This window comes from Manacus vitellinus, unplaced genomic scaffold (genome assembly GCF_001715985.3).
Source record: "Manacus vitellinus isolate BGI_N305 unplaced genomic scaffold, ASM171598v3 scaffold_12_pilon, whole genome shotgun sequence".
NCBI lineage: Eukaryota > Metazoa > Chordata > Aves > Passeriformes > Pipridae > Manacus > Manacus vitellinus.
The window spans coordinates 18,303,936-18,372,638 of record NW_021938949.1 but is presented as its reverse complement, the minus strand read 5'-3'; the positions used below and the strand labels follow the sequence as shown (position 1 = coordinate 18,372,638).

The 68,703-nt window shown below is 49.5% G+C and overlaps 4 protein-coding genes across 5 annotated transcripts in view; 2 read left to right on the top strand and 2 right to left on the bottom strand.

The window, feature by feature from the left end:
- Positions 1-3,680, top strand: part of EEF2KMT (eukaryotic elongation factor 2 lysine methyltransferase) — a 5,427-nt gene extending 1,747 nt beyond the window's left edge. Inside the window, exons 6-8 of the mRNA XM_029957879.1 lie at positions 1,058-1,347; positions 2,386-2,535; positions 3,179-3,680. Of these exons, the coding sequence (XP_029813739.1) occupies positions 1,058-1,347; positions 2,386-2,535; positions 3,179-3,279 (541 nt within the window). The 3' untranslated portion in view covers positions 3,280-3,680. The remainder of the gene's footprint in view (positions 1-1,057; positions 1,348-2,385; positions 2,536-3,178) is intronic.
- Positions 3,681-5,667: 1,987 nt separating this feature from the next.
- On the bottom strand, positions 5,668-14,793 carry ALG1 (ALG1 chitobiosyldiphosphodolichol beta-mannosyltransferase). The gene is made up of 13 exons (XM_018067560.1): positions 14,715-14,793; positions 14,508-14,585; positions 13,155-13,258; positions 12,537-12,685; positions 11,860-11,949; positions 11,224-11,334; positions 10,176-10,297; positions 9,254-9,292; positions 8,630-8,689; positions 8,064-8,174; positions 6,995-7,109; positions 6,216-6,291; positions 5,668-5,889 (listed from the first exon to the last, which is right to left on the bottom strand). Exons 1-13 carry the CDS (start codon positions 14,776-14,778, stop codon positions 5,755-5,757), a joined length of 1,254 nt encoding a protein of 417 aa, XP_017923049.1. The 5' UTR covers positions 14,779-14,793; the 3' UTR covers positions 5,668-5,754.
- Positions 14,794-19,287: 4,494 nt separating this feature from the next.
- On the top strand, positions 19,288-28,835 carry NAGPA (N-acetylglucosamine-1-phosphodiester alpha-N-acetylglucosaminidase). The gene is made up of 12 exons (XM_029957878.1): positions 19,288-19,304; positions 19,644-20,087; positions 20,307-20,792; positions 23,449-23,588; positions 24,120-24,228; positions 24,467-24,595; positions 25,387-25,595; positions 26,355-26,402; positions 26,577-26,705; positions 27,634-27,765; positions 27,924-27,984; positions 28,511-28,835. The coding sequence occupies exons 1-12, from the start codon at positions 19,288-19,290 to the stop codon at positions 28,731-28,733; spliced, it is 2,127 nt and encodes a 708-aa protein (XP_029813738.1). The 3' UTR covers positions 28,734-28,835.
- Positions 28,836-32,273: 3,438 nt separating this feature from the next.
- Positions 32,274-65,978, bottom strand: SEC14L5 (SEC14 like lipid binding 5). 2 transcript variants are annotated; one of them, XM_029965995.1, is made up of 17 exons: positions 65,153-65,363; positions 64,398-64,511; positions 63,950-64,025; positions 49,816-49,965; positions 49,563-49,694; positions 47,308-47,436; positions 46,484-46,679; positions 44,713-44,825; positions 40,188-40,377; positions 39,765-39,853; positions 39,281-39,351; positions 38,454-38,625; positions 37,654-37,788; positions 37,118-37,255; positions 36,165-36,407; positions 35,152-35,330; positions 32,274-34,098 (listed from the first exon to the last, which is right to left on the bottom strand). In XM_029965995.1, exons 2-17 carry the CDS (start codon positions 64,412-64,414, stop codon positions 33,993-33,995), a joined length of 2,136 nt encoding a protein of 711 aa, XP_029821855.1. In that variant the 5' UTR covers positions 64,415-64,511; positions 65,153-65,363; the 3' UTR covers positions 32,274-33,992. The 2 variants fall into 2 exon arrangements, with proteins under 2 accessions (XP_029821855.1, XP_029821856.1); XM_029965996.1 differs by lacking the exons at positions 64,398-64,511; positions 65,153-65,363 and adding an exon at positions 65,854-65,978.
- Between the last annotated feature and the right edge of the window lie 2,725 nt (positions 65,979-68,703).

The window sequence follows — 68,703 nt, the reverse complement described above, 5'->3', positions numbered from 1 at the left end:
CACTTCCAGGGATCCAGGGGCAGCCACAGCTTCTCTGGGCAACCTGTGCCAGGGCCTCACCACCCTCACAGGGAAGAATTTCCTCCCAATATCCCATCTAACCCTGCCCTCTGGCAGTGGGGAAGCCATTCCCCCTTGGCCTGTCCCTCCATCCCTTGTCCCAAGTCCCTCTCCAGCTCTCCTGGAGCCCCTTTAGGCCCTGGAAGGGGCTCTCAGGTCTTCCTGGAACCTTCTCTTCTCCAGGTGAACCCCCCCAGCTGTCCCAGCCTGGCTCCAGAGCAGAGGGGCTCCAGCCCCCTGTTACTGTGAGCTATGAAACTATAGTTTAATAATAGACAATATTTATAATTGTAATATTTAATTATAGGCAATATATACACCCAAAATAAGTGAAATCACACCCTTTTGCTGCTGGGTAACTGCTGCTCTTGTCTGTTTTGCAAGTCAAGCTGTAACTCAGGACCTTGTAGTTCTGTCAGGACAGGGGTTAAGATCAAAACCCTGGCACTGTGCAGCCTGACTTGTTTTGAAATTCAGCTGTTCAGTTTTCAGTAATTTAACTGATGCACTTCACTCCTTGCTGGGATCCATCTCACCAGTGTTAGAGGATCCATGTGCAGGTCTGATCACACGTCTGGGCTTTATTTATAAACAGGCAAGAGGAACAAGCACTTTTGAGGAAAGATAATTTAAAATACTGACTCCCAGAGCAACTGTGCTGCCCAGTGTCTCTTTCTCTGTCCTGACTGTGAAAAGAGCCAGTTCAGGAGGAGGCAGATGCAGATGGCTAGAACCAGGTGGGAATGTCTCTCATCCCCACGCTGGGAATGCTTTGTACCATATGCAAAAGCAGCACTTCAGGTAATTAATTTATGCTGACCCTCAGCATTTCCCAGCTCTCCAGTTGTTTGAGATAAAGGTTAGGTTGTGAATGGTTTACTCAAAAATTATTGAAGTTATCTGCAGCTCATTTTACCTTTAATTTTACTTTCAGTATTTTGATTTCCAACTTAATGTAGAGCCCTAATAGTACTTCTTTTACTCTGTTTTCCCTCAGGACAGTCTTGGAATTAGGAAGTGGGATTGGCTTCACTGGAATTGCCATCTGTAAGACCTGCCAACCCAAGACATACATATTTAGTGACTGCCACCCCTGTGTTCTCAGACAGCTGGGAGAGAACATCCGTCTCAATGGCTTCGAAGTGACCTGGTGTATCCAAACAGAGCCCCAAGGGCAGGAGGTGGAAGCAAAGAACTGCCCAAAACTGATGGTTGCAGAACTTGACTGGGGCTCAGTGACAGAGGAGCAGCTGGTGGGTCTCCAGCCTGACGTTGTCATCGCAGCAGGTTCGTCACCCCCGCGCCGGGGGTGGGACCCTGCAGGAGGGAGCAGAGTGGAGGGACAGGGGTGCAGAACTCAGAGCCCTGGCAGGCTCTCGAGGGATGACATCATAAAAAAACCCCAAAAAAACAACCACAGCCCTGTTTTGGACTTGCCCATATATAAATCTGAAGGGTTTATAGAAAATCTGATCTTGGAAAATCGAGTGATAGTAAAACGTCTCAGCTGTAGCTACAGGGTTTTACTCCCTGATTTGGAGCTTGGCAAAGCAAAAATTACCTGAGAGTCCAGGTGAGCAAATGACTTTGTCATCCAAGGTATAACAAGGTGTGAATGTGAATTCTGTAAGATGAAGCCACTGTGTGTTACCCAATGCCAACAGCACTGTTCAGTGCCCAAACCAGCCCAGGCTGGACTCTGAAGATAAGAACTAAGGGAGATTTAGATCTATCTACTCTTTGCTGTCACTCATTACTGCACTAGATTTAGTACTGCATGTTGGATCACAAGTAAGTGCTGTGTCTGTCAGTGGAACAGACACCTCAACACTTCCACACAGCAGCCTCTGGGGATCAGCATTTCGTACCCCTTGGTGCCCACTCTCACCTCCCATCACTATTTCTGCTCTCCAGGAAATGACTCAGGATTCAAATTGCTGCAAGTCCTCTGCCATCAGCCTCTAAAACACCCATTTTTAATAAGGCAGGTTTGTTTTGCCAAGGGCAGTGGTAACAGCACCAACACTCAGTGTTCCTGCTGTCTCCCTTAGGATGGGCCTAAATAAAATATCTGACAATCCATTTACAAAAAGGAGCACGGATTTTTAGTGATTTTGGAGTGATAGTAGGGATGAGGGCATAGCACATAAACCAGAGGCATTTCTGAAGATCTCTCCTTGGGAATTTTTAACCCACGAATAAAAAAAAAACATATTCTCCTGCACTGTGAATATTTTATATTTTTGGTTTGCAGTTCTCATTCTGCTTTTTGCTCAATCCTCAATAAATATTGTATGTTTCCCTCTTTTTTTTTTTTTTTTTCAGATGTGGTGTATGATCCAGAGATAATTTTAGCCCTCATTGGGATGCTACAGAAACTCTCCACCTCGAGAGCAGACAGAAAAGCTCCCGAGGTCTTCATTGCCTTCACACTCCGTAACCCAGACACGTACCACCTGTTCCAGGCTCAGCTGGGTAGGGGCCTCTTTCATCAAGTGTTCAATAGTTTTGCCTCTTTCCCCATCACTTATTCTGTGGTAGAGATGAACAGGAGCGTTTTTTGGTGAGGAGCATTGTCCAGTAGTGGGATTGTTATCCTAGAGCTGGATTTAAGTGCTTTTCCTCATGGATTTGATCAGGAGATTGGAACTTACCTTTAGGTACATCCTGGCTATCACAGCTCACATCTGTAAGGGATGAATTGCAAGTGTGGTGGGCTCAAAAGGGAGGAAACTAAACAGGGTTAAGCTTAAAGGAGGGAAACCATCTGTGCTGCTCTGTCACAGTGATAAATAACAGAGATGCAGCCTAAACCCTTCACCTTATCTTACCATTCTTTGAGGGTTAAAAGCCAATTAGAGATTAAATAAAATGGGATTTCTCTTCATGTACTCTTCTAAAGCCTATCTTTTGCAGTCTGTCATCTGCTCAGCAACTGGTTAATTCACAAAATGATGCTGAGAGAGGCATTACTGGTATCTTTTAAAAACACTCAAAGCATTTGCCTGTAGCTTTCTTTCACAGCATGGTAAAGATCTCTTCCTACAGAACTTGTCATGCAACTTGTGCTCTTCATTTTATTAAGCCTAAATATGATTCCCAGTGTTTCTCTTCACAGATAAAGTCGGGATCAGGTGGCAGATTATTCCAGCCCACGGCAACAGTAATTTTCTCTATGATGTGCAGCCAAATGTAACTATTCTCCAGCTATTTATATAGGCTTGGCAAATAGAATTGGAATTTTGAGACCAACAGGAGCTATGTCATCCTTGCAACAAGATTATCCTGAGTTCTGGAAGCACACACCAGAGGTGCTGGACTGTACACACGGGCTGTTGTCTCTTCCTGTAATTTCCAGCATGTCTGCAAAGAAGCTGCTGCCCCTGAAAAGTGAGTGAACCTCAAACAATACAAAAAAATTAAGCCCTAATCATACTGCACTTTAATTCTGTAGAAGACAACAGAATTCAAGTGTATTTTTTTAACTGTGTTTTGGTTTGTTAACACTGGAGGCAAACCTGCAGGATCATGGGATCAGGATCTCCCATGGACAAGGGAGCAAGACAATGGTTCAGAGTAAAAAATATTTTTAAATATTAAAATCAGCTGTAATTGTCTACTCTGGTTTTTTTATACTTGTTTGCATATACTGGCAGTGTGGTCAGTCTTAAAAATGAACCAGTAAACGAGCAGTGACTGATACCTCCAGAGCTGTGGGATGTCCCAGGCTCACACACTGCTGTAAGAGCAGGGGTCAGGCTCTGCTGGAAATCAGGGGCATCTTTACCCTGCAGTGATGACAAAAATCACAACTGAGGTACATTCCTCTCACTTAAGAGCTGCCACTTTCACTCCTGGCTGCTGGGACCTTCCTGTCAGGCTGGCCAGGAAATAAAAAAGGAATCATACTGCACAGCAATGCTCCAGGGATCCTGCAAGGAGGAAACACTGAGCTCACCTGCTCAGAAACCTTCCAGTGTCCATTCATCATTCTCCTCGTGGTCCTGAAGCAGAAGATCAAATGCTGCTCATTCTCCTCTTTAGACTTTCTTTTTCTCTATCTGGTTTTAAAAGCTACTTACAGGAAAATGAACAAAAACTTCAGCCTCCTCCTTCCGTAGCAATGGAGAGAAAATGGGTGGTAGGTAACTTGAAACCTGAAGAATCATCTTAATTCTTCAAGCTGAAAGAAGCCACAACTGCTGGGATTAAGCAGAAGTTACCCCAGCCCAGGTTTTAGCTCCCTGTCCCCAAAAAGGAAGAACTCAAAGGTATTATTTCTAGAGGAAATGCAAACTGGCAGCCCAGACAGGAGCTCCCTTTCACAAAATTCAAGTCACTCAAAGGTTCTGTACAGATGGCTCATTTTACATCTAAAATTTTTATTACAGGAAGATGAAACCTCTCTGAAGCTTTTGGCATTACTGTTTAATTAGAGAAGTGCCTAATTTATCTCCACCTGCACAGGATTGGCTAAAGGGGAACAGCAAAACCCCCAGACAGGATTTTGACTGAAAACAGTAGGAAAGATACATTAAAATATTGGCAAATAAATCTTTATGAACCATTCTTCAGTCAAGAAGCTGGAGGTTTTGCCAAACTCCTGCAGTAAAGCAACTCAACTCTTTTATTTTCACCTTCTTCCTTCTGAAAAAAGCAGATTTTTGATGATTACTCAGTCAGAGGGTTTAAAAATGCTGGTGCAGAACCCACTGTCACCACCTCCCACCCCTGAACTGGGAGCTTTGAGGAGCAGTAACCACATGATAAAACCAAGCACTTCTGTTCCTTAAATGACTGACATCTATTTTATAGCCAAAAAGGTGATGAAAAAAACTTGGAACCATTCAGTGTGCATATACTGATCTTAACAATAAAAAGCTGAAGGGTGCACCTGAGTGAGCACTCACAAAGTGAAGTGCCTTTGATTACATTACACATATATTTGGGGTTTATTTTTCCCTGTTCTATTCATCTGTTCAAAAAGAGATAAATTTGATGTTCTTTCTCAAGGTGAATGGGCACATTCACTTCAGACTACAAGGGGAGCACTCACTGCAAGGTCTGTTTTCCTCTGAGTACCCAGTAAAGCTGTCACACCCCAGCAGCTGCACTTCCACATTCCTGCACACACTGTGAAAAGGAAAACAACTTTGAAACAAAACGGTTCTGTCTCAATAAAATCCTACAAGAGGATACTCAGTGTGTGTCTAGGGAAGACTAGGCAACATTAACTGGTTGAGTAAACAAAACCCCCATGTATCCTCAGTTAAATTTCAGGATAATTTTGATTGGAAAAGACCAAGATCATCAAGTCCAACCTTTGACCAGCTGAAATAAAACAATTCAAATAAAAGGCATTTCCCACTTCGCAAAAAAAACACACCCAATTCACCTACTAAGGTGCTGAGTGTACAGCAGGTAAAAGTGGTAATAGTTTCTATCTGTATTCAAGTATCTTCACCAAAAAGTGACCTTTGAGCAGCACAGGTGGACATGCAGCTCCAGCTGCCCCTGCAGCTCTGCTCTCACACAGGAAGCTCGAATTGGAAAGGAAGAGGAGTGTGCAGACACGTGTTCCAAGGTGAAGTAGTTAAAAACTGCAACTGCAGACAATACAAAGTGTTTATTTACTGTTTATCGAATCTCTGCAGTCCAGGAATGTGTCAGCTTTGCCACCCTCCTTCCCCACAGTCACTCCTTGTGCCCCAGCAAGGGCAGCACAGTCTGGTCCCAGCTCTCGTCCCAGCGCAGCTCCTGGGCCGCCCTGAGGTTCTGCCTGAAGCTGTGGAGTTTGCCTTCCAGGGGTGGAAATTCCAAGAAAAGCATCTGTAATATAAAGGGCAAAACCACAAAGATACCATCAGGTTCCATTTCAGGCTCATTGCAGCCTCCCCAGCATTAACCCTCAACTACAAAGCTGCAGTGAGACTGTTCTTGGGTCTGGCCCCAGAAACAGAACAATGACAACATTTTCAGTGCTTTTGCCAGCTTCAGATTCACATTTAAACACAAGAGAGGCAAATAATGTTCACCAGGCCAAGCAGTGCCTTCTGAGAAAGCAAAATGCACAGACAGTCAGCTGTGAAAGGGCTGCCCACGTGGTGGCACCTTTGGGGTCATACCTGGGGGCAGAAATGAGTCAAAGCCTTTACCTTCAGTTGTTCTGCGAGTTCACTCGAGTCCCTGAATATCAGACCATTTTCATTGTGTTTCACAAGTTCATGTAAACTGTGAAAAGAAGTCACAGAAGGAAATAATGAGACAAAAAGCAGCAAGTGGGACACTTAAAATGTTGTACAGTGACAGCCAAAGGGGCCACCCCAGGATATCTGTAACACTGTCACTGATATGAGCCCCACACCTGACATAATGGGATGGAGAAGGCAGTTTAAAATCTTCTAATTTAAAGACTGTTTCTCCTTTCTGTGTCACACTAAATCTACCACAACTGTACCAAAGGGCCCTCACTGTGTGCCACTCAACTGGACATACATGAAAAATCAGGGCAATAATCTACTTTAAAACTAACCCACAAGGAAAATTTTTCCATGATCCATCATGAAATGTTCACAGAGAAGTTACCTTCCTTTATAAAGCTACTGTTTTCCCAAAGGACCATGAATTCCAAGACTGCCTATGCATACACTCACCCCTTCACTGGACGGAAGGAAGCTTTTTTAAAATTAAATATTTGGAAACGAAGGATAACAGGGATTTTTTAAGGCAAGTGGTTGCATGACATGCTCTGACCTTTGGAGAAACTAGTGTCATTCTTAAAAATTTATAACAACCTTGATTTCTAACTTACTGAATTTAAAAAAATGGCATAATACAGCAATCTCATTTGACTCCTGCAGTAGCTGCTGAACTCGTGCTTTGTAAGAGTATTTTTTATGTGAATCACTTGATCTGTAACAGAACAAGGTCTTACCATTCAAAATATATTGCACACACAGGTAAACAGCAGCCAAACATATCCACCACCTTCATGGGTAAATCCAAACCACTGGATGATTTATGGAGACACACCCCCAGGTCTGCTGAGCCTGAAAGGCAAACAAAACAGTCTGAATTCTCTGAGAGCAGCTCTTCTGTCCTGCTGCAAACCTTTATTTCTGTGCTGCTTTGGGTGGTGCAGGGTAAACCCCAGCCCCCTCCAGCCACCCAGACTGACTCTGTTTCAAGCACTCAGGGGAAAAAAAAAAGCACAATGTATTTTGTGACTAAAATTAGTCAGGTTTTAGAAACATAATAAGTGAGTGCATATTAAATTAAAGGGGATTTTAAAGTTTCATGCATCTTAAAACAGCCTTTCTACCTCTTAATCTGCTAAGAATGGATAAGTGAAGGAAAACTCCAGCACAAACCAGACAGGATATGCTGCTTGGCTCACTGGTGACCTCTCCCAGTTCAAGTCATCTCAAAATAGAGAAATTACAGTGTGAATTTATAGTCATTATGTTCATTATTTGAAAAGGACCAAATAAACACAGTGTTTTAAAGCCATATAAATTGTCAGGTTCTAATCCTGCAGAATGGAGATCAAGTTAAACATGTGTTTTACTACTTTATTACTCCCACTTTATGCTGTTACAATGAACATGCTGAGGGAATAACATTCCAATGACAAGTTAATTAAAAATTTCAGCTACTTTTGGTTGCTTAGTGAAAAGCTTTTTTGATTTCATTTACAGGAGTGACCCTGAAAATAATCTGGAACGTGCACAGGCAGCTGTATTTCAGCACAGAAGAAACAAAGAGTGCAAAGAACAGGCTAAAACAGCAACAGGTACCAAGCCAACTTTTTGGGATAACAGCGAATAGCCAGAGAAATTCAACATTTCTGCTGGAATGAGTCAAAGCCACGAGTCTCCTGTCACCAACTAAGCACTCACTGCTATATTCTACCAGGTTCTGTGCACAATCTGTATCAGTTCTCTGCCCCTGTGCCAAGTTGGTTTTCACACATTCTCCAGCCTGTTTCATCACCCACTATTTACCAAGCAAAAGAGGGTAATCCTCAGCTTCCAGCCACGGGGTACAGATCTGGATATGTTTAAAGTGCAGTTTCTCTATCAGTCCATTGTAGTAGTCTTTTAGAGGTCCTTTACCTGTTTAAAACAGAAAAGAAAAATATTTAGTAGTTTTTCATCAAGCTGACTGAAAACAGTGTGGTCTGTGAATTTGACTGCACAGCTGCTGAGCTCCTGTTGCATCAGGTAGGTCCAAAAGGACACCACACATGATCCTCCAAAAGACACATAAACATCCAAGTCCCTTTCAAAGTGATGTGTACCTAGAGTTTAAACTGTTCTGAACATGGAGTAGTGCAGAACTGTAGTAGGGACAGGGAGTAGAGAGGGAGGTCAAGAGCTTCTCCTCTGAAAATGTGCCATGATTACATCGTGTGAGTTCAGCTATAAATTCAACTATAAATTACCATTCTTATAACCAGACCTAAAGACAACAGTCTCTTCTCACCATCAGAAGAGTCAGCACAGAACAAAAGTGAAAATGAATGTTCTGTATGAGCACTGAAAGAATTGCAACACAAACAGCCCCTTACCTGTTATCACACACACCAGAGCTGGAAGCTTGGCTCCCTCATCAATAAACCTCTCGTAGTCTGGAGAAGATAAAACACTGCTTGGAGGCCACAAATACACAGATGGTTGGTTTAACAGTGGTCACAGTGTATTAATTATTTAGCTTCCTACTGCAAGTAATTTCTTTACAGGCATGTACTTAGTAAAACAGTAGCAAATTCAGCAATGTTAAAATTTACAAACTTGTACAGAAGTAAATCATGCTCTGTTTATGCAGCAAGCATTTGTTCAACTGCCCCACAATCAGCTGCTTCAATAGATCAATTTACAATTGCCAGCTGCAAAGCCTACAAAATAAGACAAAGTATTCCCTTCCTTCCTATTAGCAGATGCCTATGGAGAGTATCTGTAATAGCTTAAGAAATAAAACTGCAATTTAGAAGCTAGTTAGAGATTTAATTCTCCCTGACAACTCCTCCAATTGAATCCAGATGTTGCCCTTCTGTATTTCAATTACTACTCTTAAACCAGTGCTACTTAATCAAATACAGCTGCATTTTCACCTGAATAGGGTTTAGCAAAACCCTTTTTAAGTGTCCAGAAAACAACCCTTGGAAAAATGAGATTAATTCCTTCATACCCACCTTCTAAAGCTTTTAAAAGGACAGAGAAGTCTTCATCCTCTGAAAGAGAAGGCTTTATTAGTGACATCCATATTTGTATCGTTTATGATGAATTACTGTCTTTACATAACAACAATCAGACTCACCTCACCAACATGATTTACTACAGACCATGCTTTTCCTTTTAAAATCTGCTAATTTGTTTTCATAAACAGAAGTCTATAACCACAGACACTGTTTATTTGCTTCCTGTGCTGGCAATATGGCAGACAAACCACTCACAAATGCTGCACATCTTCAAAGCTATCAAGTTACAATTTTCTAGTTTCTAAAACTAAAGAATTGAGTTTTAAAAACTGCCCTGACAATTCAAAGATAAAGACAATTCTGCCAATTCTGCCCCTGGTTACTAGCAATGGAATTTTTTTGCCTCTGTATGAAGAAGGGAACAGAAAATGGAAACAAGTGACATAATTATGTAACACACATTATCAGAAATCATGGAATCACAGACTGGTTTGGGTTGGAAGGGACCTTAAACCTCATCTTGTCCCAAGCCCTACCATGGGCAGGAATGCCTTCCATTAGACCAGGGTGCTCAATAAGGAGTAAATATTTTAATTTCTTAAACTATTTTATGCCACCCTGCAAGATTGTATGTCTAGAATGAAAGCAAAAGAAGAAGTAGGAAATCTCTTCTAACCATCCTTAAAGCTGAGCCTCTAGACTGTAGCTCTATAATTAAAATATAACTTTAAAAAATCATTGATTTTTAGCATTCTATAAGTTATACCACATTTAGTTGTGTATGATACAACACATAGTTGAATCATATACACCTTGTCTTCCATTTTTTCCTGGCAAGTGAAGGAAAAACATAACTTCAGATGTGAGGAAGTACAAACAGCCTTAGTTTTAGATGAAAAATGCAGTGTTTCCCCACCTGTCCAGCTGGTGCTGCTGATGAGAAGAGCTGGCCGGCCCCTGGACTCCACCACACGTCCATCCCTGCCAGCCCTCTCTGTGAAGGCAGATCTCTCAGCACTGGGATCCACAGGCTCTGCACTATGGAGACACAACTTCCTGAGGATGGGCTACACACACAGCCAACAGCAGCAGCAAACTCTGCTTCAGTGGCAGGACTTTCCAAACATTTTGTTTCAGATTTGCTGCTCAACTTCTCTAGAAACAGAGGCATCCCAGTACAGAGCTATGGAGAAATACCAGACCAGGAGAGGCCATTTTTCCTGCTTCCTACTGCTACAGACACGATTCCATCTTCCAGCAGTGTTTTCCCTAACAAGCTGAGCAAACAGCCAGCCTCCCTTTCCAGCTCTGTCTCACAGCACAGAGCATGGAGGCCAACAGCACATTTATTCCATTCAACTCAGACCCTACACACTCTGAGGTGGGCATTTCAAAAATACCCTCTACACACTATGGATTTCACTTCTTTTTCAAGCATTAGTTTGGTAAAGTAACTCCCTGGTCAACCTGCTACAAGTGACACCCTGCACACGGGCAGAGGGGAACATGCAGCACTCAAACCAAGACCCTGAAGGCTCTCACAGTAAGTAAGGAAGAGGTGCCATTAAGGAAGCATCCAACCACTGTCATTTAGGTCCATTTGAACCAGACAACTGCTGAGTTCCACCCTAGAGATACTCTGTCACAGATTGCCTCAGTGCTTGTGCCAACTTCTTTAAAAACAAAACACTTCTACTTCACACACCAAGTCTTGTGTCAGCACAGTTCAGTGATTTCACATCTGGCCCTGTGACCCTGAGCCAACCTGCAGAGCACTGGCTGCTCCAAGCCCACTGTGCCTCTGGGGCTCAGAGCCTGGGCCCCCACACAAGTGCCCGTGGTCACCACGTGCCCCAGGTCCCTGGCACTGCGGGAGGGACTGGCAGCACAGCTGCACTCCCAGCCCACAGCTGCACTCCCAGCCCACAGCTGCACTCCCAGCCCACAGCTGCACTCCCACCTACCCTGCTCGGAAGGGCTCGTAGTCCTGGGCAAGTTTCATGTACAGACGGTGCCGGAGGTCCAGCGGTGTTTCCTTGAAGTAAGAAGCTGGTCTGTCATACAGAGTTACTGCCCTGTGAGGAGACATGGGATAGCTTAAACAGGATACAGACACAACAACATGTACCTGGCTCAGTGACAGGCTGAACGTGGAATGCAGAAAGTAATTAAGTAAATCAATACTGCAAAGTAATTCGGTTTTTGACTCTTACATCTGTCTGTATGCCTGAAGTTTGCTGGAATACCCCAGGGTGGACACAACCATCCTGTAACAGAGCCCCTTTCATGGTGCCTATTCTAGGGGTGAAATGCACCTGTACAAACTGCAGACTAATCATTAAAAATCCCAGTGATTATTCCCATTCTATTGGCAGCCTGGCAGCAAACCTCCCTGACACCTGGACTGCCACCTCCCAGTCAACTGGGTGTTAATTAAGAAGGGTAATGAAGACTCCTGAATGCCCACACTCCACTGGCTCATTACAAAACAGAGCTAATAAGTTTCAGTGGAGTTGCTTTTGTAGGATCCCCCTGAATCCTGAATCCTCAGGGATCTGTTTTCATTTCACTTTGCACACACAGAGTAATTTGTGACTTACTTTATGTTGCAATTCATCCAGAGATCTTCTCTCATTGCATCAGTGACACACAAGTTATAGTCAGACAGGCGCCCAAAAAGCTTTTCATACCTGACAAAAATTAAAAGTCAGTTAGAAACCACAGGCAGGCAATTGCTTTAACTGCCCAGTGTCCATGACAAGTGAAAGCCAAAGAAAACCAAAAAAAACCCAACTGCCCCCAAAACTGAAATTTAATTACCAATTATTCCCAGTTATTGATGGACTCCTGGTGCTGAAGCAATATCAGTTTATGAGAAGGGCTACAGCAGGACTCCAACACCCACACTAGAAAGCCTTTAAAGCTTTTAACTGCACACAACCAATTAGATTCAGCAAGAAGCAGCTTTTTAAGGGAGAGCTGGAGTGTAAAGCAGCATTAGAGAATAAAAACCTCAGTACCTATAGAGAAATTCTAATAACAAGATCAAAGTTTGCATATGCACATAAAAGCAACCCGCCTACTTCAAACCACCCCCTACGTGTCCAACAAAGGCAATTTCAAAACATGTGTTCTGAAATAGAAACCAGTTCAGCACAGCAATCCCCAGCAATCCCTCTCACAAACAACCCTTTGCCAATTACATTCTCCCCACTGCTTTCCATTCTGAATCCCACCCAGGTATGTAATTTGAAGGAGGAGAAGTGGCTGTACAAACCATTTTGCAATCTGCACTAGCGGGTGGTTCCTCCCATGACTCAGGCTCATTATGGTGTATCCATAGTTGTGCCAATCAATTATCAGTTTGCTCCTCCAGAACAGACCTGCCACCCAGGCAACAGCTATACTGGGTAAGCCCGGGGGATTCTGCTCAAAAATAAACCAGAAACAGCACAAGAGCGTGGTCAAGTGACAAACACAAAGCAACTACCAGAAAAAAATCCAATTATTGAAATTACATTGCTTTAAAGGAGCTTAATGACCAGAGACTATTTGTATTCACCTATTAAAATTGGTAGGCCCTTCGAATTTCACCTTGGATCAGGATCAAAATCCCCCTCCAATAAACACAGCAACATTTCTAGTGAGATTTATTCTTTACTACTGCCCATGCCAATGAAGTTTAAAAGCCCATCAATTAACAGGAAGAGCAAACCTGAGTCGCTAACAAGAAAATCAAGGTTTGGAGGCAAAAAACCCACTCTGATATAGGTTTACACCATTGGTGAAGCCAGTTCAGCTCTCAAATAACTAGAACAATGTCTGAGACTTCTAAAAATGCCTTGTGAAGTAGCACTATTTGTTTTTATTAAAATTAGTCCCCCACAAAACATACCTGAAGAAGAATATAGGAGGGCTGATCTATCCTCAGCAGTGTATACAGTAACTGCACCGACTGCACAAGGACCTTTACGACATACTGGAAAAGCTTTGGACCCACTGCAAAATGACAGGAAAACTGGTAAGAATAGTACAGCTCTCCCCACAGAAATGTGTGCATTAAACAGAGCCAGCCAGCTCTGCAGAGAAAGGGTTAAAATAAAGGTATCCTGTAAAAATGGAAACATGTTTAATATCTTTATCCATGAACTGCATAACTGATTGAGCAACCCCTCAGCAAGTCTGGAGATGGCACAAGGTTGAGTGAGAGTGTTGATCTGCTTAATGGTTGGAAAGCTCTGCTGAGGGATCTGGGCAGGATGGACCATGAGAGGGAAGACTTTGAGGAGCTGGAGCATGTCCAGGGAAGGGAACAGAGCTGGGGAAGGGGCTGGAGCAGCAGGAGCAGCTGAGGGAGCTGGGGGGGCTCAGCCTGGAGAAAAGGAGGCTCAGGGGGGACCTTCTGGCTCTGCAACCCCCTGACAGGAGGGGGGAGCTGGGGGGGGGTCAGGCTCTGCTCCCAGGGAACAAGGGACAGGGTGAGAGGGAACGGCCTCAAGTTGTGCCAGGGGAGGTTTAGATTGAATATTGGGAAAATTCCTTCATGGAAAGGGCTGTCAGGCCCTGGCACAGCTGCTCAGGGCAGTGGTGGAGTCATTGCCCCCGGAAGGATTTAAAAGCCGTGTAGATGTGGCACTTGGGGACATGAGTTAGTGGTGGCTTTGGGAATGCTGGGGGAAGAGTTGGACTCGATGATCTTAGAGGGTTTTTCCAACCTACAGGGTTTTTTGATTCTGTTCTATGATCATTACAAACCTAAGTAAATACAAATGGGAATTTATAGGGACCATGAGGTATTTTGTATAGAAAGAAGTCATAGAATCTCAGAATGGTTTAGTTGGAGGGACCTTAAAGTTCATCCAGTGCCAGCCCCTGCCATGGGCAGGGACACCTTCCACTAGCCCAGGTTGCTCCAAGCCCCGTCCAGCCTGGCCTTGGACACTCCCAGGGATGGGGCAGCCACAGCTTCTCTGGGCAACAGTGATAAACACACAAGCTGGGGGGGAAAAGGGAAAACAAAAGCACTTCCACATTTCGCTCTGCATCCGAACGGCACCAAGTGCCCCGCTACCAGCAGGTGTTTAATTCTAGCGGGAGATGGAGAGGAGGGAGATCAGGGTGTGCAGCTCTGAGCGCGGCGGGGCTGGACCCGCACACGCTCCGGCCGCTCCGGGGGGTTTAGTGTTCCACCCAAAGCTCGTTCCTCGCTCGCTCCGCTCCCCCCGCACACCCCCGGCCCCTCACGCACCTCGCAGCCCGCGCAGCTCGGCCACGGGCACCAGGCGGATGTGGGCGCTCCGCAGCACGTCCCGGTGCGGCCGGCTCTCTGCGGGGGGGACAGCGCGGTCAGCGGCGCGGCCCCCCCGGCCGGCTCTCTGCGGGGGGACAGCGCGGTCACCAGCGCGGTCAGCGGCGCGGCCCCCCGGCCCGCCTGGCCCCGCCGCCCCCCACTCACGGAGGTAGCCCAGCAGCGAGACCTCGCGCCCGTGCCGGGCCAGCGCCAGCGCGTGGTACTGCATCCGCGGGCTGCGGCCCACGTCCCCCAGCACCGCCACGCACACTCGGCCCCGCGCCGCCCGCCCGCCGCCGCCACAGCAGCGGCAGCAGCAGCAGAGCCGCCGCTGCCGCCGCGCCGTCACCCCCGGCCACAGCCATCGGGCCCAGCGCCGCCATCTTGGGCACCGGCACCCGCGGGGAGGGCGGAATGGCGCGGGGAGGGCGCCCCCTGGCGGCGCGAGGGCGCGCGCTCTGAGGGGCCCGCGCTGGGTGCGGCGGGAGCCACGGGCGGGTCAATTAGAGAGTTACAGGCAGAGGGTTAACTCATTACAGCGAGGTCTAATTAATTACAGCGATACCGGACAGCCCTCCGCAACGTGGGGTTTCCCAGCAAATTTTAGATCATCCCGCAGTCGGGGGTGATTTCAGCACAGCTCCATCACTATTCAAAGTGTGTGTTTTCTGTAGCTCAAATTCAGCTAAACCCTAAAGAGATCTTCACTGGATCTGAGTCACTTCCCTCAGTTTGTTGTCTCAAGCCCTGATCCTACCAGTAAAGTAGTGCCAGTACCTACCAGGTACTAAATCCCTGCATCCCACTGGGTTTTCATACATGGAGGTAATAAGCATTTTCCAGCTGTTTTCAGTTTGCTGATCCCTGTCTTCTGGTGGAAATACAGATCCCAAGAGCAAACAGAAGCCTCCTGACGGAAACATTTGCTCCATTATCTTGCCAAGCCCCCGTGGAAGTGACTGAACCCCACGGTGAAAAATCGTTAAGTTGTGCATAAGTTTAAAACTAAGTTAGTTGTAGTGGCCAGGGATCCAATACAACGTGTCGCACAAGGCAGAGAACAAATGGTATTTCTTCATTACAAATAAGTTTAAAGACACAAATGAAGGATGCTGGTGAGCAGTGACAGGACCCAGGGAACAGCTGGAGCTGTGTCAGGGCAGGGTCAGGTTGGATCTCAGGAAAAGGTTCTTCCCCCAGAGGGTGGTTGGCACTGACCAGGCTCCCCAGGGCAGTGGGCACAGCCCCAGGGCTACCAGAGCTCAAGGAGTGTTTGGACATTGCTCTGAGGGCCAGGGTGGGATTGTTGGGGTGTCTGTGCAGGGTCAGGACTTGGATTGGATGATCCTTGTGGGTCCCTACCAGCTCAGCATATTCCATGATTCTATGACTCTCTCTGCCTTCCCTCATGGCCACCCGTCTGAATGGTATCGTGCTATTCCAGTTATGCTTCTTCGACCCCTTTGACAAAACCAGCTGTTCGATGTTACATTTCCACTGTAACTCCCCCTTATTGTCAACCAGCAAGTACATGGTAACAATGAAACCACTGTTCCCTCTTAAAGCAAGAACTAATCACAAGTGTGGGCAGACTGGTTCCACAAGATAGCAAAGACTGGAATATTTGCTCGAGGATCCTGTTCAGAATGCATCTGTTTCTAACTGAGAAAGCATAGGATCATGGACTCTCCTGAGTTGGAAGGGACCCACAAGGATCACTAGTCCAACTCCTGGCCCTGCACAGACACCCCAACAATCCCACCCCGTCCCTGAGAGCATTGACCAAACACTCCTTGAGCTCTGGCAGGTTTGGGGCTGTGACAACTGCCCTGGGGAGCCTGGTCAGCTCCTTGAACTCTGTCAGGTTTGGGGCTGTGAAAAAGCCTCACTGTCCCATGCTCTCTCACATTTTAACACCATTTTAATGCAAAATGCAAATTACTTTTCTCTTTACTTCCTTGAATAAAGTGCAAATATCCTGTCCTGCGATGGAATGAGGGACTGGATTCCTGCAGGCTGTCAGGCACAACAGCCCCAGTTCCATACAGCCCTATTTCCTGGCAGGTTATCAAACTACTTAAAATCACAAATGTATGAGCTTTCTGAATACAGTGACTTGAGTTTATGAAGGTACAGTGCAATAAAAGTCCTTTTGGCCTACCTAATCTTCAGAGCACTTAGCTGGAGAAAGATAAATATTTCGAGTACAGTCATCTCTTCTGGCTGAGGCTCTGGAAACACGAATGCACTTATGAGAAAGACATTTTGAGAGAGAACTGATTTTTGCCTGTAAAATTTTTCCTATTTGTTGAATAACAGTTGTGTTTTTCAAAAGAATTTCCTGTCTTTTCTTCCTGTAACATTTCAGAATGTTTTGCAGTCTACCCTAGAAATAGCCTATTTAAGCTCCATTCCCAGTCCTCCTCCACTTGATGGACTGCTGTGAGTGCAATAGAGACAGAGCAGCCAAAATCCCTCTGACTGGTGGAACTTCATTCATTCCAGGAGTCTCCAACTCAAATGTCTTAAGCAAACCTCACAAAAACCCGCTGCTCCTTTGCTACTTCTATTGACATGTAATATATGTAGTACAAACCTTTTTAAAAATTGCATTTTCTGAATTTGCACTGAAAAGATTAACACAGAATATCTCATTAATAAATATTTGCACCAATCACACCTGCACTGTGAGAGTATGGACTAACAGTGCTCACAAACACAACCAGGGTTCAGAGCACAGAAGCTGTGCTGTATCATCATGAGATAAATTATTGCCATTTTTAACAGCAAGGTAATTTACTTCTTGTGTTTGTTCTCCTGTTTTCTCAAGTTATAAAGTGTAACTCCTGCTACAACAGAGACGAAAGGAGCTTGTTGCAGAATAGCCTCAATTTGGAAGCAATTGTAGGTGGCCTGAAATGCCACTGCAGGTAGCCCAGTGCTGAGCCCACAGCCTGTTTTGGTGCTGCCGAGACTCTCCTGGGCCTTGTTCACTGCCCTGAAGATGAAAAGCCTGTGGTGTTTCACAGGCAGGACTGGCCCTGATGTTCCTCTAATGACCACCATGCTCCAAAATATGAAATTCATTTTATTCTCTTCAGTACCTGCTGGTATTAGTATCAGGTGATGGCTTTAGAGCCTGACTTAGACTAAGACCTACATTAGGTTTAGGGCTGCGTTTTCATACCAAAGCTCAGGACAGCTCAGCTGCTGAGATTCTTTCAGCCCAGTGTGGTCACAGGGTGTTTGCACAGCACCTGCACATACTTGTACTTTAGACCCTGTATTTTGGGGAGGTGAATGTGCAATGCTTGAAATGGAGACTTGTTATTTTTAATGACAGGTAGTTATTTCCATCAGTGACGAAATCATGTGTCACCTCAAACAAACACTGAAATTCTGGCAATGCCACCCTTCCCTCTTCGAAAAGCTCTGCAAAAACAAGTCACTCATACTCCACTTACACTTAATATTAGCGAGGTGGAAGGAGCTGCTTTAGAGAGGAAATTAACTGCAAAGTAAATTCACTATATGGAGAGGAAAGACTATTGAGTTTTCAAATACTGCTTTGTTTTCACTCCACTTTGCAAGAAGTTTCTGTTCCCTGTGGATTTCAAAGGCAGCTTTTGGCCTGTGGGTTCTACACCCCATGTTGTGATCCTGGCCTCTCTTGAAAGCTGCAGAAAAGACAGGGTGAGGGTGGGAATGGGGTGAAGCCTCCTGCTGGAACCCTTAGTTCCCTGCGAAAAGTTGAAGGCCAAGCATGATCCTGAGTGAACTCCTGCAGTACTCTACTCATGCTTTACACAGAGCTGAGTTTAGACCATGGAAACCACATGTAGTCCACCCTGGAGTTCCACGGGACAGCTTGTTCGCAGCTGGAAACACGAGCATGACACCTGCAGCTCTCCACAGCTGAATGAAAGTGGAGGCATAGTAACCCATTTGCTAAGACATCAATTCAGTGGCTTGTGCTATGGGAGTTTCGTGGTTAATTTGTGAAATAAAAGTACATTTTTCCACCTGCAAGGTACCTGAGACAGCAGCAAGCTTACCTGTACCAGGTACAGTTACCCTGAGAGAGCTGAGGCATTATTCCCCTTTTGGCACTGGCCATGGAAATATCAGCTTCTCCACCTGGAATACAACCTCGGGCTTGTGGCTCCACTGCCCTGCTCCCCCAGGGACAGGGGTGATACCTGCCTTTGGAGCACAACATCTACAGAATCAAGCACCTGAAGAAAGCTGGAGAGGGAATTTTGATGAGGTGACAGGACAAGGGGGAATGACTTCCCACTGCCAGAGGGCTGGGCTAGATGGGATATTGGGGAAAAATTCCTCCCTGTGAGAGTGGTGAGGCCCTGGCACAGGTTGCCCAGAGAAGCTGTGGCTGCCCCTGGATCCCTGGAAGTATCCAAGGCCAGGTTGGACGGGGCTTGGAGCAACCTGGGCTGGTGGAACGAGGTAGGCTTTAAGGTTCCTTCCAATCCAAACCATCCCATAATTCTAAGATTTGCTTTTTTTAATCATGTATTTGACTCAGACATTTACTGAAAGAGAAAAATCCCAGGTTTGTAAACTACTGCTCATTTTCATGCTAACTCTGTCAATGTGTACCACAGGATCTAGCCACTGAAGTTACAGTAGGAAAACCCATATCTGCCCAAACCATCCCCTTGGTGTAGTTGTTTTTCCCCTCTGGAAAATAGACAGTATCCTAATCCTCCGAACGAGGACGATGGAACTGCAGTGGCTGTAAGTGCCATATGTGCTGTGTTGTGTGTGAGACACGGGAGTGTCAGAGCTGGTGGGGACAAAGAGCCAGACCCTCGGAGTGCTGTCCCGGTCTGTCTCCCTCAGGGATCTCTATCCCGGTCCGTGTCCCTCAGGGGTCTCTATCCCGGACCATCTCCCTCAGGGATCTCTATCCCGGACCATCTCCCTCAGGGGTCTCTCTATCCCGGACCATCTCCCTCAGGGATCTCTGTCCCGGTCCGTGTCCCTCAGGGGTCTCTATCCCGGACCATCTCCCTCAGGGATCTCTGTCCCGGTCCGTGTCTCTCAGGGGTCTCTATCCCGGACCATCTCCCTCAGGGGTCTCTATCCCGGACCATCTCCCTCAGGGGTCTCTCTATCCCGGACCATCTCCCTCAGGGGTCTCTATCCCGGACCATCTCCCTCAGGGATCTTTGTCCCGGTCCGTGTCCCTCAGGGGTCTCTCTATCCCGGACCATCTCCCTCAGGGATCTATCTCTATCCCGGACCATCTCCCTCAGGGATCAATGTCCCGACCCTGCACCGACCCCCGCCCGTTCCCGCCGCCCGCCAGGGGCCGCTGCCGGCCGCCGCCCGCCGAGCGCCCGCCAAGATGGCGGCGTTGTGTGGGCGGCGGGGGCCGCGGGCGGGGGCCCGGGCGGGCGGCGGGGCCGCGGCAGGCCGGGCCTGGCCTGGCCCCGGGCGGGGTTCGGGCCGGGGCGGGGTCGGTGCGGTCCTGGCGCTGGCGGTGCTCGGTGGGCTGCAGGTGGCCCGCGGCGCCGGGTGAGTGTCCGGGGCGCCGCCTGCCCCGGGGCGGGGCCTTCCCGGCTCCCGAGGCCGGGCTGGTGGTGCGGTGCTGAGCGGGACAGACCCCCCGAACCGCGGTGATCACCCCGGGGACATGGGGGAAGCACGGCCGGGGGGTCAGCGGGGCCGTGCCCCCTCCGAGCCGCTCCCGTCCCCCCCGCTCGCAGCTTTGGCAGCCGCGTGTTCTCGTTGCAGGAGCCCCCCCGGCGACCCCGCGCTCCAGCCCTACTCCCCGGGCCGGCACGGCCCCCGGCACGGCCACCGGCACGTCCGGGACTGCCAGCCCCGCAGGTACGGCAATGTCACACACGAGGCGTGGCCCGGCGACAACAGCACGGCCGGCCCGGTGGCCGCCACCAGGACGTTCGTCTCGTACTTCCCCCCCGAGGGCAGCGGCCGCAAGGCGCTCTACGGGCACTTCACGTTCGTGAGGAACCCCCTGCGGACCCTCTCGGTGCTGGAGCCGGGCGGCGCCGGCGGCTGCCGGGAGCAGCGCAGAGCCACCGTGCAGGAGACAGCCCAGCTCGGGAACTGTCTGGTGGCCCAGAACGGCGGGTACTTCAACATGGAAACCGGAGAGTGCCTGGGGAACGTTGTGAGCGATGGGGAGCTGGTGAGGAACTCTGGAGGGCTACAGAACGCTCAGTTTGGCATCCGGAAGGATGGCACCATGGTGTTCGGGTAAGAGCTGGGGCTGTGTGGAGAGCGCTCTCCACGCTGAAGGCTTTTGGGCATCACTGGGGCATGAAGTTCATCCCAGGCACTGCCTCCTTGGCCTCTCCCAGCTGTAGTAGAAGCACACTTTGAATGCTGAAGTTAGGGATGTTTTACCTGTACCCCATGCAGCTATCTCTCCTAGAATGAAAGGAAGCTGGATAAGTTACTGTGGTGATCTCTAACTGGTTAGGTTCCAGTGTCTCCTCTCCCAACATACAGCAAGGACACTTGATGGTGATTGAAGTGGGGGCACTCTGTCCTCCCCAAGAGAAGAGACAGAGTGGACTCTGAGTCTGCTCTGGCTGCAGCACAGAAAGGCTGGGCTTGGAAAGAACCTCAGGAGGAGCCTCATCCAGCACAGGTTGGCTGGAGCAGGCTGCTCAGGCCGTGTCCAGTTGGGTTTTGAACATCTCTGAGGATGGAGACTCCACATCCTCTCTGGGCAAATCTGTTTTCTGAACACTTCAGGGATGGTGACTCCACCACTGCCCTGGGCAGCTGTGCCAGGGCCTGACCACCCTTTTCATGAAGTTTTCCCAATATCCATCTAAACCTGCTCTGGCACAACTTGAGGCCGTTTCCTCTCCTCCTGTCCCTTGTTCCCTGGGAGCAGAGCCTGACACCCCCCCGGCCCCATCTCCCCCCTCCTGTCAGGGAGTTGCAGAGGACAGGAAGGTCCCCCCTGAGCCTCCTTTTCTCCAGGTTGAGCCCCCCCAGCTCCCTCAGCTGCTCCTGCTGCTCCAGCCCCTTCCCCAGCTCCGTTCCCTTCCCTGCACACGCTCCAGCCCCTGTGTCTGTCCTGTCTGTGGGTCCCAGAACTGCCCCCGGGGCTGGAGGTGCCTCAGCAGTGCCAGCACAGGGATGGGCACTGCCCTGGGCCTGCTGGTTCAGCCACACTGTGGCTGGTACAAGGTAGGTGCCAGTGGCTTTGTTGCCCACCTTGTGTGTGACACTCCCCAAGCAGCTGGAGACAGAACCCTCAGAAGAGGAACAGCTGGCAAAGGAACTGTAGTGCTCCCTGGAATGAAAGGCCCCAGGAGCTGCAGCAAGCCTAAAGGGCCCAGAAGGGCTCCCAGGGTCCTTCTGATGGTCTCAGAAGATGGAGCAGCAGCCTGGAAGCTGCTGCAGCTGCTGGCTGCATTCCCCACCCTTCTGGCAGCTCCCACCCAGGCCTCAGCGAGGGTCCCTGCAAAGCCAAACTGACTGTGCCAAGCCAGGGCTTTATCCTGCAGCTGTTCTCTGACAGCCCTGAGCACCAAGGCCTTCACTTCTGTGGCACAGGGGCTGCCTGAGGTGGTGACATATCTTTAGTGAGGGGGCTTCTGCTGAGGGGACCAACAACAACTGCAAGGTCGCTGTTGGTCCTTAACCTCAGCTCTGCCCTGCTCTCTCCTGCTCTGGCAGAGTGTCCCTGTTAGTGGTGCTTTGTGGCTCCCAAACCATGACCCCAGAAATAGTTTGAGTGTAAATAATTTGGGCTGTCAGGGCAGTGGGGAAAGTAATTCACCCTTCAGTCTTTCACTGCATCGTGACCAGCAGGATGGAGCACAGGGCACACTGTTACCCCCACCCTGCAGAGCTGCTGCCCCTTTCTGGGCTGATGGGGGTTTTCAGGCTTTAAAATGCCCAAGCTGTTGTGTGGTTTGATCCATTTTCAGCCGTGTTCATGTTGTCTTTGTGTTCCCCTCTCATGGGGAGAGGGAGTTCTTTTTGCTTGTTTTTCATTCAGGTATTTGCAATTACACTTTTTTACAAGGCAAAAAGCTTTGTTTGCCCACAGTCATGGATACTAAACAATTAAAAGTTGAGCATCCAGTTCCCACAGGACATCAAAAGAGTCAGTTTTAAACCCAAAAGCACAGGCAGAGCTTACAGGCAGAGCTCAGCTGTCCAGCCACAGCCCCTCCTCCTGTCTCTCCTGTTACAAACATCACCCAGCAGCAGGCTCTGGTGAGGCAGGTGTTACTCATCACCCTGATCCTTGAGAGAGGAATATCCCTTGGGAAGCACCCCATGGTGACACACGACACCCGAGCGTGGAAGTGGCAGCAGGACAGTGCTTTCACTGCCTGGCTGGTCAGTGACAGGATTTGCTTCTGGAGGAGCAGAGGGAGCTCTTCCCAGGTGGAGGGGAGCAGGTAGCACCCAGCTGAGTCTTCTCCTCCGTGCAGCTGCAGGAGGCTGGATGCTCTAGCTCCAAATCCTCTCCAGAGCTGTTTGGTGTCACAGTTGTGGAGGATGGAAGCTGACAGGCAGCAAGATGTTACAGCTGCTTCCACAGATCCCTGAGTCTTTGGCAGTGGCTCTGGCCTTGTGTTCTGCCAGATGCTTTCTGCCCTTGTTATCCTGGCTCAGGTCCACTGGCTGCATTGCTGGCAGGAGTTGTTTCAGGCACAGTGGCCTGGGACCATCATGAGCTGTGGGTTTGTGCAGAAGAGCAGAGAACAGAGGCCACTTTGGCTGCTAAAGTGATGTTTCACACTTCTTGGCCTCTGGTTTTGGATGTATCTACCCTTCATTCCAACACCTTCTCCCCCTCTCCCTGCTGCTGGCAACAGGAGAGGCTTTTACATGACACTGCTGTGACCGTGGGTAACCCCTCCTGCTCTCTCTTTCCTAGTTACCTGTCTGAGGAGGATGTCTTGGATCAAACAAACCCTTTTGTGCAGCTTGTGAGTGGGGTGGTTTGGCTCCTCAGAGATGGAGAAGTTTACATCAATGAGAGCCGGGACGCCGAGTGTGGGGACACTCAGACCACAGGTAAACCCTGGGGAGCCTGGCCATGGACTGTCCTTCCCACGGGGCTCTTGGAAGGGGGGATACTTTCATGGAATCATGGAATGGTTTGGGTTGGAAGAGACCTTAGAGACCATCTTGTTCCAGCCTCCCTTCCAATATGCTGGGATTCTCCAAGCCCTGTCCAACCTGGCCTTGGACACTTCCAGGGATGGGGCAGCCACAGCTTCTCTGGGCAACCTGTACCAGGGCCTCACCACCCTCACAGGGAAGAATTTCTTCCTATTATCCAATCTAACCTGTGAAGAGAAACTCAGAGAAGTTGCCTCTTACAGGAGTTTAAAACTGAGGGCTGGTGAATCCCTTGCTTTGTGCCAGACAAAAGCTTAATCAAGAGCACTTCTCTGGGGCTTGGATGAACAGGAGGAGCCCAGGCTGTGCTCTCACTGGTTCAGTTCAGATGAGCCCCTTGCTGGGAGCTGTTTTGCAGACTGAGGTGTGTGACCAGCCCATTCTGGCCCAGCTGGGGTGTGAATTGTTCCATCTCCTGCACAGGCACCTTCGACAAGTTCATCAACGTGATCTCAGCCAGGACTGCGGTGGGACACGACCGCCAGGGCCGGCTGGTCCTGGTCCATGTGGATGGACAGACAGAATCCAGGGGGTAAGGGCTTGGGGAAGGTCTGAAATGCCTGAACTGGAGCGAGTCTGCAGCTGCCAGGGATATGTTTTAAGGTAGAGACTCACAGAGCTCAAGGGAGCCAGGGAGGGCTCACACAGCCCCCAGACAGCGAGTCAAGGGGGCTGGGATGGGAGAGCTGCTCCTTCCACCGAGGAGAGGGACAGACTTCTACCACAGCAGCTTCATTGAAGTCAATCAACAAATCACCTTTGCTTTGCAGGGTCAACTTGTGGGAAATGGCAGAATTCCTGAAGCAGCAGGGAGTCATCAATGCCATCAACCTGGATGGTGGAGGCTCTGCCACGCTGGTCTTGAACGGGACCCTCGCCAACTACCCCTCTGAGCACTGGTAGGTGCTGGTGGCTCGTTCCCAGGGCTGCACAGGTGGCCCTGCAGCTCCTGGTGGGATGCAGAGCCCAGTCCTGCCCCCAGCTCAACCAGGAGGGCACAGCAAAGGCAGGTGACAGGATCTGGGGGAGAGAGAGGCTCTAAAGTTTTAGGCAATTGAGTGACTCCATATTTTTTGCACTCAGTCATCCAGGATTAAAGCTGAGCTGGTTTCAGACAGGCAGCAAAGCTGTGACTGAGTGGCCTGATGTGGGAATCGGATAAGGCAGCAGCTCTTAGACTGGAGATCCAGAGCTGCACTTTCATGGGAATTAGCAAAGATCTGTCAGCAGCTTATGGAAGAGAACCACTACCTTGGAGACCCTGCCGTGCCTCAGGGCAGAACCTAAAGAACATTTTACTTTAAATTCAGCTTTTTAGTCATCTCTGACTGTAAACATGGAGGGATTTAACACTCAGTTACCATAACTGCAATGATATAATTTATATCAAAACAAATAACATCCAGGGAAGGCGTGCTGGATGCCAAAACTGGGGAAGCTGAGACCGCTTAAAGGGAGATTTTGTTTGTTGCTTCTGTAAATCCATGTTTGAAATTACTCCTATCCAATGGGGATTTAATGGTTAGTTAAAACACCAGCTCAAATCTAGTTTTGTGTTTGTATTTTCCTGTTGTTAACATTCTTGTTGGCCAGTGTGAACGGGGCTGACATCTGTGGGTTATATCCCATTCTGGGCGGGGCTGGGGCAGCACAGTGTGTGCACAGCTCACCTGTCCCCTCCTGTCCCCAGCTCCTCTGACAGCACGTGGCGCTGCCCCCGGCGCGTCTCCACCGTGGTGTGTGTGCACCAGCCGGGCTGTGCCCCCCCCGACTGCAGCGGGCACGGGCTGTGCCAGGCCGGGCACTGCCGCTGCTCCGGGCCCTTCTGGACGGGCCCTGCCTGCGACAGCCTGGACTGCGGCCCTGCCAACTGCAGCCTGCACGGCCTCTGCACCCCCTGTGAGTCTGGGGCAGGGGCTGTGGGTGCTGCCCCGGGCGCTGGGAATGTCCTGGGCCTGGCTGGGGGTTGGGGCTGCCCTCCCCCTGCCCTGCAGTGGCTGGAGCAGCAGTGGGGATAAGCAGAACATGTTGCCTTCAGGAGCCAGCAGGGCTGGGCTGGGCTCAGGCCTGGGAACTGGGCCTGAAATAAGCCTTGATGTCAAGCTCTGGGCCTCAGTTTCCCTTCCTGCCCCGGAGTTGCTTCAGGTGTTTTTAAGGCAGGGCAGTGTATTATGGTGTGTGGCAGCAGCTGGTCCTGCCCTGTCTCTTTACTGTTCCTTCTTTACTTGTCTCTCCCACTTCATGATTTTTATCACTGTGCCATTGCCACTTCTTCATAAATTCATTTCAAAGCCAGGGACTGCTGAAATGTCCACCCTCCCCTCTGTGCTGCTCAGTCCCGTTCTCCTCTCCCTGTGCTCTGGTTCAGCTCTCATTCAGGTGTGCACCAGTGCAGTGACTGGGCAGAGCTTGGTGGTGCAGGGCTGCAGCAGCTGACCTAGAGTTGATCCCAGGGACTCCCCTCAGCAGGGATTCTGCTGCCTTTGACAGCTGCAGTGGGTGAACCCACCCTGGGTGTGAGTGCAGGGTTCCTCTTCTGGGCATCTCCTGGCAGGGGTAAGGGGGCACCTCGAGAGGCAGAGGCTCCTAATTTTGGGTCCCTGCTGTTTCCAAGTGGTTTTTTGTTGTCATTAATGGCTGTTCCATGTGTTTGCACAGCTGGATGCCTGTGTGACGCCGGCTGGACTGGCAGCAACTGCACAGAAGGTAAACACTCAGTGCTGCTGCACTCTGCTCCTCACAGCCAGGGAGAGGGGACTGGGGCTACTTCCCAAGAGGGAGCAGGGAAGGGAGAGGCCAGACACACCCCAAGCTGTGGCTGTGCTGGGGTGTGTCACTGTGTAGGGAGGGCCCTGATGATGTCCCTGCTTGTCTCTGCAGCCTGTGCTCCTGGTTTCTATGGGGAATCTTGCAGCCAGAAGTGCCAGTGCCAGCACGGTGGCTCCTGTGACCCTGTGCACGGAGCCTGTTCCTGCCCCCCTGGGTTCTATGGCACCAGCTGTGAGCATGGTAAGGGCTGCTCTGAAGGGCCACCTGGGCTGGGAGAGGGTTTTGTGTCACTTCTGAGCCACCTCTTCCATGCAAAACAAGAGAGAGGTCTGCCATGGGGGCTCAGGCCTGAATGTCACAGCTGGAGTGTCACCAGCTGGCTCCCAGCTCTTCCTATCCTACCCAAGTGGGCTAAAAAGGAAAGCAAGGAGCAGAGAGGAAGGAGGAGTTTCCTTCATCAACAGAAAATTGTGGATTTCTGTTTAGTCTCAGCCCCAAAGCTCCCAAGTGTAGAACAGGATCATCCACTGCTCCAGGGTGTTGCACCAGGCCCTGCCTGTAGCCCAGGCTTCAGGTGATCCAGGTCAGTGCCTGTGGAGTGCTCCAGAGGCTGTTGTGCCATCCCACCTTCCCAGTGTGGCTGTCCCTGTGCCAGTGCTGACAGGGCTGGTGCTGTTCTCCCTTGTGTCACCACTCCAGCTTCTCTGAGGCACTTGGGGCCCTGTGGATCCCAGTGAACAAGTTAATTACAGCAGAGTGTAAACTCCACGTGTGCCTCATTCCATTAGGGATGGTGTTCCAGCCTGGGAATGCTCAAGCAGCTCCATCCCAGAGGAGTTACCCAGAGAAGCTGTGGCTACCCCATCCCTGGGAGTGTCCAAGGCCAGGTTGGATGGGGCTTGGAGCAACTTAGTGGAAGGTGTCCCTGTCCATGGCAGGGGGTGGGACAAGATGAGCTTTAAGGTCTCTCCCAGCCCAGACCATTCTAGGATTCTGTGATCCCTGAAACTTCCCCCTGACACACAAAATGGCAGCAGAGAACTCCCAGCGTGGTGCTCCCAGGCTGCTGCAGGCTCAGCTGAGCTGGAGGAGCTGCAGCCACAGCCTGGGTGGTTCCAGAGCAAGTGGAGCTTTGGCAATGACCAACCTCTTCGTGTCAACTCCCCAGAGTGTCCCCTGGGCTGGTTTGGGCCCAACTGCCAGAGCCAGTGTGTGTGTGAGCACTCGTGTCCCTGCGACCCTCGGACCGGCAGCTGCAACACCACCCACGACAGGGCACTGCAGGAGGAGCTGCTCAGAGGTACCTGCAGGGCCTGGGGCTTGTCAAAAACAGTTGAAAGAACAGCCTTAGTGCATAACATTGGTTTAGTCACCAGCTCTGCTTAAACTTGCTCTTTTTTCAGTGGAATTTTACACCCTCCTCCCCAACACTGCCTTTCTTCCCTCTTTGTTTTCCAGCTGGACAGTGTGTGGCTTCCCAGAATAAGGAAAGGAGCAAAGAAAGATTCTCTCTGTCAGAGTAAGTGGGTGGTACACACTGTGTGCCTCAGAGGCTGTCACAGAGCACGGGAGGGACTCAGCCTGGAGAAAAGGAGGCTCAGGGGGGACCTTCTGGCTCTGCAACTCCCTGACAGGAGGGGGGAGTCGGGGGGGGTCGGGCTCTGCTCCCAGGGAACAAGGGACAGGAGGAGAGGGAATGGCCTCAAGTTGTGCCAGTGGAGATTTGGATATTGGGGAAATTTCTTCATGGAATGGGTGGTGACAGCTGCCCAGAGCAGTCACCATCTCTGGAGAGGGATTTAAAAGCCTGTGGCTGTAACACTTGGGAACATGGGTTAGTGGTGGCCTTGGCAGCACCGGGGGACTTGATTATCTTAGAGGGCTTTTCCAACCTAAAGGATTCCCTGATTTTCTCCTGCCTGAGAGCAGGACCACAAACTTGGGAAGGCAGAGAAGGGAGGACAGTTCTTGACAAATCCTTTGCACCCTGGGAACACGTGACACAGGCCGAGATGTTGCCTATGTGGGTTTTTCTTGTCCCCCAGGAGCACGTGGCTGTCCCTGAGCTGTGGCCTGGCCCTGCTGCTGGCACTCAGCGCCCTGGGGAACGTGGGGCTGGTGCTGAGGGCGCGGTGGGAGCGGCAGCGCGGGGACTATCGGTACCACCCCCTGAGGGACATCAACGGGGAGGCCACACCCCCCCCCAGTGCTGCTGCCTGGGAGCCAGAGGACACTCGGGAGCCAGAGGACACTCAGGACTCACTTTAGAGTCCCAGATGGGAAGAGAGGAGGTGCTTCACTGTGCCCCCTGCACAGCCCCTCAGCACTGACAGGGGCACTGTGCCTGACCCAGCTCAGCCACCGCTCCCTCTCCTCTGCTGCTCCAGCCCCAGCCCCCAGGGCTGCATCCCCAGTGGCCCTGATGGGATGCAGGGCACTGGGTAAGGGAATCAATCCCACAGTGGCAGCAGGAAAGGATAGGGGCTGGTTCCTTCCTAACCCTGAGGGACACGGGTGAGCAGTACCAGCCACAGGCACCTCAGGAAGGTCCCTGCCCACCTGGGCAGTGCTGAGTGTTTTTAAGACTCAGCAAGGTAAACTGCCTCTAGCACAAAACTGGGTTAAGGAAGCTGGTGCCTAAGGGTGTTAGAGTCTATGTCTGCCCTTCCCTGGTGAGCTCAGATTTTAATCAGAAAAGTGACAAAACATTTTAAAGTGCTGAAGCAGGTGCAGTGCCCAGTGAAACCAGAGCCCTCCTCCTGGCCCAGAAGCGTGTGATGGGTGCTGCATTTTGGGGAGGCTCTTGCAGCTCAGCAACAGGAAAAGCCTTGTCAGGTCACAAGTTCCATTGGTGCATCTCTTGAGCCCCAGCAGCTGATGGGCTCTGGGGGCTCAGGGACTGTCACCAGCCAGGGAAGGGGACAGACAGGGCCAGCCTGGCATGGCTGGCAGGACATGGCCTGGGCTGCTCTGCCCCAGCTGGACTCTCCTCAGAGGGACCACAACCAGCAAGTTCTTCAAGCCCTCCCAGATCCCAAACACCTCCTCTGGAAATCCAGAACCCCTCCTTGCACAATTAAACTGAAACAGTGTTAGAGTTTGCTTCCACTGAGGGAAAGCCAGCCTTTAACGTGCCCCTTGGATGCTGCAGAGGGGTTAGAGCCTGTCTGAGCCCCAACACTCACAGTTTTATGCACTCACTCCCTTTTTACCTCTCCATGTAAAGGATGTGTAATTTCTGTGCCACTGTTGGCATCAGATCAGCCTGTAACCAGAAGACTCTATTTTTCTATGATTTACAGAAGATTATTTGAAAATGAATAAAGTCTATTAGTGCTACCTGCCTGAAACTCAGATTCCTGATGTCCAGCTGCAGAAGGAGCCGTGATCCTTTCCCAGTTAACCTCAGCCTCCCATTGCAACCCTGGGGCCTTTTATTTTAAATAACAGCCACACTGCAGGATGTGCTGTCCCAGCCCACTCTGGGCTAGGAAACTAAACAACAATGCTGGTTCTGCAGGCAAAAAGTGACCATTTTAGTTCAAGAGCAGGAATAAGTGACCACAAGCCAGCCTTACCTCTGCTTCTGGGGGAAAGAGCAGCACCCAGGCTTCAATTTTCAGTTTCCCCCAGTCTGAACAATTGCATCAAACAATTCCACGTGTTCTTAGAGATGCTGTTTTATTTCCAACATACCCAAAGGTACAGCTCTACTGGGACCCACAGACAGTCACTGAAGTACATTTGTTGTCAGGGAACACGTTACAGGGCCCTGCAGTTTGCAGAGGGCTCGTAAAGGAGGTTTGGCTGAGAAAAATGAGGATTTCAGTAAATAAAACCAAAGCCAGCTGCAAGGGAGAGAAAGTAAGTAAAATAATTAATGCCCATTTAACTTACACATGTCACTAAGAACTTGGAAGTGGGTGTGGGTGTCACTAAAAGCCTGTGCATGTGACACAATTCCAATTTTGCCTTCCAAGAGAGAAATAATCAGGTGTGAGGATCGTGACAAAGGTGTTGGAGGAATATTAAAGCTGAATCCATGCAGGAATCTTTGAGAAGTGCTGTCAGTTAAGAGTCTAATAGCTGCTCCTTGCATTAATTGCTCACAGTATAAACATCTGGGATATGAAGCAGTGTGTGCCTTTTGAAAAGAGGGATTCCCTGCCTGGAGCTGGGCTGGCCTGGCCCTCAGCACTTCCCACCCCAGCAGGGTGGACAGCTGGGCTCAGCACTTCCCACCGGGAATTCCAAGCTCAGGAAGTGGTACAGATTTGGGACGAGCGGATTATGACTTTTTTCAAACCAAACTGGGATTAGAAATTCTTATTCCAAGTTGGTTTTTCCCTGTTCCTGAAAGGGAACTGGTTGGACGCGGCAGCAAACGCTCCCAGCGGCACTCCGGGCTCCCTCCCCTGGGCACGGCTGGGAATTCCCTTTCCCAAGAGCAGTGAGCGAGTCCAGGAGCTGAGGAGCTAGAGAGGAGCCCTCGGTGCCGGGTCCCAGCTCTCCCGGGCCCCGGGAAGCGCCGGAGCCGCCCCTGGAGCCCCGGAGGCTCCTCCTCTGCTGCAGCCCTTCTCACACCCGAGAGGCAGCGAAGGTTCAGTCAGAATGGCCCAGGACTGCAGCCCAGCCGTGCCCTGAGCGATCCAACATCCATCCTCGTGCTCCATGCCTGCCTTTCCCAGTCGTGCTGGGACAGACACCAGGAAAAGGGGCGGACCTGGAGGAATCACTGAGAACAAAAGGTTTCACCTCTGGCCATATTTAACTGTAAACTATGGCCCAGCCCTCTGCACCCCAGCACAGGAGACACGGCAGCAGCTCTGAGGTAGGTGTTGTGTTTGCATATGGAACATCTGAAACAGGGAGGCCCCGATTTACTGGGGGCTGTTTTTTAATTACCTGAACACGGCCCAAGCTCACTGGCTTTGCTGCTGGGGAGGGAGCAGGGAGGGCCTTGCTGCATCTCCAATCAGCACCCAAACCAGGCTATTTCCCAAGGTTTTGCCTTAGGAGAGGATCCAGAGGATCCAGAACTCCTCCCAGCCTCAACTCACAGGAAGCTGCTGTGAAGAAAACTCTGATTTTCTAAAGCACACTGATGTCATTTGAGGGGGAAAAGGTGATGTAGAAGAATTCCATCTCTGGCATTGGCAGCTCACAAGGTCAGGTTTAAAAAGCACAGCACAGCACCAGCCACAACATCCAGGCTGTTGCTCCCTTTCTCCTGTTAACGTTCAGGAAAAAAATATTGGATTATTCAAATTGGTTTCAAAGTAAATGGGTAGGTGGGATAACCCAGGCAGCTTTGCCAAGGGAGAGGTCACAAGCTGCTTCCCAAACACACCTGTGCTGTGATCTCATGGACAGAGAAGCAGCACTGACAAGGAACATGAGGAAAAACTAGGATTGGGATGTCCCTGGAGCCAGGAAGACTCCGTGGGACCAGCCCTTCAGGCCTCCCTGGCTCCTCCAGAGACCTGCCAGAGGTGCCAAGTTCCAGGTGCCTCACTGACAAGAGTTAAACACCCAAAACTTGTAGCGTGGGGAGAAAACAGCACATCCCACATTTCAAAATAAAATTTAAAAATATCCCAGTGCAAAGGAAGAGATTCTTAACCAGAGGAAACCACAGGAAACAGGAAGGTTGCCACCGTGGGCCGTGAGCAACAATGTAAAAACTGAGCCCCAAGAAGGTGAAATCCTGAACCAGCACAGGGGAGGATGGGCTGGGCTTTGGGGGTTGGTTTAAACTCTATTTCTAGCATCAGAATGAATTATGGATAAAGGATTTTCCATGAGGGATACACACATGCACTTTTACTGTCAAAACTCCTGATTTTCCAGAGGAAAGGTGATACTTGTCCCACTCTCTCAGACTCCATTTATGCTGAAATGCTGGAGACAGAAGTTTCACTTGTGTGGGACAAATGCTAAAAGTCCATGGAACAACTGGGGAATCCTTGGAAATCAGAACTTCCCTGAGCCCTGCAAGGTGGGAGAGTGATTCCCTTGGCTCCAATCCTTTAAAAAAAAAAAATCACCAAACAACTCAAACACATCAAGTTCTCCCCTCCCATCGTTCGGAATATTTGGGCTCCTTTGGCAGCACCTGGTGCTTCCAACCCAGGAATTAAACCAGCAGGGTGGGAAGGAAGGACTGCCCAGATTCCATCAGTGTGAACAAGAACTTGGGGAGTATTTGATGCCTGTTCTCATCTTGTTGCCACGGGGACAAGAACAGGGATAACTTCACTCCCCAGCCCGACCACACGAACCACCAGTGGAGATGAGGGACAAACACGGGATTTTTGGGGTGCAGGAAGACAGTGAATCTTCATGACAACTCCTGAACTCAATCCTGGCTTCTTAATCCTAAGAAACAGTCCAAAAAGCACTGGAGTCTCCCTTTCCCTTGCAGGGAAGGTGACACAGCCCTCACCCCAGTGTTCTGCACGGTGCAGCCCTTTTTGCAAGAACATCCAGGGATCACAAAGATTGGGATTTAAGTAGAAAGACTTCTTGGGATTGAAGACAACCAGCTATTCCTTTCTAAAATCAAAGTTCATCCCATTAAAAAAGGTGGCTGGATTTAATAAATAGTCATTTCTGACATTATAAATAAGTTAAAAATTAATTTAAAATAAGCTAGCATTGAATAAATAGGCTTCAGTAAGTGCTTACATACATACAGGCCTCTTTGAAAGGTTTCAAGTGAGCTCATGTTTTAAAGAAGCAAGTTCTGCAGGAACTGTAAGCAAGTTACTGCCAGAAAATCTTGTGCCTTCAGGAAATCAAATATTGCTTTGCTTAGCCCTTTAGAATTGGATTCAGTTCCCATCCACTCAGGGATGGGACAGACCTACTCATTATTGCTGTAAACCTGAGGAGAAAGAACAATAGTTTACCTTTAGGAAGATGCCACTTGCTGGAGGCAGATTCCCTGCCTGGACTTTCCAGAAAACTGTTTTGACTTTGTCTCAGCAGGGTTACAAAAATCCACCACATTTCCCAGTAACATCCTGCCAGACCAGGAGAGGTTTTTGGTTCGACCTGGAAGTGATTTCTGAACTCTCCTACCTGTACCAAGGTGTCCTTCCAAGGCCCGGCCCCTGGAATGCCCAACTCGAGTGTCTGGTGGAGCCCTGTGGGCACCCAGGAAACTCCAGGAGTTGTGCTACCCAGGAATAACCAAAAGGTCCAACAGGTAAGGCAACATCAGCCTCCTCTGCCACACATGGGAAGGACCGATGGGAGAAGCCCTTTGGAGCGATCCCTGCCAACTGACATCCAGCCAAAATCCATCCAAGAGACCCCTGAGGAGCAGCAGCTGCTCCAGAACTCCAAACCCACAACTGGAATTCCAGGTCTTGTGGTTTAAGCAGCTCCCAGAGGCCTCTCTGTGTCCAAATGGCTGCGACACAACTGCCCCAAGGCTCAGCCCTGGAGCTCTTTGGTTTGGGGCTCAGAGCAGCTCCGGGGGCAGGAAGGCCCAGGAGGTCTTTCCCTGCAGCCTTGGCTCTGCTATCTGGAAAGGTGGGAGCTGCTCTGGGACTGGCTGGAAGATGTCGTGACTCCACTCAGCTGGGAAAAGCCGCTGTTGCAAGATTCCAGGCTCGACATGGATCCCCTGGGATGGGACAAAGCAGATGGGCTGTTAGGAAGGCAGCAATTAATGGAGAACTATTCCCCTGACAGATCAGCTTACCCTCTATAGTGCTTGCACAAGTGCTTTTTGTCTCATCATTTTCCACTTGCTCTCTAAGAATCTCCGTGTCATCATGAAAAATTCATTAGAGATATTTTTTCCCAGTTACAGATATTATTCCTTGTCCCTGGGTGTTGTTCTGGGGAAGGGGACAGAGCTGGAGCCTCTGCAGAGCTGTTTTTGCTGCCCCTGAGCAGAAAGGAAAACTCCAGTGCATCCCAAATGCAGCAGCCACTGTGAGCCCAAGGACTGCAGGCTGCTGAACACCAGAGTCCCAGCTCCAGAGTGCCCAGCCATTGTTGCCAGCTCCTGCCAAAAGCAGGCTGGGCTCAGTTAATGCAGGAAGAGCACCAAGGAACATGTTTGCATGACTGGGGGGAGGTGTTTGCTGCTGCTCTGACTCCACAGGATCTGGCCAAGTCACCACCTGCAAGTCTGTTCTGCCCAACACTTCCTCCAGCTCCAGGGAAAGGTCAAGGACTCGCAAAGAATTCAGATTAACAGGTGACTGGGAAGTGCTTTCAGCACTAAAGGAGGAGGCCAAGCACAGTGTCCCAAGGCTGACTGTTCACCTGCTCAGAAGTGCTCTCTGAGTCACTGCAGACATCCTTCTCTGCCAGACAGAATATCTGGGAAATACCCAGCTGATATCCGAGTTACTCCAAAAGTAACTTCTCAAAATCTTCCCAGCTAAGATAAACCTCCTGAGTCAAAAACCTCCTGCTCTTCTGGCAGCTGCAAGCAAGACCTGAAGCACAAATTCCTCAGGTGGACACACAGCCAAGGGGGCCCTTAATACCTACAGCACTAAAGGAGATTGATTGTGCAAAATGCCACCAAGTTTGTGTCAAAGTTATCCCCAATGACACGCACCCAGCGGAGGTCACGGGGATCCAAATGTTTAACTCACACACAGCCCCCTCATTTGGCTTCTCCAGTGCAACTCATGTAGTAAATACCCCCTAAATGTCCCACCTGAAGTCCTTGGAGGCCAACACCTCGTAGTAGTAGATGAGTTTGCACTTGTGGCCGGAGCCCTGCAGGGAGGCCAGGACATCGTCCACGCGGGGCAGGCTGGAGCTGGAGCAGGGAGGGGGGCCGTGCATCTTCCACTGCAGGATGTAAAACCCTGGCCAGCGCGTCACGTGGGACCCCTGGAGAGAGGGAGGGACACCAGTGACCACGGGGAGTCCTGGGAAATGGCTGAATGACCCAGTGAAGTCAAAGAACCCCGATGGAGCTGATGGCTCTGGGCACAGGTGTCACCACTTTTACCTGCCTGAGACACTCCCCTGCAGTGCCAGCAAAAAAAGGTTCTTTTCCATTAGGTTTTTATCGTGGAGTCTCTTTCCAATGGTTCACTCTAAAGCAGCCCTGGGACAGCAGCCACTTTCACAGGGAACCCAGAGAATGATCACAGAATCATGGAATGGTTTGGGCTGAAAGGACCTTAAAGCTCATCCAGTGTCAGCCCCTGCCATGGACAGGGACACCTTCCACTAGCCCAGGTTGCTCCAAGCCCTGTCCAACCTGGCCTTGGGCACTTCCAGGGATCCAGAGGCAGCCACAGCTTCTCTGGGCAACCTGTGCCAGGGCCTCACAGGCAAGAATTTCTCCCCAATATCCCATCTAACCCTGCCCTCTGGCAGTGGGAAGCGATTGTCCCTTGTCTTGTCCTTCCAGGCCCTTGTCCAAAGTCTCTCTCCAGCTGTCCTGGAGCCCCTTTAGGAAGGGGTTCTCAGGTCATCAATTCCTTCCCCACCAGCAGCTCATTTTGGAGTTTGCAGTACTGTGAGATCCTTGCCAGCCCCCAGACCCCTCTGACCTGGATGCTCTCCCCAGACCCTCTGACCTGGATGCTCTCCCCAGACCCCTCTGACCTGGATGCTCTCCCCAGACCCTCTGACCTGGATGCTCTCCCCAGACCCTCTGACCTGGATGCTCTCCCCAGACCCTCTGACCTGGATGCTCTCCCCAGACCCTCTGACCTGGATGCTCTCCCCCTCCCGGCAGACCAGCGGTGACTCCACACGGCTGAAATCCACGCCCAGCACCCAGGTCCTGTCGATGAGCTGCACGTTGTCCCCGGCACAGGGACCTGGTAACGTGGATTCTTTGTGACTTGGCTCAGGAGCTCGTTTGGAGTGGAAGAGGCTGAACACCACGTCCCCCTTCAGGATGTCGAAGTCCCAGGTGATGACAGATTCCCCTTCCAGAATCTCCACGACTATCTAAAGCAGGGAGCAGAACAAGCCCATTGCAGAGTCAGGTGGCAGCCACTGTGCTCCTCCCCACTCCGTGGAGCACACACAGTCCTTCAGCTGGCTGATGGCCTCGATTCCCAAGGAGGATACAGACCATTCCCATTCCCAGTCTCCTGCCACAGTACATCTGCTCAAGCGTTTTCACCCTGTCTCTTCCCATATTAGAGTTCCTTGTAAATCAGTTATAGTTCTAGGAAAACCTCTGTGGAAAAGAGGCATAGGACACAGCAAAGAGCCAAATCAGACTCACTGCCCATCAGTGAGAACAGAGGCCTGATTTGACACTCAGGTGGCTCCTTTTTGGGACATTCTGTTCCTGCTGAATCTCATCAGGCTGTTCCCAGTGCACACCTTCTTATATTGCCCCCATTGCCCTCCCAGCCACACTGCTGAGACCTGAACTGCCACAAGGGAAATGGAGGGACCTTTAATTCTCCCAGGAGGAGGAGAAAGAGAGTGTATCTTACAGAAGATCAGGCCATAGCAAAGACAAGTGACACTGCTTCTTAAAGTGCTGTTCTTAACTCCCACACTTCCAGCTAACACCCCTAACATCATCCTTCCAGGAACAGCACTGCTGCCCAGCCACCTCCTGCTCACCCTGGGGGAGCCTCACAGAAGGAACCTACCCCTGTCCCAGCTCAGCACCTCCTGAGCCCAGGAATTGGGGTCTGTACCTCGTGTGGAGCTCCTCTGAGGACACTTGCAGAATGGTAGATGGTTTCTGTCCACAGCCGGATGTGATCAGAGTTCTCTGGCTCGTCCTCGGTTTGGTACAGTGACTTGGGGACAAGGCCACCTTCTGGGACAGTGCACTGGGCAGAGGACACACAGACAGGAGGGTTCATGGTATTCCAGCTGGAAAGTACAAGTCACCTGTCCCAGGAACACTTGCCATGTGTCAGACACAGAATAACACCCTCAGCTGGGCTGGGACTGCACAGGGGGACTGAGTTTACTGGAACTATCCAGGTTTATCTCAGCCCCATTTACAGTTGACCTCTAATCCCCTTCTCCAGGACAGCATGCCCAGGGCAGCACCACCACTTCAGGGTGGTCTCCTGGGCCCAAATTACCTGCCCTGTGCTCAGAGCAGGGGTATCCCAGCCAGCACAGAGGTTTAACCCCTTCCAGAAGGCAGTGGAAGGCCAGGGTGGTGAGGAAGAGGGAATCAACTCCAGATTTCACCTGCACAGCAGCAAAGAACACTCACCATGCAGTCTCCTCCCAGGAAGTCTGGGATCACCTCTTTATCCACATAGTCCACCAGCCCTCCTGAGCCCTGGTAGTTATTCCCACTGTAAATGAGGAACTTCTGCCGTGTGTTCTCATTGATAAAGGGACTGACCTGAAAGAAAAAGAGGACAGAAGACATCACTGCCACTGAGGGAAGTCAGAAAGAACGTTTGCACCATCTCATAAGGATGCTTTAGGCTCTAGACTGGAAGGTCTCAGCAGCAGGAATGCAGTCCAACAGGAGCTTTGAAATGCTAAAGTACTTCCCCAAAGAAAGGGGTACCAAATGGGAAGTGAACTCTAACTGGGGCATATTGGGATATACTGTCATCTCACAGCATTTTCTACTTCATGCAAAATAGGTTTGCTGTCACTGCCTCACACACAAACCTCACAAGGAATTTAATGACCATGTTCTCACATTACAGCAGGCACCAGGCAGAACCATATTTATTATTTACTGCTGATTACTCTTCAGTGTCCTCCAGCATGAGATTAAAAAACATCCATCTTCCCATCCATATGACAACCCACCAAGTCTGAGCTCCCACTGCGTGAAGGGTTGCAATTTAGGTCTGACACCCTGTCCTGACAGATGACAATCACTGGGACCAAGTGAGCTCCAGGCACACCAGGCTGGGCTCTGCAGCAACACTGTGGCCTCTTCAGGAGTTCAGCCTGGAGTTACCTGGAGGCTTTTCCCTCCCTGACTCTGGCTGGTTTAGCTATTTGTACATGCACAGCCCTTTATGACCCTGCAGCCCAGCTTTCACCCACCAGGGTCCAGAGCACAGGGAACACCCGGGGGGCTCTCACGATGAGGAGCCTCCCCAGGGTTTCGGGGTAATTGTCCTCCACCACCTCGATGATCCTGAGCAGGGCCTTCACCCCGGGCCGCCAGAGGTGCCGCATGTTGAGCCCTTCCAAGTCCACCAGGCATGTCCAGGATCTAAAACAAACCCACAGAAAAAGGCCTGTCAGAACTGCAGCCAACAGTGGCTGCTCAGTTCAGGATCCACAGAGCACCAGTAACATCATAGCCCGTGCAGGATCCAGGGGAGCCCACGGGGGAGACCAGCAGTTCCAACAAAAAGCAGATCAACACCCAGGCAGGAGACACCTGAATCCAGGTGAGCTTCAGGTAAAACAGACACCCAGACTTAAGTGCAAGAACATACAGTGTCACTCTAGAAGGGGTGAAAGTGTGCAGGCCTATTGCTAAAAATAATTTTAAAATGCATTTTAAATGGAAGTGAAATATGGCAGACAAGTTCCTATATAGAAAAAACACTATAATTACAAAGATATGGATTAAAATCACCAAGACAGGAAGATTAAATTTATCTGAAATGGGATATAAAAAGATATAAGGAAGGACTAATTCTTGCTTTCATATGAAACTGTAGAATTTGTCTGCATTTTAGTCATATAAATATATATATATACACATATAGTGTTCCCCAAAGAGCCTGTAACAGACACACTCACTGTGTGTCTGCACTTCAACCCTAAGGACATCAATGCCAGTCATCCCAAACCTCCACACATTCTTCACCATGTCAGTGAACCTCTGTAAGGGATTCAGCAAAACCACCAATACTGACGTGATGGGGCGGCCAAAGATATTGGTGTTTTCCTCACATCTCTTCTGTCCTTCCTCGTTAATGGACAGAACCTGGAATCAAGGACAGCACAGACAAGGATTAGCCTGAGTATGGCTGAGGAACCAGGATAGCCTGGAGATCTTATTTTAAAAAACACAGAACCCAGAAGTACAGCAGAGGGCAGGGTTAGATGGGATATTGGGAAGAAATTCTTCCCTATGAGGGTGGGGAGGCCCTGGCACGGGTTGCCCACGGAAGCTGTGGCTGCCCCATCCCTGAGAGTGTCCAAGGCCAGGTTGGACGGGGCTTGGAGCAACCTGGGCTAGTGGAAGGTGTCCCTGCCCAGGGCAGGGGGTGGAATGAGATGAGCTTTGAGGTCCCTTCCAACCCAAACCATTCCATGATTGCTGCTCCACTATGACAGGACTTTTAACACCCCAAGGGACACAGAGCTCCTCAGGTGAGACATGAAGGCACAACTCACGTGTCTCAGCAGTGACTCCTCTCCCAGAGCTTTCACCAAACCCTTCGTGTCCATCTGGCCGAGCCGAAGGATGTAGAGTGGCCGCCCATCTTCAAAACAAACAGGGGGGTTTCAAGAGGGAAGCACCCCAGTCTCCAGTCTATCTATCACTCTAGAACCTTTTATAAAAGCCCCTTTGAATATTTTAGAAGGATAAAAAAATCAGATTCAAGGCAGCTTTATCAAAGAGATGCTGCTTTGCACTGACCAGTCTGCCTGAACTGAGCCAAGAAAATAAAATTACAGCAAACCAGAGTGGCTGTTTACAGGCACTGAGCTGCTTTGGTAACTATTGAAGTGTCAACACAACTTCCTCCAAACCCCCAGGTTACTGGTGAGGTCCCATCACCAGACCGTGCTGCAGTATCAGCGTCAGCTCCTCACCTTTGTCCTGGTAGTGCCACCCCCCCGTGTAGTACTCCTGCAGGAGGGCAGGGGGCCTCCAGGACTGCAGGATGTAATCCACCTGGTACTGCTTGCGCCAGGACAGCGACTGGCAGAGCATCTCCCGGGCCTTGTCGATGTTGAAGTCCCGAGCCCGCAGGAAGCGCAGGATGTGCTCATCCTTGGGGATCTGGGGGAGGAGAAAGGCCCAGGGTCAGGACTGGCATGTTCCATGGGCCCTGCAGAGGAGGCTGCAGAGTGCACACCACTTTTTAATCTCTTAAAACTGAGGCATTAAAGCAAACACACCCACATTCCTTCTCCCTCCTAAACTAACCCAGCTGAGAGCAGCAGAGGTGCCAGGAGCACAAGGGAAGGGACTGACTCTCTGTCTGTGGGAAGCCTTTCCCTGATCCAATTCCCAGAAGCCCCAGCAAACCCCAGGCTGGCTGATGTTTGCCTCGGCTGTTTATCCACAAGGACAACCACAATGCCATGTGAAAGTCAGGGAGCTGCACTTCACCTGCCCAGGGCAAACCAGCACAGGATGGCAACCAGTCACAGGTGACACACTGACCACACCAAGCACGGGCTGTTTGGAGGGGGATCAGACTGTGCAGTCTGAATGATCCCACCAGCACCAATTCCAGCTCCTGTGCAGGCCCTGCAGCTGGTGTTTGAACTGGAAAGCTGCCAAATGCTTCCCAAGGCTTCCCTGCCCCACCACACCACACTCTTGCTCCAAATCAACCAAACTACAATACCCCCTCTCTTTATCACTCATCCCAACACTATCAGTAATTGTGGCATCACAGGCACAAAAGCTTTCCCAAAGCAAGTCTCTAGAATGGCTTATTCCAACCTCTTCCCAGATCTCCCATGTTCCCTTTAGCTGAAAAATCAAGGAAAACTTGCCAGTAAAGCCAAGCAGCAGGAATTACAGTGACCCTGATGGATTCCACAGAAGCACCAGATCTCACTAACAGCCTGTCAGCTGCAATCCCAGCTGGATTAGAGCTCCATGTGCTGCTGGATTCTCAGTTGCTCCCCCAGCTCCCCCAAAAGTTTCCATTAAAAATTCAAGCTCTGTGGATTAGGGACTGTCTCCTCCAGAGCACCCACACTGCTTAACACAACACAAGCACTCCAAGCCCTGCTGTAACACAACATAGCATGTTCAGGAGTCAAAGCTCCTTTGTTTGTCCACTGCCACGCTCAGGAAAACAGAAATCAGGACAGAAGGAAGGCTGGCAGCAGTGTCAGGCAGGAGCCATCCTGGTTTCACAAGCTAAGAACTGACTCACCCAAAGAATGGGGCAGAGTTCAGGCAGCCTAAACTAAACCCAAAGCACCTAAGGAGCAGGTGGGAGATTAACACTGTTCAGCAGGTTCTAACACTGCATCTGTCTGGCATGGCAAGGGAAGGGCAGCCTTCCCAAACAGGATCTCAGGAGTATTTAGAGGAATGCCCCCAACATTTTTTCTGCATCGCAGCAAGATTAAAGACAGCAGTTTTCATCAGATGATTTATGTCTGTGTTCCTGCTGCTCAGAGGCACCTGTTACTCAGCACACATCAGCCCAAACACCCACAACAGCCCCTGCATCTCCTGCAGGGCCCAGGAGAGGGGATGGCTGGGGGAAGGTTTGTTACTTTTCATGTTTCAAACCTCCTCTGTTCGTTCACAGCTTCAGGCAGGAGGCAAATCCAGTGCTTCTGTTTGGACCAAAGGCAGGAAGCTCTGAGGGGACTTATTCCACAGTGGAATTAGTCTTTTATCCTTGTCCAAGCAAAGCAGTAACTCCCACATGCAAGAAAATGAAGTTTTAATTTCAGCCTGGTGTGAAACTATGGGCACTGTTCTACATGGTGCAAAGCCATGATTAGGAGCTTTAAGGAGCTGCAATTTTAACACCATTTCAGTTTGTTCCTTCAGCTCCTCAGATTCTTAAAGCAATAATAAATCTGATTCTAAAGGTAATGCCTGCTTTGGAAGGAGCAGGGAAGGGAGAGTGAAATAGGACGGAAAGGACAAAAATAAGAAGGGCCATTTTCCAAGAAACAGGAGATCTATTTTTTGATATTTTTTGACAGAGGAATAAGGACATCCCTGCTCTGAATTAAAGGAACAGACTGTCACAGCAAGGTAACAGCCTCTCCAGGGAAAACCCAAGGCTTGGCAAACCAAGCTCCTGGTTTTGTACTGTTCTGACAGGGAATCAGGGGAAGCAAACAGGGCAGCAGTGTGAGGGGGTTGAGGATGAATTTTCAATAGCCAGCACCTTCCTTCCTACATGCTCAAGCTCCCCTGGGGACAGAGCTCCCAAAGCCCACCCGAGGGTATGAGAGCTCAGCAATCAGCTGTACCTGGCCCAGGCTCCCTGCACAGCACATCCCACCCAGCTCCAAGCACCCCAAGGGGCAGCTGTTCCACACTCTCCTCATGTGCCCTCACTTTTTGCTTCTCCAGCTTCCACTCCCCAGCCTTTGACACGGAGGGGACAAAACAACCCAGAGAACAAAACAGGCCCATGTTTGGATGGTGCCTGTTCCAGCTGAAAGCAGGATCCTTGCAGATCCCAGGGATGGATAAAGCCTCCCTGTCTTGCTCCCATCTAGGGCTCGTTTTCAGTGGATACCCAGTAGGTGAGATATCTCCTACCACACCACAGCCCACACTGTTTTACTGGACAGGTCTCCATGGACCTGAAAAGCCTCATGTCCTGTATTTCAGAGCACAGTTATACCTGGGGACTGATCCCTGCCTGCCCCTTGTTTAGTGTCCACTTGTCAAGCACCTTTTATCTGTCAAGAGGCTGAATCAGGGGAGACACAGATCACAACCAATATTCAGCAGAGGCCCTTTTATTAGTGAAGCTGTTATTGTGTTTACTCCCAGGCAGAGCATCACACTACCATGACAGCAGCTTGCAGGGAGGTGTTACAGTGCTTCAAGGGGCCCTTTGCTCCATCAGGTGTGTGTATATATATACATACATATAAATATGTATGTAGTCTCTACCTGCCCCCAGCAGCCACCATGCTCCTGGACATGATCCCCCTTATACAACATGTTATTGATGTTCCTGGACACCAGTGGCCTTGGAGAGCTTTGGAAGATGTTTTGTGTTCTGAATTTGTCAGCTTTTACAGATTCAACAGTGTTGTTGATGTCTGGACCTTTTCAGCTGCTGGGAGACTCTCACACTGCCTCAACACCGACTGTTCTCTCCACCCCGAGGTTTTCTGGGAGATGTTTCTCCATCCACCATTCCCCACACACTCACACACAAGGGAACTTCCTCATGAGTCAAACAGCAACAGAACTGCAGAACCAAGTCTTTGTTACATTTTAGTTCTACATGGGTGATACATGTTAATTTTTCCAAGAAGAAACAGGGCTTTATAACTGATGTTCAAACTCCCTCTACTCACTGAGACACGATCTCTCTCAGCTCTGAGACAGATACAGCACATCATGCAGAAGGGACTGGCAAAGCTCCTCCAGCTGGACTCTGCTTTCCAGGGGGATGTTCCAACCATCTTTCTCCTGTTTTCTCTTCTTCCTAAGCACCATTTATCTACTCATCCCACCCAGTTACTCTCCCTGTTGCCATCCTTTGTTCTTCCCTTCCAATCTCTCTTCCTCAGGAAATCTGGGGTTAGATCCTTCTTGAGGCATTCAAGCTGCCCCAGATCTTCTCTTTTCTCAGCCACACACCAGTTACCCTCTCAGCCTAAGACAGAGACTCTCCTTCAACCAGGAGGAGCCCAGGCAGCTTCTGAACATCCCAGCAGAGCACAGACACCTATCCCTCAGTGCCTGTGCTGCTTTCCAGGGAAAAATCATGAGTTGGAAGGGGCCCACAGGAATCGTAAGTCCAACTCCTGGCCCTGCACAGACACCCCAACAATCCCACCATGTGCCTGAGAGCATTGTCCAAACCCTCCTTGAGCTCTGGCAGCCTTGGTGCTGTGCCCACTGCCCTGGGGAGCCTGGTCAGTGCCCAACCACCCTCTGGGGGAAGAACCTTTTCCTGAGATCCAACCTGACCCTGCCCTGACACAGCTCCAGCCATTCCCTGGGTCCTGTCACTGCTCACAGGGAGCAGAGCTCAGAGCTGTCCCTCATGGGGAAGCTGCAGACCTTGATGAGGTCTGTGCTCCATCTCCTCCAGCTGAACAATCCAAGTGCTCTCAGCTGCTCCTCATGTGGTCCCTCCAGACCTTTCCCCATCCTCGTGTTCCTCCTTTGGACACTCTCCAACAGCTTTAGATCCTTCTGATACTGTGGTGCCCAAAACTGCCCCCAGGGCTGGAGGTGAGGCAACACCAGAGAGGGACAATCCCCTCCCTGGATGCCCCCCAGGACATGGTGGCATTGCTGACTCGTGTTCAACTTGCCATCCACCAGGACCCCCAGACCCCTCTCCACGGCACTGCTCTCCAGCCTCTCATTCCCCAGGGTGTGTTGCCCCAGCCCAGGTGCAGAACCACGGGGTGCCCCTGGGTGCCCCTGCCCCACCTTGCCCTTGTGTGTCTCCTGCAGCCACTGGCGCAGGCGGATCAGGCAACTCTCCTGCAGCGGCGTCAGCTGGCCCAGGTAGCGCTCGATGTACTCGGCGTCCAGTTTGTCAGCTGGGGGGAAAGGGAACAGTTCAGAGGAGCCTTGGCACAGCCACAGGGAGATGGGCAGTTGTTCCTACACAGAGGGTTCCTCAGGATTTACACAGGCATTGCTCAGAAGCCTCATTTCATCTGCCTGGGGGAGGGAGGGAGGGAGGGAAGGTGTCACAGTGACCGGAGCGTGAGGCCACGGACAGCACGGACCAGATCCAAACTGGATCCCTCCACCTGTCTCTTACACCAGTATTCCATTCAGCCTGAACTGCTCCAGCAGGAGCTTTAGAAGATATACCATGAGCTCTAGCACTCAGCTCACTAACCACTCCAAGACCTGGGCACTTCAGTCCCCAGTGTCCTAAAGTCTCATGCACAATTCCAATAACAAGAAGCTAAAAAGCAGCTCACTGGAAAACCAAACTGTTACTCTGCTCAGGGACAGCAGAGGGAGGGGGAGAATAACACCATATTTCAGACAGCAAGGGGGGGTTTAGCAGGGGGAGAAGTCCTGTGCACACCAACAGCTCAGAGACAAAGGACAAGGGGTTGGTGACTGCCAGCACTGAGGGCCAGATGTGCCACCCAGGGCTGGGTGTGCAGTGCCAGTGAGCACTCACTGGGTGTGAGTGCTCCCAGGGGAGCAGCTGTGCTGGGGCACACGTGGGGCAGGGCTGGGGACACCTCAGAGCTGCTCTTTGTCAGGCACAAGGGCTTGCACCAGATGCCATTGCCTACAAACAAGGCCTGGACACCCACAGGATAGGCAGGATTATACAGAAAACGTATCTGGAAGTGCTACACCTGGAATCCATGAGCTGGGGAGCAGGCCCAGAGAAGCTAATCCCTTCCTAAACAGGAATGCAGGCAGAAAAATAAGAGCTACTCTCCTCTTCTGATAGATGGGATCCACCACTCTGAGGTTAACTTTCATATCAAATATTTCTCATAGCCAGCTCCTCTGTGGATCTCCATCTCTTTCCAAATGGATTCCAGGACAGAAAAGCTACCAGAGAAGGTCAGGTGAGAGCAGAACTGTTGACATTTCCAAATTCCAAGCTTTTTCCCTAGTCACACTCAGCAAAACAAGTGCTGTCTTTTCTTCTGAGAAATGACAACAACTGTTTCTAATACCACAACTCTAAATTCAAAGGTGCCTCCTACTTCAGAGAAGTATTTTATTTAGTCTACAAGACATCAGACCAACACAAGGCACGATAAACTTTGGTTCAGGTATTTTCTGGGAGAAATGCATTAGGCAACATTTTGCAAGTTTGCCTTGGCCTGATATAGGGGCAAAAGCCATCCAAACTGGTCCCCAAGAATTTTGAAACAGACAAAATACTTCATTATAATTCAATTCTAGCATACTCAAGACACCTTTAAGCTTCTCCAGTTTAAAGCAGAAAACACCTTAAAGGACAGATCAATTTGTTTTCTAAGCTCAAAAACATCCTGCTTGTGCAGCTTTTCTTAGCCTATCAGTTTTAGGGGAAAAAAAAAAAAAGAAAAAGGTCCATTGTTTGTTTTTCTTGAAAAAAAAAAGAAAATAACTTTCCTTCCTCCTCACCCACAATCCAGAAGAAAAACCTGATGCCAAAAGAAATAAAAATAAACTCCTTAGTCAGCGCTACTCGAGGGTTGTGAGCAGCTGCTGCTGCTTGGGCACTACGTACCATCGGGGCTGGCAGCCTCTGCAGAGGGGCAGGGGGAGCCAGGAGCCCCAGGATCCAGTGGGATGTCACCAGGCTCGTGTCCCACAGCCGGGCTTGGCTCATCCCGCCCGCTCCCGGCCGGAGGGGTCCAGCGCGGGATGAAGGTGATCCCCTGGGAGATCAGCTCCTTCAGGTAGTGCTCAATCACCTCCTTGCCCTGCAGGGGAAAACTCCCGTTAGGAAAAGCAGCCTCCAGAGCCAGCAAGGTGTAGGATTTCCCTCGGGGCAGATGACTAACACTGCTAGAGACAACAGCAGGGAAATGTTGTCCCCTTCCCTCGGCATCACCCTGCTGTAAACCCTCCTGTAGGAAAGGCCCATATCAATGGGGAATTACAACACTGGCCAGGCAAATTCCAGCACTGTGGATGCAGCTGCCCTTAAAACACTTATCTCCTTCTGCTCCCAAACCATCAATCAGCTGCCCTGTTCCTCTGCAGCCACTGAAAGGAAGTGGCTCTGCCCAAGAGACACAGGGTGCTGGTTTTCACCCCGAACTTTCCCTTCCTGCACGAGAACAGTGTCCCCACTGTCCAAGGAGCCTGGCACCCACAGCATCCACTGCAACCCTCCTCTGGCACAGCCTGCTCCATCCCTGAACAGCCACATTCCAGCCAGCAGATTGTTTTCTGCTCGTTGCACACTGGCTTTTTTTCTTCCTTTGCCCAACAGAGGGATTTCAGAGCCATAACGAGGGGTGTAAAACCACACTGGGTCTATTCCAGAAAGGAAAATTGGAGCACTCAGAGCAGGTGTGGGATCTGGGCTCGTGGCACCCATCTTACCCGTTTGATGTTGGAGGTGTACTGCTTCATGGCAATTTTCTCCACCGTGCTCTCGAAGCCAAAGAATGACTTGATGTCGAGAGACGCCGACTGCTCAAAGCACGTCCACTCCTCGTTCTCAGGGTGAACCTACACCCAAAGGACACGTGGGGTTGGCACATCCTCGTGGAATGACAGGGCCCTCATCCCTGGCACCACACTGGCAAATCTCCAGAGCTACAGAGTGAGGGGGCAGAGGAAGCACTGACTGTACTTAACAGGTTAATTCTCCCAGAGTAACAGAAACTCATCACAAACAGGGCATATGAATGTTTTTTAACCCAACACCCTTCACATGCACGAGGAAGGGAAGGTTAAACCCCACCTCTGCCCCAGCAGACCTGAAAGGTAACAGTAGTAGCAAAAGTTGCACTTAAAATAGGAGTGAAACTACCCATTTGAAACCATCATGTCAAGAGCTCCTTATGGAAAGACAAGGGATGGCCTTGTGGGACATGTAATTAAAACTTCTATAGCTGCAATGAAGAAAAATGCAGAACAGGGGGTTTTTTTCTAGTTTTGGATGGGAAACTCAGCCACTAATGTCAGCCTTCCCCCCAAAACACTGGAGACGTGGCAGAGCAGGGAATTTTCCTACTCAGTTTAAAACACACCTTTCCTTTCTAGTCATTTCCCCTCAGTTACTCTATATATGGTAAAAACATATATAATCTTTTCCTCTTTTAAACTTAACCCTTTCCTGGAAGGCTCTGCCTTCTCTCTGTAGGTGCTGCTGTTCACAAACTGACATGAAGGAACAACAGTTCCAGCCCCCACACAGAGATACAATAATGGACAGATTCCTCAGGGACACATTTAATAACTGCAGGAGCAGGATCATATTTCTCCAAGTTGCCTTAGAGAACCCTGCAAGAAAGGAAAGATGAGAATAAACCTGCTTCCGGTGCACTCTGGCAGGGAAAAGGGAACTGGTAAAAATAGAGCAGGGAACCATCTTGAGGATGCAGCCAGGAGCTCCCACCCTGTTCCCCTCAAAGCCCAGATGCTGACGTTTCCTTCCGAAGGACACGGGACACAGCCAAAATCAGCAAGTGTAACAATGTCTGAGAGGTCCCAGGGATGACCTGCGAGCGTTTCAGACCCATCAGCACCTTTGACAATGATGGAAGTTTGATTTACTGCAGCTTTTAGGACACCCCATGCAGCCACCAAGTGATCTCTGGCTCAGGAACCCCCTCGCCATCCAAAATGCTGACAGCTTTTCAGCTCCTCCGCCTGCCTGGAGCTGCTCACAGCTTGCTGACTCCCAAGAAGCTGAGCTGTTGTCTAGCTGCCAAAAGGGCAGGTAGGTAACAGGATCTGGACTTTTGTTTAAGGAACAAAAAGCAGTATCTGATTGCTTCCAGAAACAGCTGAAGCTATTAAACAGTGACCGAGCCCTAAGAGCACAATTACAGGGAAATGGCACCCTGTGCTGAAGATGAAGCACAGAGACAGCCCAGGCCACAAATAAGGCACAAGACCTTTCTCCAGATCTTCAGAGCATGAAGATCATGACAAGGTGCTAAAACTTTGACTCAGTTGTGGGCAAAATTAATTGTCAGACTTCCCTCAGGCTTTCATCATAACAAATATTAAGGGTTCCATTCTAAACATCCAGATACATACTGAAGATCCAGATGCTTTTATTAACTTGAATTTCAACCAAAAAGAAACTTAGGGAATACCAGCAGCCCTGGAGCACCACCTCTGTTTTCTACTCTCACTCTAATCAGAGAATCCCAATCAACCCAAAGGAGTTTCTCAAACCCTACAAAATCGCAGAATCCCAGACTGGTTTGGGTTGGAAGGGACCTTAAAGACCATCTAGTTCTACCCACCCCTGCCATGGGCAGGGACACCTTCCACTAGCCCAGGTTGCTCCAAGCCCTGTCCAACCTGGCCTTGGACATTCCCAGGGATGGGACTGCCACAGCTTCTCTGGGCAACCCGTGCCAGGGCCTCACCACCCTCACAGACAAGAACTCCTTCCCAATATCCCATCTCACCCTGCCCTCTGGCAGTGGGAAGCCATTCCCTGTGCCCTCCAGGCCCTTGTCCAAAGTCCCTCTCCGAAGCAAAAGAACTGTATCTGATCACAAAACGCTGCTGTCCAGGGCTGCAGAAGTGCCCAAATCCCTCCGAGCACCTTCCCCCTGTAACTAGTGCACAATTCCCATGGCTGCCGTGGCTGCCCAGCAAACCAGGGCACTCACGGAGTAGCTGCAGGTCTCCCGGACCACGACGCGGTTGGCGAAGGTCTCGTTGTGGGCCTCGATGCGCAGGGTGCGCTCCCTCCAGTTCACAGTGTTCCTCTGGATGAAGAACACATACTCCACCCCTGCCATCTGAGGAGGTGAAGAGCCAAAAGGAGGGGGAAAAAGAGACAGAGGAAGAAAGAGCAACTTCAGGACCCCTCCTGAGGAGCCAACAAAGCCCGGGTCTCTCCGTGCCCCAGGCTCCACCTGCCTTCTTCAGCAGCCTGGGAGCGTCCACGTTCAGTTTGCAGCTCCGCTCAATGACGTGGATAGCCCCGTCCTCACTCCTGGATTCGTGCAGGATTTCACTCCCCAGAAACACTGGGATCTCTGGACAGGTAGGAAAGCGCTTCTCGTACGCCTGGAAGTGAAAACAAAGCAAGTTCAGCTTCTGGGTAGATCAGCTTTAACTCTTCCTGAACTAATTAGCTCCCTTACAGTAAAACTCCAATAAAACAGAGGCCCCTCAGCCCATGTGTTGGCTCCACTTCTCTCAGAGGTGAAGCTAAAGCAAAATAGTTACAAGCAGAGACAGGACCAAGTCAGTCATCAGCCAAACATGTCTTAACATCATTTTTCTTTCACACATGAAGCAGAAAAAAAATCCTGTTGTTAGAGTACTAGGAAGGGACTCATCATCAGGAGCCTCATGGCAAAAGTAAGCACAGCTCTGCTGATTTCTGCTGGCTAAAGACTTGAATTTCATTATCTTTGGGTCAAGTCAATATTGTCTGTATGAAGAAGCTATAAAAAATATTTAACACTCCTGCACCTTAAAATGTGATGTGTCAAACAGTTCTAGTGGTCCTAAACTATCAAGGGTAAGACCATAAATTATTGGCTGCTCACTTTGCCTTGCTTTATCCATTTCTGAAACAATTCTGTCCTGGTTCTGAAATCTTTCTTATTTTAATTAGCACATCCCTCTGAAAAGCCCTTTATCAGCTCCAACAGAAAGCCAGTTTTCCATGGCACTTGCAGCAAATTAACTTGTATGAGCCATACCTACTGTTGCTCCTCTTTTCCTAAGAGGAGCATCTCTTATTATACGCCCTTCTCCATCTCTTACTATATTCTGAGATGTTTGCAGGATAGAATGTTTTCCCTGGATTTCTGACAAATGTCTTGCATGTTGTGATTCTGTTGTGGATATGTGACTGCTGCACAAGCTGCCTAGAATTCCACTAGAGCTGTTCCAGGAGAATCTGTGCTCTCCTTCCATTCTACTCTCAGAGCTCCACATTTGGGCTTTAAGATTTTTTTGCCACCATTCCAAGGCCAACCCTAACCTCTAGGAAGTGCTGCCATCTTCCCATCTTCCATAAGACACAACCATTTTATGTAGTGCATAAAAACATAGCTACTCAGGAGAGAAGTCTCCACCACAAAGGAAACATTAATGGGATAATTCTCGAGCTCAGCTGGGCTCTCAGTGTGCCCAGAGCAGCCACATTCCCTCTTCCCACAGCAAAGCAAAGGCTGGTTGCCCCTGCATGGATTCATGGCCCCTGCTCCTAAAATAGCCCAGGCACTTAAGGACACATTCCAGATCTCCTGCTCCTGGAGCTCTGGACAGGAAAGGAGTTATTTCAGATTATCGTGTTGCTCAGTATCAGGAGGGAAGTGCAGGAAGTGCCAGCTGGAATTCTGGACATAACAGAGCACACAGGGCTTTAAATCCTGCTCTCCAAGGCACTGAGCAGTGTCCTGCTTGCTCTGCCACATTTCTGGGAGAACCTCTACCTATGCATTTCAGTCTTATCCCAGGGAAAACTAAACCAGTGCAGATAAATACAAAGCTTCCCATGGTAAGTGACCGTTCCCAACACTGATCCATGTGGCTCCAGCCAGCAAAAGCACATGCACTGCTTTAAGAAGCTTAATTTGTTGTGATGGGAATTCATGGATAGATGTCAGGCATTGTCACAGGACACTTGCAGGGGGACACCTCTCCAGACTCCAGCTATCATCCAGTGCTATCCCGAGGCCAAAGCCTTTGCCTTGCTGCTCTTCCCTGTTCCAGCACAGACCAGCCAGTGCCTCCAGGCCACCCACTCTCAGTTACTGCAGTCCCAGCAGCCAGACAGTGAAAGCTGAGAACACCTTTGTAGGCCACTGGGATAACAGAATATTTAGCAACTATTTTTCAGCTGTTTGCCCTGTGTCACTCCTTCCATGTGCCCTTAACACACTTGCAAAAAGTGTCACTGAAAGCCCTACCCTGAGAGAAGGCTGCCCCAGCTGACACCACAACAAGGGTGAACAGTTTGATAGCACAGAGGTGAATGGTCTTTAAAAGAAGAGAGATTTAGGTGGGATATTGGGAAAAAATTCTTCCCTGTGAGGGTGGTGAGGCCCTGGCACAGGTTGCCCAGAGAAGCTGTGGCTGCTCCATCCCTGGAAGTGTCCAAGGCCAGGTTGGACAGGGCTTGGAGCAACCTGGGCTGGTGGAAGGTGTCCCTGCCCATGGCAGGGTGTGGAATGAGGTGGGCTTTAAGGTCCCTTCCAACCCAAACCAGTCTGTGATTCTACTCCTTCAGGGGTGCAGCTGTGCCAGAAACATTTGAGGGAGTTTGCAGAGGAACAAGAGCTGCTCTTCTGGGACCAGGACCCTCCAAAGGCCTCAGTGAAAACCTTCACCAGGAGCACTGAGCTCTAAGTGCCCCCTCACCCCTGAAAGGCCACAATGGCCAGTGTGAACCCACCCACATCACCACTGGATCCAGGTGCTTCTGGCTCCCACTTGAAGACAAAGCCCCTGGATCTCAACACATCACTCACTCCTTCCCCACTAAGGATGCACTTGACCCAGCTGCAGACAGGCTCCCTAATAAACTGGCATTAATTCCTGCAAAACCAAGACCAGGACTAAGGGAGTGCAGCCACTACTTCAGACAGCTAAACCACATCTGGAGAAGCAGGAAAGGCCAGGGAGAGGCACATATCAATGCACAGCCCTGGTGACAGAGCTACGACAGCGCCCAAACCCATCACCTAAAGAGGGAGAACATTGCCATATTTGAGAAAGAATCCATATCCACACTGATATTAAGTCCTTTGCTAATCTTCTTTGCACAACAGCTCTAAAAATACAGCAGGGAAGATGCCTGAGATCACATGAAGGACAGCTGAGGCCCCGCGCTGCAGGCACAACAAAGCTGCTCCCTGAGCACCCAGACCTTCCATCCCTGCAGACACAGCTGAGTGGGACAGCAGCCCATCTTTGCACCCTCTTATCAAAATCAGGATCCATATGCAACAGCCTATTTCTGCTCCAACACTGAGGGGAGTTATAAAGCCAGAGAAATGTTTAATTTTTTTTCAAACCCTTGCCAGCCTAGCTGGGATTTCTGCTCATCTGTGACTCTGCAGAGCACAAGCTGAACCACAGACAAATGAAAGGCACAGAGTATTTGTTAGCTTGTTTTAATGCTCTGGCTGCCTGCACTGGCTCTTTCAGCTCCCTGCTGCAGGAACTCTGAACTGGCTAATACATAGGAGCTATGATTTGCCTCTGCCTTCTCTGCCCTCATCCCATAAGGAATAACAGCAGTTATTGTGCCACCACTGGGGGTTAAACAGTACTGTGGGTCAGACAAGCACCTTGATGATTGAAATTTTCAACAGATCAAATATACATATAAGGGATGGCTCCATGAAGCCACTCCTTCTCTTTCTCTAAATCCCACTGGGATTAACCTGGACTGGCAGAACCAGCTCACACTTGAGCACTTTACAACAACTATTTTCTTAAAGGTTCAGATTAACGTGCTCTCTTCATACCCAAACCAACCATTTCACAAGAGCTGGTGGCCCAGACCCACTAGTGTCCTTCCCTACATCAACCTGGTTCCCCCTAGATTTCTTACACAAAAGAATTGTTGCAAAAATCAAAACATTTTGTTGTGACCAACAAGTCCAAAGTGTCATTTAAATCTTTGCAGTCCCGAAACTGAAATTACACATTAAATTTCACAGGAGGGCTGAGTGAAGACAGAGGGATTTGGGATCTGTTTGTATTCTTTGAGATAGTTTGCTTAGAACTAATTATTTTTGGGTGCCTCCAAATGTAAAGAACATACAATAATTTAAATGCAGCTGGCAGCCTGTTGAAATGAAAAAAAATCAACAACAAAGAAATTAAATGAAAGAAACATTACAAGTGAAACAATTTCTAGCTAAAAAAAGTTAAAATTCACAGGAAAGTTTAAGATCTCAAGGTCTCAGTGGTGTCAGATCTTCCTTTCACACTGCAGGGAACCCAAACTAGGACAAGGATATTTCCAACTTACAGTGATCTCTGCACCCCAGCAAAGACCCTTCAGTGCCACTGAGGCTGACAGATGATTAATCACATTGAGCAACAATCAATTAATAGTGAGATGGCTGACTGTGAAATCAGTAGAGTGCTCTGGCCAAGGTTTTGCTCTCTGATCTCCTGGGAAACGTGTCCAGTGGTTGTACCTGTGCTGGCCAAACTGTGGGACCAACACTGAGAGATGAACATCAGGTTGTGAGAAGAGAGTTTGAGAACGACAGAAGAAGCCACGCTTGAAAGTGTCCTCAGCTGCTGGCCAAACACACAGTAACCCCACAGCCGTGGGGAGAGATCGCCCTGAGGATCAGCCAGATGCCAAACAGAGCAAATGATACAAAAACACATGTGTCAAAACGGAAAAGTGACATTCTAAAGCCTCACAGCCACAGAGAAAGGGGGAAATCAGCCTCCTCTACAACCTCCTGCTTCACCTGCTTAACCCCTTCTGCTCCAGAGCAGAGGCTCCTGTCCAGCCCTGCACCTTCCCAGTCCCCAGGTGACAGTGCAGGTGTGTTCCTGCCCCTCCTGTCTAACAGCTGTGCCTCTGCTCTTCCCACAGGACCCACAGCACACGGCTGGCGGGCAGGATCCTTTCTGACAGCTCCTCCTGCTTCTCCTCCCTGGGTTTCAACATCCTTTTCTTGCAAGTGACCTCCAGAGCAATTACACAACAGAGGCCTCAGGAATCAAAACAACAGGGATGTGAAACCACTGATTTACTGCCTGAAACAAAACACCTCACCAACCAACCCCCCCACACACCTCCAGGCAGCTTCTTCCAGCCCAGGCTCTGCTGGGCCCAGAGTGGTTCCCGTGTGCTTCAAGGGGCAGCTTTTGGTTGATGATTTAGTTGTACCTTAATGAGTTATTAATTAATACCTAAATAAAAAAGAGGGAAAAACTACTCACTGACTCCTGTATGATGGTGAGACAAATTTGAGAGGGACCTTCAGAAGTGCAATTGGGGAGAAATTATATTGTGTAGAGCACAAAGGAACTAAACTGTGATGCACCTGATGTAGACAGAAACTTGTAGTCAATATTATATGAATATGTTACAAGGATAAGTGTTTCATCCTTGTGGCTAAAACACTTCAAACTTTCATGATCAACCACAGTTTAAATCTGTATTAATTAACAAGATTCCTCGAGGTCATGTTACAGCCACGTGCAGATTGCCAGGAAAAAGGAACATCTGTGCTCAGAGGAATGGGAAATAAGGAGGAGATCCGACTCCAGGTTTTGTGCCAAAGATGCCCAGATCATCATTCCTTTGAGAAGAGATGATGAGGAGCAAGAGAAAGACCCCTCATCACTTTGAAGTAGGAAGTGGATGGATTTGGATCAGCTTTTGAGCAGCTCTAATGACACAGAAATATTCCTCTGCAGATTCAGGTGTTTTCAGATGATGGCCTTCCAGGAAAAAGGAATTCCACCTTGCAGTTCCTCCTACTGCTTGGTGCTGAAGGGAACCAGTCTGCACCTACATTCACCAGACACAACAATCCCCATGCTTTGAACAGAACAGAGACCAAATTCTCACTGACCAGAGCAGTGCAAAATAAAATACACAGGGAACAATGTGGGAGGGATCAAATGGATATCTGGGATACAGAAATGCCCTGGAGTCAGGGGAAAGGGAACTTCATTTTAAGGAGGTGCAGGACATCCACAGCAAAACTCTTTGGGGCCTGAGGGGAGAAAAAGAAACTTTTGCTGGCAAGAGGAAAATGATCTTCCAGTGAGAAGTCCACTGGACAACAGCACTCAGGCTACAAACATTGACCCACTGTTATCTCTGCCTGGACTACAGCCAAGGATTTGCTTCATTTCTTCAGCTTTTGGTGAAAGAAACAATTCAGGGAGCAGCAGTGCCTATCACAACACAGGCACATCTGAGGGCCACAGAAGCCTCCTGAAACGAGCCCTGCAGCTGCACAAAGCTACCCCAGGAAACCAGCACCGTGTCTGAGCAGGGACAACAACAAAGCCTTTACAGAAAGCTATGGAGGGGACACCTTATCCCTGAAGCACTGCTCCTGAGTGGACAGGTTTGCCACAGCCCAGTGTGGAAAGAGAGAACCAAAACTGGAAAGCAGGGAGGGACTCAGACAGCTTGGGTAACACCTGACAGAGAAAAACACAGCAAGCCAGTGGCCAGCACACACTTAGTGTTCTAAGTGACTCCAGAATCAAAAAGTGGCTCACAAAGCTTACAAATGGCTCCTTGGAAGGACAATCTGTCATTGCCAGAAGCTGCTGTGAGAATTTATACAGACTGGCCATGATTCAGGGTCAGACTTGGGCTTAGTAGTTAAAACAAATCCATCCTGGCTGAGATGGAACAATTGGCGATGATTCTAAATTTTATCACTGCTTTTAATCCCTGCTGAAGAGTTTATTATTTGTCTTCTGCACCTACACATTCAGTGGACAAGAGAAGAGTCTTTTAATCACTGCTGGAACACAAAATAATGGTGATACCTCCAGCTGTGTTGTGTCTCCTTGCGCTGAGCTGCTGTGCCATTGAACTGGAGCTCACTTCAGAGCTCATCTATCCCTCTACTGATCAGATTAAGCTTGAGACACAATTTATCCTTCAAGGAAATAAGCCTGGTTTTAGCTGGAGAAGGGACTATCCTGCACAGACTCTTTGAATTAGTGTAAATCTCCTCCAAGCCACACATGGTGCCAGCACCATCCTCTCCTAAACCACTCTTGCCCAGAAAATGGGGTCTTAGCAGTGTCAAAACAAAGCTCTCAGAGGCTTGTGTGATCCCCACAGACAGGCCAGATGTGCAGATGTTGCCAGCAGTTCTCCAGAACTCTGAATGAATAAGCAGTTCCTCCATCAGCTTCTTCCCCACAGCAGCCCTTACACCATCCAGCAGCCGTGACAAACAGCACTCACCAAACACTCTCCACCCCAAAACCTCCCACCCCAAAAATCTCAGGGGCACTGTCAGCTCTGCTCAGCCTGACTCCTGCTCACCCTGGACGTGCTGGGTGCCAGGGGGAGGTGGTGGCAGGCCCAGGGCTGCACACACAGAGCAGCTGTGCAGAGCCAGCCCAGCTGACACACAGAGCAGCACTCTCAGAGCTCTGGTGCTTCTCAGCAGTGAGCTGAGGGGATATTTATAGTGTGTCTTGACAGCAAGGTTTCAAGCCATCAAGTCACGCTGGAGCATCATGTCTTGAGTCAACACTAGATTCTCTCTAAGTTCATAAAATGTTAACTCAATAGCTTCTGACAGTCACAGCAAACTCACCTTCAAAACACAGCAAAAAGAAGGGAAAGGGAAGGTGCCTTCTTTAAAGGCACAGAATATGGCTGCAGACAGATCACCTGCTTCCAGAGAGGACTTGTCAGGAGGCAAGTTCTACAGACCTAACAGTCTATGACATCCATAACAAATCTGTAACATCTACATCCAAAATCTATAACAATTGGTAACAGAGAGAGCAGATCCTGTTTGGCAGGGAAGTATCTATTTCTTAACTACTGCTTAGATTGTTATCAGGACATTCTGTGTCACAGAATCCTTAAGCTTGGAAAAGACCTGCAGGATCACTGAGTGCTGTTAACCCAGCACTGCCATGTGCCATGACGTGGACAGAACACCAAGAATAACTGTTTTGAAGCATTTTCCCCCTTTGCACATTGATTCTCTCCTGATCTCCAGGGCACTGCCACCCAGCAATACCACTGCAGACAGCATCTAAAGGCCATTATCCACATCACAGCAGCTCCAGAGGAGCTTCCAAGCACTGGGCACGCTGGATACACACTGCAAAGCTCTACCCTGTGTCATCTGCAGCTACCCAGGGACACAGAGGCCACTGCAGGAACTCCTCCCCTCACACTCCTGCAGCTGCTGCACTGAGAGCTCCACTCCAAGCTCCTTGGCAGCTCCTTGGCTGCTCCACACAGCCCTCTGTGCCATCACTGCTGCTTCTAAGGGATTCCAGCTGCCAGCAACTCATCCATTCCCCTGCAGCAAGTGCTCTCTTGGTTCCAGAGCTCACATTTGACAGCAGAGGCTGTGAGCCAGCATCAAATGTTTTAAGCTAACATTCTGCTTTTCTTTACTTAAAACCAGCCTGTGATGATACCAGAATAGTGGCAACAACTTGGAGCTCCAGATGGGGATATCCCAATCTGGAATTAAAATTCAGGGAGCTCCCAGTTATCCTGTGGTGCATCTGTGCTGTGGGCACTGCAGCTGACCCAGACACTCAATGTGCACAGTTTATGCAGACAGAGCAGCCTTGGAGACCTGGCTGTGCTGTGAACACACACATTGAACTGTCACTCTAAACAAACCCATGGCACTGACTGATCCTCGCTAGACATCGTTGTGTTTGTACCTTATCCTGCTCTCACACCCCATTTATCTGTTACCAATGTGTGCTGCAAGCTTTTTGAGCACATGGGGGTGTTAAATAGCAAAGGGGACTCACAGGTTCTGTTGCAAAAGCATCACCACATCAGCCAGTGCAACATCAAGCTCTGTAAGACAGCATTAGGGAGGAGGGCACACCCAACTTATCAGGATTTAAGTAGTCTCTTCATACACTCAATCTGCTGAAGGCAACAGGAAGAAGTGATTAAATAAAGCTACTTCAAATCTAACCTCTTTAACACAAGGCATGCTGATGCTGAAATGGCACAAATATAAAAATAAATTTGAAAAAAGTGTGTGGAAAGCAATTCTGGCTGTCAGCACCTGAACTCCAGCATCCAGAGTTTCTTCTCCTGCAGCTAAACCAGCAAGGAGCTGTTTTCAATTAGTCTGCATCTCCAAGCCTCCTAACACTGGTGACACAAAAGAATGTCGGGATGATTGGGAAATCAGCAATGCATTTTGATTTTAGCTGTACTGGATGGTTGACTCCTGTGTGTAACCCTGGGCCAGATCCTCAGCTGCTGTAAGGGAGCAAAACTCCAGTGTCTGCAAAGCAGCTCTGCCAGTGTGCAAACAGCCAGGGTAGTGAAGGCTGATTATTCAGGGGCAGGAGTCAAAAGTCAGTTTGTCCACTGCCAGATCCAGGGACAATCATCAGCACTGCTTCAGCAGGGTCGGGCATGAGAGAAAGACATCTCACATCAGGATCATGGATGTTTGCTTTTGATGGGCCATGACCCTGTGTACAGGATGAGAGAGTAAAGATGATGGAGAAGGAGTATTTCTGCTGCTTACTCAATGAGAAATAATTTCTGATTCTAAATAAACCTGCAATGGTTGTAGTCTGAATTAAATTTGCCATTCAGTTTGTTAGAACTCCCAACACTCAAACTGTACTGAGCTAAAACAGATGTAGATACCATTAATTTCCTGTCAAATAAAGAACTCCAGATCAACTAAATGTAAAGAACACTGGAGGTTTACAAGAGAGCTGGAGAGAGACTTTGGACAAGGTATGGAGATACAGGCCAAGGGACAGTGGCTTCCCACTGCCAGAGGGCAGGGTTAGGTGGGATATTAGGAAGGAATTTTTGGCTGTGAGGGTGCTGAGGCCCTGGCACAGGTTGCCCAGAGAAGCTGTGGCTGCCCCATCCCTGGAAGTGTCCAAGGCCAGGTTGGACGGGGCTTGGAGTAACCTGGGCTAGTGGAAGGTGTCCCTGCCCATGGCAAGGGGTGGCACTGGATGGTCTCTAAGGTCCCTTCCAACCCAGACTATTCTGGGATTCTGTGAACACTGAACTGCCACTAAACCAGAAAAAGAGTCCTGGAGCTGCTTGGAAGTGCAGGCAGCAGGTCAGGACCTCAGATGACCAAACTTTCACTTGCAGACCCAGGCAGGGAAATCCTGGGCTGCCACAGATGTATTAGGGAGCCTGAGAGCCCCCCAGAACAGCCACCCCCACCCCAACCAACGCTGCAGCAGCAGGAACCCCCCAGCCCGAGGGGCACCACTCCCCCAGCACAGCAAACACTCCCCAGCCCTGTTCATGTGTGTGCTCAGGACACCCAGCTCCCCGTGCTCAGATATGTGTCAGCACATGCCGTGGGCAGCCAAGAAAGGAGGTCAAGCAGAAGGCAGCACTGACTCACAGCAGGCACATGTGGGGCTGCACAGCAGCTCGCCCTGAGCACGGAGCACAGCTGCACACACAGCGGGAGCTGCGGCCCCTGCGAACTCCCCAACGCCTCATCTGGGCTCTGGCTTCTCAAAACCAGGACATATTTTTTAGGTAACAGTGCAGAAAGGCCCTTCTCTTGCAGCACAAACCATGAACTGCTCTTAGCAGCAGTTAGAGCTGAACATGAAGTGCACTGTAAACGTGGCAAGAGGAGCAAACCATTGCCAAGCGCTGGGAGGGATTTCTCATTTACACCACCAGTGCAGCAATTCAAATTATCCATCACGTACAGAAGACCCTGTAAGGTCCCTGGGGGGCTATTCCAGACCTGTAGCTTCCATCCTAAGCAATTTTAGTGAATCCTATAAAGTGTGTGAAAACGGTAGATGTCAACTGTAAGCTTGAAGGGCTGAGGCACTCCTAAAAATAACAGGAACACAACTCCCTACTACTTTCAAAGCTAAAACCCTCCAGCTAAAGCTCTCTCATCTAGCCTAATAATTGACTGCAAATAACATTAAATATGCAATCTCTCTCTGAGCTCTGTTTCCTACACAACTGTGCATGTAGGACTTGCTCCCCCAAACCAAATTCTCATCCCCACACATCAGAGAAGGCTCACAAATATCAGAGGAAGTTTTCACTCAAGGGTTATGTGGCAGAGGTACCTCTGCCAGAGGTACCTCTACTTCTGGATTTTTCCCCCTCACTGTAACGTTTTAGTATAAAAAACCCTTTCAGCTTTCTAACTACAACTGCTACACAAAGAAAATTATAAGTAAGTTCATACTTGGGGATTTTCTGGCTCTAAGATAAAATCAGAAGATGTGCAATGTCAAATCTGCTGATCTAACTGAAGGGAAGACAAGATCAGGCCCAGAGAGGCATGGACAATCCACTGGAAGGAACAGCTCCATTTAAAAGGAGACACACAAAAAAAGAGATAAAATGGAAAGGAAGAACATGACAGGATAACAAAGCATAACAGAAGTCAAGTTTCTTTTCAAGTATAAAGGATAAAGGTGTCAGGCACTGGTTCTAATTTGAAGAGCATAGTATTTTTGATCCTTTAATGTGAGTCCAAGTTAGGAACAAAGTAGATGAAAAGTGACTACTATGAACTTGAACAGGTGTGGGAAAACCACTCTTTATTTAAATCTTTTTTTGGAAGGGAGGACAAGAAAAAAAGAAAAAAATTCAGAACTCCCAAGTGACCAGAAAAAAACTGCTAAGCTGATTCCTCTGTACTGCCTCAGATGCACAGGACTGGCAAAGGCAGCAAGAAGGGGAATGTCCTTCCAAGGACTTGGAACTCACATCAAATCTCCTGCCTGCAAACACCCAAACAAAGCTGCAGGAGCATTAGTGAAGAGCAGAGTGTGAATCCAGAGACAGTCACCCTGACACAGGGGCTCATCTGTGGAGCACAGCCCCGAGCTGTGCAGAGGATGAGCTCACACACATCCCTCTGCACAAGTCCAAGGAGGATAAACCACGTTCCTGATTCCAGGGCACAACAAAGGGCATGAGAAACCCCGTGTGTGTGAGCCAGGCCAGGAAGCAGGGAATTGTTTGCCTCATTTGGCTGTGACAACCCTATTTCTCAGACACATATGTAAGCAAAGCTCATGTGTGAGCAAAGCACACACACTGTTTTCTATAGTATGGTCCAAACATTTGAAGTTCTGAGGGAAAAATACTTTTCCTAACTTACTTCCTGTGGTCTGTTCAGGCTGGCATGAGGTATGGCCCTCCCCATTATACAGAGGAGGAATTAAGCACAAATGTGTCAGGTTGAAGGGTGCCTAGAGATCTGTAAAACTAGGGGTGTCTTGAGGTCACCCTGTGACCTCTGCTTTCCTACCACAGCCTGAGACCTCGGCACTCCAAAGGTTCCCACAAAGCAGTTGAGGGGAAAAGATGAAAGCAGCTGAATGTCAGGTTCCCAGTGCTGAGGAAGCTGCTGTCAGATTTATGGTGAAGCAGATTAACAGCAATGCCACGTGCTGAGGAGCAAAACAGCTTCACTACACACGCCCACTCTCCCTGCAAAACTTCCAGCAACTGCCAGCTGGTACCTGACAGCTCTGCCAGATCCTCGCTGCCTCCACACGAGCGGGAGCTCCTTTGAACACACCAACTGTGGGAGCAAAGCCTGCACCCAGCTCAGCCTGCACAGACCACCACCAGGCTGAAATGCTGCTTTCCAGTACCAGGGCCTGCTGTGAACACATGATTTTCACAGGACATCAGGGTGGGACTAAGGGGTCTACATTCACCTCGCTGCTCCACTGCACAGTCCTCTGGGTCACCCTGGACACGGAACTTCTTCATAAGGAGGAGGACTAACAACTTTGCTAAGGTTTGCTGAACAACTAAAGGATGGCATTCACAAACCCAGCCCTGAAATCCCAGGGAACTTTATCCTGTTATGTTGAAAAACTGAAAGCAAATAAAACTAACCCACTTGAAAACTAACCCCACGAGCCCCTGGCCTTCAGGCATGTGCTAACAAGCTTAGAGAGGATTTGTCTCGAGGCAGCCCTCCTATATTAGCAGCCAATCAATTGAGGAGCATCTGGTGGTAGGTTTATCCTGCTAATAGAGACAACAGGAATGTGGGGAGGTGTGCATGGAGCAAAGGCTACCAGTACCTTCATCACAAGTACTGTGTCTTATTCTCACACAGGGTGCACTGGGAGAGCAAAGAACACAGCCAGGAAAGCTTCACCACCACAAACACCAGCCCCAGACTGGTCAGGGCACTTCATGGCATGTTACTGTTAAACAGATGTGGCAAATCCCAGTAAGACTGGGGGGAAAAATGGAGATGGGGGTGTGGATTTGGGAGGGACTGTCACCAAAAGAAGTGTTGATTGGGATGAGCAGAGCGTGAACAGGAACCACTGAGCTGCTGCTCCCTTTGGGGTCTGTTATTCACACCGAGGAACAAACAATGTCTCCCCCAGCTTTAACTATTGAAATAGAAGACTGGAGGCTCTTCTGGATAAAACAGATCCTATGGCATGTATTTCCCAGGAAACTAGAAGAGGAAACACTGCCAAGAAGAACACAATATAGGCTCTCCCTTCCATTCATGGGAATTTCAGCTGCCTGCAATGGCTGTAGTTTTCCATCTTCATTCTTGGGCCCTAATAGGCTAAAGAAATCAAGTCTCAGGGACTGAAATGCCCAACAGATTACAGAGCAAAGCCTTGCAAGACTCCATAAGCATCTCTGGGCAACGCCCAAATGCTCAGGGCTGCCCTTGAAATGCAAGCAACAAACCTTTCAGAAGGGTATTTGACTCACACCCAGTTGTGACCAAGTCCAGAAAATCACTTAAGGTATCTGCCATGGTCACAACAACTGTCTGCATCACCACTGAATGACCTTCAATGACAGCTCTGAAGCCCCTTGTGGAAATCACAAAACTTGGAGAGAGATCTCCCAGCAGTTCAGCCATGGAGTGGATAGGGAAGAAAAATACAGAAGAATTTTTTCAAAAGATTTCCAGCTTTTAACCAAATCCAAAAGATCAGTATCATTCAGAATCCAGTTCTAGATACACCCATCCTACAGTGCTGATTGGGATCACATCTGGAGAGATTCTGAACCAAGGGGCATTTGGTGAGAAGGCCACAAACTGACCCTTCCTAACTGAATGTCACAATCTTTTTCCTTCCTTGTCAAAGAATAATTACAGAAGGTTTTGTTGGATTTTTTTTTTTCCCTTCTAACGACTAAGCTGCCTCTCTCAAAATACTGAGATATCGATTCTTATTTTTCACGGAAAATGGAAGGAGAGCTGAGCCTCTGTTCCTGCACTGTACCCACAGGGCTGCCACAGAGATCCAGCCACAGCCACAGTCCCCCCCCTCCCACTGGCCCGAGGCTGCACCCTGAGCAGCTGGAGCAGGAGACGTGCTGAGTGTTACTCACTGCCATGACGAGCTCAAAGGGATATTTGTAGACTCGAACTGGGGACTGGTATTTCTGCACCATTTTTACCACACACCTGGAACAGACAGAAATTGGAACATTTTAGATCCAGACAGCGCAATACGTTCTAAGTAATTTTGACAGACCTTACTAGAAGCCTTAACTCTTTTTACAAATAGAGAGGAGATATATATTAGACAGAATATCTTGTTTAGTAAGTGGCAGAGACAGAAGAGACTAGTCTCTGCAGTCCCAGTCCAGGGCTGTGTCCAGCACACAGCAGCACCCTGTGCAGCTTCCCAACAACTTAGAGCTCCAACAACTCACAACAATTAAAGCACAAAACAGAGATGTAAAGCCAGAATCAATCACACTCTGGAGAAGAAGCCCGACTTAGGAGCCTTACAAAGCTTACAGGGTGATTCTTCCCTGTACCCCTCTTTCTTACATTACATTTGTAGTCATTAGGCAAAGTCCTCCCCGTTAAAAGCTTCCACAGCTTCCCGAATCTTGGTGTTAAAATGCTTTTGTGCACAAAGTAGCCTTGAGTTGTTTTAGCCCACTGAAAGGAAGGAAGAGGAAACAGCCTGCTGAAAGAACATGCCTGATGCTAAGCTGGCAATCACATCCCACTGCCTGGATGCCCACTGTTCCAGCTGAACTGAGGCAAGAGCTGCAGGCAAGGGGAACAATTCAGCCCTCAGCATTTCGCTGCTCCCAACCACCTCTCACTGTTCTCATCAGGATTCCTCCCTCACACTCTCTTGCCAGGGTTTTAACCCTCAAATATGCATCAGTAACCAGCATCTCAAGGAAGCACATGAACCATTAAAAAAAAGGTTATTAGGCTGCTTTCTGCAATTCCTTTAGGAATTCCTTTGTATTGCTCCCTCTAACACCATCTGTGAACATCAGGAGCACAAAAGGCTGGATGGCTGGTTGGAGACTGTGCTGATTCCACCCCACTCAAATTCCACTGCTAAGCAGACACAGCCCTCGGCAACATGACAGTGTAGCACTGAACTCAAACGTCAGAGCAGTAAGACAACTTATCCCTGACATTTTGAGCCCAAAACCTGAGCTGAAACATGAATTAAAATGCAAACAGCAATAGATTCTCCCTCAAAGTCTGCTGCAAAATGCCATTACACGGTGCAATCTAAGCAAGGGAGAGGGGAAAAGGACTTGAAAAAGTTTGAGTACCTGAGAACCGGGAATGTCTGTAGGAATGGGGTGGCACAATCATCTGCAGAGGATCACATTATCCAAGGAGCAAAGCCCAGGACTCTCTGGATCTCTAAGTGTGACTGGTACTAAAAGCCAGTCCAGTGGTGCTGAGCCAGTCAGTGCAGAGAGAACCCAAGAGCAGAGCATCCAGCCCCGAGTGCAGCGCGCGGGGCAGGGCCCAGCACACCCCTGGCAGCGATCGGGTATCGGACACCCGAGCCAGGGGGCACCGGGCACCTTGGAGGGCAACGCTGTAACATGACTAGGGCAGGAACCGTCCCACCCCCTGCACACAGAGCACGAGGAGCTGGGATCGTGCTCCCTGTTCTGACCTCGCTGTCACACCAGGAGCTCCTGCACCTCTGCAGGAGAGGGTCAGGGACCTCCACAGCAGGAAGCCTCAGGACAGAGCAGCCAGTCTGGAATCCCCCACAGCCCAGAAATGAAGTCACAGAACAACAGGACAGCACAAGCAGTGGCCCAGCAGCCTTCACGATGCTGCTTGGACAGATCCCCTGCTCCCTGGCAGCAGCTGGACCCGACTGCCACAGGTTTATTGCCTCTACTTCTCCAGCTGAGGGAACGTTGAGAAAAAGAGCCAGTGACTATTACATCCACAGGGAGCTGTGGAAAAAAGACAGCTGATAACTCACACCTGCCCTAGAAACCTTTCATACCTCGGGAGAGTGCAGTGGCAGCAGACCTTCTATGCCCTCTCCTCAAAACAGAGCTGCGAGACCGTCATCCTGCTTCTCAAAGCACGAGGGCCTCCTGCCATAATTCCTGGAAAAAAAGGAAAAAAAGTCAGAAAAGGCAGTAAAAGGTGGGTATTCTGCACACCAAGCTACAGGTGATGACCAGCACTGATAAGGACTAAGACTCCCAGGTGTTACCACTGGGCAGCTGAGCTGTATTAGCTCCAGACCTGTATCCTCCCAGGGCTTTTACACCAAAGAGACGTGTTTTAAAGTCATCTCATGTGTTCCACCCAAATTATAAACAGATATGTTCAACTCTCTTGTAAAGAAAACCAGAAAGAAATGACAGAACCACAGAGTGTGTCTGTTCCTTAAATATCCATCCAACTCCAGCTCTGCAGTGGCCCAGGCTTCCTGCTCGACTTCCTATTTGCATCTGGCTAAAAAACAATATTAGGAAACACAGCTCAAGTGAAGAGCAGTGACCCACTAAACTGCAGCATGACCACTTAGAAACCCCAACCCATAGCTGGAGGCACAGCTGGAGCATCCACAGGGTAACACCAGGGAAGAGCTCGATTCCAGCTGGGCAAGCCCAGAGCAGCCGGTAAAAATTCAGAGAGGTTGGAGCTGTCAATATATTGAAGCAACAGATCTAGCTAATAATAACCATTGCAGTAATGACAACCTTAACCATCCCAATAGATATTAAAAATATTTCCATTATTGCACCCCTGAACACAGGAAACAGCAGCAGTGACACACTGACAGCAGTGCCAACAGCAGAGCCCCAACAGCCTCGGCTCCCCATGGCCCCTTTTGCTGCAGCCCACACAGTAACTCCCCCACGAACCAAGAGATTATAGATTAAACACACATAAAGCCCCAGATCAAAGCCGTCCACCCCTGCTTCTCATTCCAGGCATAGAACTCGGCTCATTCCACACTGGAGCTGCCTGTAGGATGGGGGAGCTGGGCAGCAAGTGACTTCAGGAACTTCTCCCACCTGTGGTGGCTGCTTTTCAGCTGGAGGAGAAGAACCGAGCAGGTTTTTGCGGGTTTTTTGTTTTGTTTTTGACAAAGAACTGCTGAAAATAGCAGAATTCCAGACTTCCTCAAATAAACACGTGAAAGCCAGCTGTGGCACCCAGCTAAGCTGATATTTCCACTTAGAAAAGAGAGACTCCACAGGGTTGTAGTCCTTCCTCCCCCCTTCTGGAGAAAGGTGGAGAGAAAAGTGTGTGACATTTCCTCTGCCTGAAATGCCTTTCACTTAGTGACTGATGAGTCAGAAATTGATGCTTTATACACATAATAATGAGATGGTACCAAGCTGTGGGATATTTATTAGGGCTTTTTCACCTAAGAACTTAAGAACAAGTCTTTTGAAGCTTGATACAAGGAAGCCTCAAGGTGGAAGAGTGCCAGAATAAGCCTTTACCATCTTTTAGAAGCAGATATCTGTTCAGGCAGGACTTGATCTCACTCCCTGAGAAACACCTCTGGTGCAGGGGTGAGCAGTGGAGCCTGGGCACTGCTCTGTACACCTGGCAGAGGTGCCTGGAGTCCTGCTGTGGGTCATAATCAACAATGAGCAACAGGAACATTCAAACAACATCCACACACTCTTTACCACACAATGAGGTCTTTCTGGCTGAGGGGAAGAAGAAATCAGAACAGTGTCCAGCACTCTGCCCTCAAAGCCTGGTAGAGCTGTTTCTCTTCCATGGATGTTTCAAAACAAGCTCCATGCCTAATACTGCCACACCTTCATCTCTTAATTTCTTCATCTCTTCACCAAAGAATCACCACAGAACTTTTATGCACAGCAACACATTAAATCCCTGACATCTGCCAGCCCTCAGCAGGAGATAAGCATTCCTGAAGGAAAGCCACTCATTCCTCACCTTGCTGTTCCATAGGAAGCCACACCACACCATTTTATCCATCCACACTGTAGGCAACAGTTCAATACTCAAATACAAATTAAGAATGGAGACAAAGAATCACAGTCTGTGTTGGGTTGGAGGGACCTTAAAGCTCATCCTGTTCCATCCCCTGCCATGGGCAGGGACACCTTCCACTAGCCCAGGTTGCTCCAAGCCCTGTCCAACCTGGCCTTGGACACTTCCAGGGATCCAGGGGCAGCCACAGCTTCTCTGGGCAACCTGGGCCAGGACCTCACCACTCTCACAGCCAAGAATTCCTTCCCAATATCCCATCCAACCCTGCCCTCTGGCAGTGGGAAGCCATTCCCCCTTGGCCTGTCCCTCCACCCCTTATCCAAAGCCCCTCTCCAGCCCCTTTAGGCACTGGAAGCCTCCCTGGAGCCTTCTCTTCTCCAGGTGAACCCCCCCAGCTGTCCCAGCCTGGGTCCAGAGCAGAGGGGCTCCAGCCCTTGGAGCATCTCCGTGGCTTCCTCTGGACTCTCTCCAGCAGGTTCACATCTTTCCTATGCTGAGGACTCCATGCTTCTGTTTAACACATAAAACCAGAGTAGATCCAGGCAGGAGGTCACTTGACAGTGCAGCAAAGCACCAGCATCAAACTGTTTCAGCCTGCCTTGAGTGAAGTTCGCAGCTGTATTTTCTTTGAACACAGGCTCTCATTATCCCAACCAGATCAGTAGTGCCATCAACACAAACCCCTTCTCACAATCTACAAGCCGATTTTACTGCTTGGAGGAATTAAGCCAAATGACCCAGAGAACATATCTGGTTTACCTGGAAGCTGACCTGAAAACATACAGTCACAGACTGCTTTGGAAGGGGCCTTAAAGTTCATCCCATTCCACCCCCTGCCCTGGGCAGGGACACCTTCCACCAGCCC

What these genes read in the sequence shown, in the direction of transcription:
- NAGPA (XM_029957878.1), top strand. An exon ending in CAGGTGGCCCGCGGCGCCGG is followed by an intron (nt 20,088 to 20,306) that starts GTGAGTGTCCGG and finishes TTCTCGTTGCAG; the next exon opens with GAGCCCCCCCGGCGACCCCG. An exon ending in TGGGGACACTCAGACCACAG is followed by an intron (nt 23,589 to 24,119) that starts GTAAACCCTGGG and finishes TCTCCTGCACAG; the next exon opens with GCACCTTCGACAAGTTCATC.
- SEC14L5 (XM_029965995.1), bottom strand. An exon ending in CTCCCAGGCTGCTGAAGAAG is followed by an intron (nt 49,695 to 49,815) that starts GCAGGTGGAGCC and finishes TCACCTCCTCAG; the next exon opens with ATGGCAGGGGTGGAGTATGT. An exon ending in GGGAGGGGGAGAGCATCCAG is followed by an intron (nt 35,331 to 36,164) that starts GTCAGAGGGTCT and finishes CCCTCTCTCCAG; the next exon opens with GGGTCCCACGTGACGCGCTG.
- ALG1 (XM_018067560.1), bottom strand. Translation starts at nt 14,778, where the DNA reads ATGCAGTACCACGCGCTGGCGCTGGCCCGGCACGGGCGCGAGGTCTCG. An exon ending in TGGATGAATTGCAACATAAA is followed by an intron (nt 11,335 to 11,859) that starts GTAAGTCACAAA and finishes GTCTCCTCACAG; the next exon opens with GGCAGTAACTCTGTATGACA. An exon ending in CCTTTTAAAAGCTTTAGAAG is followed by an intron (nt 8,690 to 9,253) that starts GTGGGTATGAAG and finishes TATCTTCTCCAG; the next exon opens with ACTACGAGAGGTTTATTGAT.